General features: G+C 45.3%; 1 protein-coding gene and 1 long non-coding RNA gene across 3 annotated transcripts; both read right to left on the reverse strand.

The window, feature by feature from the left end:
- Window positions 1-14,366: 14,366 nt before the first annotated feature.
- LOC124682425 (chaperone protein DnaJ-like) lies at window positions 14,367-15,764 on the reverse strand. Of its 2 annotated transcripts, none has more exons than XM_047217112.1 (6): window positions 15,618-15,764; window positions 15,434-15,533; window positions 15,207-15,274; window positions 15,068-15,124; window positions 14,858-14,962; window positions 14,367-14,733 (listed from the first exon to the last, which is right to left on the reverse strand). In XM_047217112.1, exons 1-6 carry the CDS (start codon window positions 15,726-15,728, stop codon window positions 14,683-14,685), a joined length of 492 nt encoding a protein of 163 aa, XP_047073068.1. In that variant the 5' UTR covers window positions 15,729-15,764; the 3' UTR covers window positions 14,367-14,682. The 2 variants fall into 2 exon arrangements, with proteins under 2 accessions (XP_047073068.1, XP_047073069.1); XM_047217113.1 differs by having other exon boundaries at window positions 14,858-14,975.
- A 5,284-nt stretch (window positions 15,765-21,048) lies between these two features.
- Window positions 21,049-21,856, reverse strand: LOC124682427. The gene is made up of 3 exons (XR_006996281.1): window positions 21,726-21,856; window positions 21,522-21,591; window positions 21,049-21,164 (listed from the first exon to the last, which is right to left on the reverse strand). It is a non-coding gene; the product is annotated as an uncharacterized LOC124682427 (long non-coding RNA).
- Window positions 21,857-72,089: the final 50,233 nt, after the last annotated feature.

The following is a 72,089-nucleotide window of genomic DNA, read 5'->3' on the forward strand; positions in this document are numbered from 1 at the left end:
TTGGATAGTTGCGGATTAAAACACGAATCATCATGGATTCGTTCGGAAACAAATAACAAACTTAAGCCAGGCTGGGCGTTGTCTCCTCAGCAGACAAACTCTGTCTCCCAGAAATAAACTAAATTGAAAAAAACATAATCATCTGGAATAAATGTCACTCTAGGACTCGTGGATTCGTTCGTGGCGATGATCTATCTTCATAGTAGCCCATCTGGCCAACATCAAGGTAGCCCAAAGGGGCAACAGTATTCCACGAATCATCGTATGGTTCGGACCGATCCTGGTGAAATGCACAAAAAGATATTAAGATCAACATAAAAATGAGGCAAAAAACATAATACAATACGTTCAAACTTGACAATATAAGCTACCGCGTTACTCATGTCATCGTGACCATGGTCTTTATCGTAGCTGCCAATATCGAGACCATATTATACTCCTACCTTGTTGTGAAGCACCATCAACTCTTGATACAACTGATACAATAAACTTCAGTGTGCATCATAATAATTCATAAAAGGATATAGACAGAGAGCGTCTAAATGGAAAAAAATACTTTAGGGTCTCATGTGTGAATGTGAGCGAGAGAATGCTCCCATTGGATAATTACAGATGCACTTGTGTCCAGAGCCTATTCCAATTTCAATAACTATAACTTGCCAGCATACCTACCAGCATGCTTTGAAGCTTTCTGGTTCTATCTCTCGATGCAAACAAATGGATGGCAAAGGTTTTTGAGCATATCCTCAATGCCTAACTAAATTGACAAGTTCATACTGGAACAAATTCTCTGAACTAACTGAAAATAGCTGCCATTATCTTGACCATATTCTACATAACTTATCGTGAAGGCACCTCGATGGATATCAACCGGATGACGTCGAGCGCCTGCTTCGCATCGAAGAATTTGAGAGAGTGCGTGAGAGAAATTGAGCAGCCACGGCCCTCTCCTTCATCGCCTAGCTCTGGCGTCCGACAGCCAGGGACGACCTGCCGACAGCCACCCAGGTCACCCGCCGCCGCCGCTGCTCCTCCCCTCGCCGACCACGTACAAACTCCGCCGCTGCCACCCCTACCCTCGCCGCCCCGCCGCCTGGCGCTTGCTACTTCCTCACCTACCTCTTGCGGCCGACAGCCACCCAGGTCCCCCGGCTCGGCCACTGGTTCTCCCCTCGCTGACCACGTTCCCTCCGTCGCCGCCCCTTCTAAGGCGATCCCGGTCCAAATCGAACGATACCGCCGCTTCCTCTGCTGCGGCCCCCTCCCCTCCGTCGCGTCCCTGTCTACCCCACCCGGCTGAGAGAGACAGAGAGGATGACCGTGACCGTGAGATACGAGAGAGATTTCAGTGAGACAAAATTTGTTGGTTGCTTTAAGATGTGCGCAGATTTGTTAATTGCTCGTCGCTTTAAGATCTGTGCATTCTTATCGGATGATTTGGCCGGTCAAAAGGACGCTCATTTTTTATATTGTTCGTAAAATATATTAGAGGTTCCGGTCCTACAAATTTTTGTTCCATCCCCACAATTTTGGTTCCGTTACTTTGGTTCCGTCTATTTACCACCGTTAGATCGAGGTGGGTGAACGGTTATTAAAAATGCCAACCACTATAAAACTTGTAATTTTAAAGATGTGTATTTGACATATTTAGTGCATAATCACTGCAATGTTTGTATCTCCATGGCAATGCACGGGCAATTAGCTTTTATTATAGCAAAGCCGAGAACGAATCAACCTAGTAGAGTAGTAGATTGACACCCAGTTTTAACTGAGTACGTTGAGCTCGCTCCTTTTTAATGCGAGCCAAGCTCCAAAGTTGAATTGTTTTTTTCCGTAGTGTAGATGCACGATCCAAGTTAGTACATCTCAAAGGAACAAATGTAAATGATTCTTTATTGAACATTAAAAATTTGCATCGTCCCTATTGTTTTGCGACTTTTCTTCGAAAAAGGATTATAATAATAAATGAAAGGAAAAAAAAAGATGAATCTCCGAGCCCTAATTATTCTGAACTAGAGCCTGAATTATTTCCAATCAGAAGTCCGGGATGCGCGGATGCACGGAGCCATGGACATGCCACATGCAGATCGATGACCCAGCTTCTACTGGCGGCCGCTGGGGGTTTCCTTTTTGGGGATCCCGCACGCTTGGCTGACGAGGGGAGCGTAGAGCTGGCCGAACGTAGAAGCGGGGAAGATCTCGTGGATGCACCTGTCGCCGGCCGTCCGGAGCACGCTGCAGCAGGCCGGGCTGACTTGGATGTCGGGGCCAGTGAGCCACCGGAGGATGTCGGGGGCGCAGCTCTCCGCCTGCACCACCGCCTGCCAGCAGTCGGCCGCGGCATCGGTGGCCTCGCCCAGGAGCGGGAATGGCAGCAGATGGACGTCCACGGACGCCGACGGCAGGGCACGAGTGGTAACTGTAAGGAGGAGGGTGATGAAGACGAGCGTGATCTTGGTGGCCATTGCCGTGTTCCCTCAGAGTCAGCTACACTTTGGGGTTGTGTTGCTATGTGGATCGAGCAATGGGCGTGTGGAGATGTCGTCGTCCATGGAAATGCTGGAGTGTTATATAAGGCATTCGGTGGAAGCCCTGTAAGGAGGTAATGCGAGTGACATGAATTGAAGTGCATTAGTCGGAAAGAGTAATTCCATTGGAGTTTCTTGGAAGGAATTAATTTGATCTACTGAATGGGGTTATGTTACTTGTATGGCGGTACCGGCGTTAATCTTTCGATCGGTGTTTTTCCTTCTTGAAATTAGTCTCTCGATTGGAGTCAATTCATTTTGAAAAAGGATAAGAACTATCGGGTTAATCTGCACAAGTTGTGCTGTAAGAGCGCTTCACCACGAAGACTTAAGGCGTTGGAGTTTGTAATTTAGCCGGCCACGTTCGTTTCTTAGACATGAAGCTTTAAAAACATTCAATTGGTTGTTTCAAAATAAAAACATTCAATTGGTCTAGTCCGCCCAAAAAAAAAAACGTTCCATTTTTCTGAGGAAATTTCAGGGTACCCGCTCGAGCAACCTCCGGTTTGCAAGCCTTAAGACAGGCCGAGCAGGTAGAGAAAGGTTCGCCTACTGAAGAATTTTCAGCCTACTAGGCCCATATATATACAGTTGATAATTTACGCTTCCCAATCGCTGGCAGCACCATGCAATCAGCGTTCGTTTTTTTTTTTTTTTTTGGCTACAACACTGAAAGCATATTGTTTTGTGTTGCCTAGTTTGACTAAATTTCCGATAAATGAACACATCTATAATGGCTGATCATTACTATTAGACCCATCCAAAAATAAATTGTTAAATTGTATCTTTATTTTGAATACCCCACTGCATATTTTATAATTTTTGGTATTATAGGTGTTGATATATTTTCTATAAACTTGACTAAACTGAACAATGTCTGAATATGCACTATTTTTTAACATTGAGGTATTAACTTAAGTATGTTATGACATTTAGCCTTTTATGCATAGATGCGATGCACACTATGATGTGCATTACCTGTCAATTCATCTTTGTGCCCGAACATACATAATGATTTATAGAAGTAGCTCCCTTCAAAGTGCCAAAAACGAATTATTTTTCCATGACAATGATCATCTTGCTAGCTGTGCGTATCAAAAGAATTGCTATGTTTACCTAGGGGACAAAGCTTGCGTCTAGGTTATTACTCAAGTTGCTCATCCTTGTGAAAGCAATGCTATCTGCAATTGTTGTGTACCATATGCTGTCAATGGGTCTTCCTCCTTGGGTAATTGACTACATCAACAAAATCTGCAGGGCGTTCTTATGGCATGGATCCAAAGATGCAAAAGGAGGACATTGTTTAGTTGCATGGTGGCAGGTGTGCAAACCATTAAGTATGGGAGGATTGAGTATACACAATCTTAAGATTTTTTAACCATGCATTGCGGATGAGATGGAGATTTCTTGAAAGAGAATGCCCCTACTTGGGCATGGCATGGTCGGAGTTTCTCTCTACCAAGTGAAGCTGAAAGTTTGTTCTAGCTGGCATGCAAATGTGTGGTGGGGAAAGGAAATAGAATGGATTTCTGTAATGGTAGATGGATTGAGGGAAGGGGCCCTAGTCAGATCACAGCAAACTTGGTTCGGAAAGATATATAACTTCAAGCATGAAGATTATCATAAAGTAAAGCGCATAGGTAAATAGATCGGGTATAGGAATAACTGAGGTGGCGCGGAGACAACGATGTATCCCGAAATTCACACTCTTGCGAGTGCTACTCTTCGTTGGAGCGATGTGGAGGACAAAACACTCCAAACGCCACAAAGACTTCACTGTATTCTCCTCGAGAATTCCCACCAAGAGGAATGTCCACGATCCAATATGGAACATTAAGGGTGGTCATTGAATCCGCACAAAGCATGGAGCTATCTTCATAACTTAATTGAAGGCTTCCAATAAATCGCCACAAAGACCTTGCCCTTGAAAAATCTTCACAACATAATTAGAGTCCCCAAGAAACCACCAAAGACCACTAAGACGTCTAGGGTCCAAAGATCCAAGAGGAACAAGCTCTGGGAACAATCCCCCGAAGGTAATATCTCACGAACTTTCACCTCCACATATCACTGCGGAGAAGTCAAACCAATGCACAAAATGCAATCGCAAGAACACCACAAAGCTACAATACTAGAAACCGAGAAAATCACCGATATCGAAAATGCAGCAAGTGATATACATGAAATCCGGTTTCGATGAACTAGAGCTTGTCATGGAAATAAATACAAGGTCTAAAACACCACAAGGATAAGATCCAAATAACAACCAAGAAAGATGATGCAAGGATGCAACGGTTTGAGCTCTCTCCGAATGATACGACTTACTCACTCGAGAGTCCAATTGATAGAATGGTCACTATCCTATAAACCGGTCTCCCAACTAAACAACGAGACCGGTAAGAAAGAAACCCTATCAAGAGAAAACCTTAGACTTGAGCATTCCACTTGAGCTTAATGCTGGCGATCTTAACCAAAACAAGATGAAACTCCTTTCTTCATTGTGCTTGCTTGATGAGGTCTTACAGATTGCTCCCCCAAACTCCACTATAGGAGAGCTCGTTCTTCGGTGCATCTTCACATATCCATGAACACCATATGAATGGTAAGCTTCAAGCATATGATATCTTCGAGTTGGCTTATCTTGAACCTTCACTTCATTTCTTCTCATTGCAACCTTAAAGCCAACTTATGGTTCAAGCATTGCCTATGAAAAACTCCTACAAATATAACTTAATGCAACCATTAGTTCATAGGGATTGTCATTAATTACCACAACCAAAACCACACATAGGGGCTCCATGCACTTTCATTGGCGGCTTGTGTCGGCGACCAAAACGGCCGGTACAACGGTATCAATGGGGAGGAGCGCCCATTGTCATGCCCCGCAGAGTAGGCAATTCACGGAACTACGTTAACAAATCTTGATGTCGTTATCATGGGACGATTCCTTATTTCTCGGTGGATAGAGTATGTGCCAAGATGATAACAGCTACATTACCCGGGAGGTATGGCCGCATGTAGAGAAAATTGCATTTTGCTACAACAATTGCGGCTAGGCTTTAAAAAACTACCACTTTTCCGGTCTTTTGCAAAAAAAAAAAAACAACTACCACTTGTGAGTCTGATTATTTCAGAAAAAATTACCAATTCTGTGTAACGCTCTGTTTAATTCCATTTGATCCATTTCTGACTGGTGGGTGCCAGTGTCAGACCTTCCTTGGCAGGGATAACACCTAAACGGACTAATCTTTGAGAGGTTCTCATCATTGGGGTTTATTTGTAAATTGGCGAAGTCAACTTCTTCTCCTGGACCCTCTCTTCCAGCATATGGACATGCCATGCTTGAGTCTTGCCAGCGCCGCTACGGCCGCTGACTGTGAGCAACTCGCCGTCCCCTGCCGTCTCTCTGTCCTCTCTCGCTTCCTCCGGCGGGAATTCGTCACTGGAGTCGTAGTGGCGGTGCCCCTAGGGATGAAGATTATGCGGAGAATTCCCTGTCCCTGGCCCTCCGCATCCTGGCCTCCTCCGACAAGAGACGAAATAGAGTAGCAAGCTGGCCCCTCCCCATCACGGTTATCGTCGGTGTATAGCATGCGGGCACCGTCGTGCTCCACATTGTAGACATAGAGTGGAGAGTAGACAAGATATGACATGTGGGTCCCACCCAAATTTTACAAAAAAAAACAAAGTGAGAACAAGTCAACGGCCGTTAACCGTCTCAACGTGCCACGTCAGCACCCCAAGTGGGCCAGCCCTATCAGAAACATGATCAAATGGAGCTAAACCGGGTGTTAAAAAGAGTTGGTAGTTTTATGTAACTATCAGGCACATAGGTGGTAGTTATTTGCAAAAGACCGAAAAACTGGTAGTTTTTTGAAGCCCTAACCTCAATTGTGCTAGCAAAGTGCAATTTACTTCCGCATGTAACAACTTGTAAAAAGTAAAAAACCCTATGCTAATTTAGTTGGCCGCGCAAAATCGTCCATCCATCGCTAACCTGACCTGGACAGAGCATCCGGTACTCGATGCAAACTCTGCATTATTTCTTCCTTTTTCTGAACTGCTCCAGGCCCATGTTGTTGCCGGCAAAGCTGCATGCAGTCAGAGGATCTTGCACTGCAGCAACTTGCGCCACTCGTGCACGGTCGGCTGACGCGCGAAAAGTCTTTGCTAGATTACTTGTTGGTGCTTGCTAGCAAGTTCGGTTCTTGTCCCCATCGCATCACGTGCAGTGTGCGTGGATCCTCAGCAGTCAGCACCAAATGCAGTGGTGTACCTATCCTGGCTAAACATGGTTCTAAAGTTGATCCATCCATACCGGCAACAATATTATAGATAATCCAATTTTATGTGAGATTACTATCATTTTTACTGAATCATTTGAAACAGTCAAAGGAGATGAGGCTTGGCTGGAGAGGAGAAGTAAAAGCGACGGAAAAATTGCTACTTCATCCATCTATAATAGAATGCCGAAGATTTATCTAAATTCAGATATACGTACACACTAAAAAGTATTTAAATGCATCTAAATTCAGATAAATTTGTAAAATTTCTTTATTAACATAGGTAGTAGATAGAACGAGCCGTGTTTTACACGATCTATCGATGGAATTCACTGATACTGCTATGGAACAAGCCGCGTTTTATTGCAGGTTTTTCTGTCCTCACTGATTTCTGATGCCTGATCTACGCATCAATGTGTTGGTCCCGCGGGCCATTTGTGGGCAACAGCTAGTTGGTTTCGGCGACGTTCCTTGTTCACTTGAGCCTGAGCCCTGAGGTGACTTTATTCGAGGGTGTTCCTTCACGTGCCCATGTCCCGCCGGCATATGCACTTCACTATTACTACCGAACTTAGTTGTGATGCCGCCGCTACGAGCATACTCTATTGTATCTCAGCTAGCCGCATCACCTGAAGCACTGCTAGCTTCGGCAGTATTCTAGCCGCACCAGAGGAGGATCAGGCTGCCCATGCATTATTGCACCTCCCGTACTGATCTGCTGCAGAAAAACAATAAAATATTCACTCATTGCGAGCACGCGTCACACGTGAGATCATACGAGGCAACATGTGAAAGTTTCATGCCAATTTCGTTAGTAAAATCTGTTAGCAATAAGCCATGTCCGGCGTGGTGGTGACCGGTGTCCGTGCACCAGGTCGAAGTCCACGTCGGGCAGGGCACGTAAGTGTACCGCGTGCGTTGCGTGTGTTAGTTAGTTTGTTAGCGAGAGAATAGGAGAGTTGGTCCAGCCGCGCGGCCGGCCGTGGCGATCGCGTATGAGCGCGTCGTGCGCGAGCTGGGAGAGCTGATCATGGGCGAGTGGGTGCGTGTGTGCGCGCTGTAGTAAAACCCCTCCCTGTAATCTCCATTAGTTTGACCACGAGGTTGAGCTCGGGTTTGAAGGAAGAAGAAGGCGTTCGAGCGCCCAGAAAAATTCTGTGTATCTCTGTCTTCCACCTCCGTCCGTTCGCAGCAAGAGCTAGCTAGGCCCTTGTGGCAACAACAAAATCATGCCAGCGAGATGTTTACAATCGCAGAAAATTGTAACTTATACCGTGATAAAGTTCTCAAAGAGATTATTTAAAACAATAGGCATTATTATTTTTAGCGTTTTCTAACAAGTGCAGCTTGGCCATATGAGAACAAGACTCTAGTAAAGGGTTTAGAAAACCAAATGTTAGATCACCTCGCGCCCGCCTTGCACGCATGCCGCTTGCCAAGGTAAGTTTATTTTAGATTGTTCTGTACATAAATTATATAGGTTGTTTCTAGTTTTTCTTCTTCATGGCTATATTTTATATACCGTGGATAGTGACGATGAGTTGATGATCCAAGCTATGAGGGAGCATGAAGCCAATGGCATCGCCGATGAAGAGGAGCACTTGAGGATCATCTCTTGTCTTCTTCGTTTACAAGCAGAGCTGAATGCAACTCCGAAATGTGGAGGTTCAAAGTTTGGGAGAAGGAACACCGAGCCAAGATTGAGGATGGAAGGTCATTGCATTCTATATGCCAATGAATTAGCACGTGGGTCAAAGGCATTTCGACAACACTTTAGAATGAACAAGGAGTTATTCATGCAGATAGTGTATGGTGTGAAGGAGTACGATGACAACTTCATCTAGCGAAGGGTTCAGAAAACCTAATGTTAGCTCGGGATACAAGTTTCCCTCTATTTTGAACTAACAATTTTAAAGTTTTAAAAAAATCTAAAACATATTTGGTGTAGTTACGATGTAACCTACAAGGGTGCAATATCACAATGCTAGCTATCTTCTATTCTAGGCTATACAAAGTCTGACAACTTCTGAAGCTTTGAAAATGTGCACTTTCACCATAATCTGATCCACACCCATCTCTTTTTTAGTAGCCTATGCATCAATATTTTGCTGGGTTGTAAAACACATCGCTAACTACATTTAGGGGTTTTTTTCAATAAAGTACAAACCTAATTTATTTTTTAATTTTCAAAATAAAGATTCACTTGTAGCACGACCTCCAAAAGGCTGCACTCATCAAGGGTTCAATTATGTTTCATCCTCAACTGTGCCATCTGTGTTGTTCTGTACTGTGTTTTATCTTTTCAAACACATCTTTAGTTGTTTTCTCATCTCCAGTGCATGCTTCCACCTACTTTTTTTCTTCTCAACTACGCCCTTTCAATTATGTTCTTTCAACTGCATATATTTTCAATAACAACCTTTCAGTTGTGTTCCCTCAACTACGTGTTTCTTCTCATAAGGGAGATTTCAAATATATATTCTTAACTATGTTTTCCTATGATCCTTACCCAATTAACTATATTTTCTACTCGATTCAATCTTTTCAGGCATGTTTTACTTCTTAATTGTCTCCTCTGGGATGCATTTTCCTCCTCAATTGCGTGTTTGAAATTCCTTGACAAGTTTTAGGTGAGTTAAAAACTTATAATGAAGTGTAATCATATCTCAATGTCGATGTGGGGCTAAACTTTTGTTCTTCTCATTGTATGCATGGTGATGACAAAGATGTAGGTGAGAGCGGTGATGTTTACAAAAATTAGTTGAGATTAAGAAAGTTGATGAGGATGCTTGTGAGAGAATGTAGTTGACAAAGATGTATTTGAGATTATTACTGTAGTTGAGAGAAGAGTAGTTGGCAATGATGCAACTGAGATCAGTGCAGTTGACAAAGGCACAATTGAGAGCTATGCATTTGAAAGTTGATGAATGCAGGTGTACATGTTGTATGTAGCTAGTTTTGAAGTAAGTGTATCGAACCACGAAGAGCTTTCGGTAATGATCTATGTGCCTATTGTTATGGCTTTACTGTAGTATAACTGCAAGTCATCCTTCAAAGCAAGATTATTAAAAGGAATTTTAGGAGTTTTTATTTATAGAAAAAACAATATTAAAAGAAAGTGAGTAGAAAGTATAGACAGAGAATAAAAGTTGTAAATAATGATGGAGTTGCAATAGGGCTAAAAGTGTTTTCGGAGAGTTGTGGACTCACCAGTAGCATCAATAGAATTTAATTACTATGTAGTATATCTCATTTAATTATTTGCATGCCAGAGCCCCATATCAAGCTACCTGATTACCTAGAAATTAAGGGTCCACCCATGGTTATGGAAAAAAATCAACTTGGCTTCATATAACATTTGGATAATCACAAATAATAAGATCTTCAAAAACCAGCCTCCAAGTTTCAACGAGTGTAAGGTAATTTATTTGCAAGAGCTGAGGATTGTTGGCCAGAGAATCAAGAGCAAAAATAAACAATAATTCAAAGATTTGCTAGAGACACAAGGCTAGTTTTAGAGTTTGGTCTTTTGACTTATTACTCTCTTTATAAATTTGTCAGCAAATATTGTTTTTAAGTTATAAAAACTATAGAGGGAAACTCTCCCACTGTTTACCCTATAAAATGGTTATGGTTATCCACACTTTCATATATGTGGTCCCTTGTTGATACATGGCTAATGATGGCGATGAATCAGGTGAACGCTATGCCCAACACAACTAACCATACACCAACGATAACTTCATTCAAGTCCCTGAGGGGTAAAACATTATGTAGTTAACGTTTGCACAATATCATTGTAAAAGGTTACCACTCACTTATATACAAGTAAAGATAACATAATCTATATTTCAATTGATGGTGGTGCTAGGGTTTCTCTATCTCTACACAAATAAGAGAGCTACTCAGACATGGAGGCAAACGCCATCATCATAATAATATAAATAGAGTTGGAACGGCTAAACAAGTACACATGAAAATACACGCTAGGTTTAGAATTAGAACGATATGGATGAGGGGATTGATAGTGATAATGATGGAGGTAATGAAGATCAGTGTTGGAGCCTCAAATACCTGAGTTGTCGTGGAGATGGATGCCCTTCTATGATCCTCCACATCCCTTTGATATTTCAGTATTTTGTGGCTTCTTTGTATGTCTAACTTTAAATCCGGTCGCACTTGGGTTCAAGAATTTGATGAGATAGTTCCAACTATGTATAGTCTTATGGCGGAGCCCCGCCATACCACTAGTCGTAAAACCTGCAGACACAGCAGTTTTACGCTTTTCTCTTTGGCTTGACCTTAGTTGTGTAGGTAATTATAAAGAAGAAATTTATTACTTCTAACCAAAATATTTATGTCAAAATCATTTCTTTAATTGATTTGGCCATCAATGTATTTTTATTTGGATCCTGATGAAATCAACTAGAATAGGAGTCAGCGAGCACTGTAAAATACGAAAACATAAGGTAAAACATGATACAAAAAGCAAAGCATTCTCAACTTTATTATATCAACGTTTTCACTATGAGATGTATTCTTAAATAAGAAATCGGTAAACGTTAGTCGAAAAGTAGCTCCATACACGATTTTACAGGTCAAGTGTCAGAATACGGGATGCCTTCTCCAATCTCCGGTGTCGCATCCGTAGGGTTAGTCTGCAAAGTGCTCCTAGTAACCCCAAGTGCCATAACATCGTTCTAAGACTGATGATGTTGCGCTAGTTTTTGAGGATTGGCGCTCCTATTTGATGTCAATATATAAACCTCAGTGACTTCTTACTTGATCTCTCAACCACTCTTACCAACTTATCCATGTAGAACCTCTATCTTCGTATTTCCATCAATAATCTAAAGCGAATTCAGTTCCAAGATCTAGAAGTCATGGTTGTCGACACTCTTGTCGCTTGGCAATGAAAATTCTTCATCATTTGAAACGCACAACACTCACCAAATCGGTTCTCGTTTCTTAAGATTTCTACCACCTCATCACCTTAGATGTCCCGGCTGATATTCTAATTTCCCTCCAAAAGTTCATAAGTTCTTGGCTTTGGGCAGGTACCGACAAGTCTTCCAAATGCAAATGAAAATTAATAGAACCTCTATTTGTAGACCTACCTCGCTTGGAGGCCTCGGTGTCCTCAATTTGGAGAAGTATTCTTGGGCTTTGCACCTTAGGTGGTTGTGGCTCAAGTGAATGAAGCTGGACCGCCCATGGGTGGCACTGAGATCCCTTGCAACAAGGGCAACATGTATCTCTTCTATGTCATGGCAACAAAAGGCTTGTTTTTCGGAGTGGCCCATGGGCTGACCGGATCTGCTCTAAGGTCGTTGTGCCATCCATCTAAGATCTTTTCAAAAAGAAATCTTGGCTGGTTCGGAATGCACTCCACTTTAATGCTTGGATTCAACAAATTGACTACTCCAACAACCTCTCAGCTCACCACCTTGAGGAGTTCGCACGACTTTGAAACTACCCATCTCAAATACAACTTAATGGCTATGTTTGTGACTCGATCATTTGCAAACTCATTCTTTCAGGGAGATACTCCCCTGTCTCCACCTACAAGGCTCAGTTCACCAAGATAACCTCCATGCTAACGAACAATATGATTTTGAAGAATTGGGGGCCTTCAAAGTGATTATTTTCTCTTGGTGCATCAATCAAAACCACTTATGAATGGTGAATCGCCTTCAACAAAGAGGTTGGCCTAATTAAGGAAATTTCATACACCTTTTGCAATAGGGATCATGAGTCGTTGTCTCACCTTCTCTTCCTAGAAGGAGGAAATTTCTTGCACCCTGTCCACAATGTCCATGCTCGTCCCGGGAGGAAAGTGATGGCCGCGCTTGTTATGCTTGTATCATGGAAGATTTGGAGTGAGTACAATGCTAGAGTTTTCAAGAATTCAAGAACCATGGCCACGACTGTGCTAACACGTATAAAATTGGGGCAAGATCGTGGACCTTCGCCGGTGAAAAACACTTCTGTCACCTTATACCGGGAGAGTCATATTTTTTTGAGAATTGGGAGAGTAGACTTTTCTTCTTTCTTCTGAGGGTATGTCGCATTGAGGGTTATAACTTTGAACAATTTTTCTTCGCCTCAATAAGTTAATTAAGGAAAATCTCGTGCCTTTCTTTCAAAAACTTAACATCGTTACAAGAAAAAGTGAACATGTTAATTTTGAGTAGCGGCTCTTTCTTTTGGAGAAACCTCCCGCCGCCCCCTCCTCCCTCTTCACAATGGCCCCTCTCTCCCACCGGGCCGCCCTCTCACCTCTACGTAGCTCCTCCAGGGTCATTCGTGCGGGGGCGGCTTCGGAGGGCAACAACGCCAGCACAAGACCTCCCTCTTGTGGCTTTGTTGTCCGCTGTTGCCGCCGGCATGGGTGGGTGGAGGGCTAGGAGACGCATCGGGTGGATCCTCTTCACGCGTAGGTGAAGCTATGGGAGATGCGAGGTGGTGGCGCTCACGGCGTTGGACGCGGGCTACGGGTTGGCGACGGGATGCAACGGCTTGGACGGCGGATGCACGGCGCCGTGGCGATCGATGGTAAGCGGCTAGGCATGCATCATCTAGGCAGCACGATGGCTCGATCCGGTCCGCGCATGCCCAATCTGAGTCACGCGGGTTACGACTACTGCATGTATCTCGTCGTCCCTGGGGGGTGATGGCTGGCTGTGCGGCAATGGTGGTCACCGCGTTGCTATGTCTCTGGTGCGCCTGCTGTCTCCTACTGCGGTGGAGGTTCCAAACCTCCTTCATCGTCACTGTACGAGGGATGGCGGCGTCGGGGTCTGTTTATCCGCATCGATGACTAAAGGTGGCTGTCCTAGGGTTCCTCTGGCTTCAAGATGGAGATTTATCGGATGCTTGTCCTCCTTGATCTGGCCGAAGATGTCAAGTTCTCGAAGGCCCCGCCAGCGAACTCCCTTGGGCGGCTCATGCCTGGAGATTGTTGTATCGGATGGGATTCGATTGTGTGTTCCCATGTTTTTTTTCTACCGTCTGGTTTCAAGACGGAGCGGCGTGAAGAGTTCTATGGTGAAGTCAGAGGCGGAGAATTGGTATGGAAGCTGAGTTTTGAGGACTAGTGCTGGTGGTTAAACTTCCATGGTTTTTCAGACTTCATAGGAGCGACATGCAAGTGAGGGTGCTAGCACAAGAGAAGTTGGACTTCAGGTGAAAATCGAAGGTCTGGCCTTAACTGGTTGTGTATGACAATGATCTTGTTGAATGTATTGTTTTGAGAGCGATGTCTTTCTTCAGGGTGAAACGTAAAGATCTTTGGTCGGGCGATCATATATAACTTGCACTGTTTTCTTTTTGGAGGCATCTTTTTGAAAAAATTGGACTTCAGGTGTTGTCATTGTGGTGTTTGTGTTGCTGCTGTCAGGACTGAAACACTACAACAGAAATTTTTCCTTTTTTAGCTCTCATTTTTTGTTATGTGCATCCGTACTATCATTAGGATATGACGTTGTTGCACATGTTAGATGTAAGTATCTTCCCGACATTAATACATTTTTATCGGAAAAAATGAGAAGCAAAGTACAAATCGCAGCATGGGATGTTCCATGAGCGGATGACGTTTAAGTTTTAATGACTAGGCTTTGCTAGCTGAAACATTCAACTTTGAGTGATTGCTTCCGGAGCTTGTTGACAGCTTTGTTTCATGGGTTCTCCCGTGGATTATTAGCACGTCATGGCTTATATCAGAAACAGTTGTAAAGTCGTCGGCAAGTTAACTGAAATAATAATAATAATAACTGGGCTCGTGGCATCGGTCGTGCACATGCGAGTGTAGGCACGACAGTTCTGACTGATGAATTAGCGGCGTCTTGCATTTTATGTTTTTGGCGCCTTTTCTACTTCCTTGCTCCCCTTATCTTGGACGACGACTTGGCAAGGTCATCTTGCTGCAAAATATAAGCTGACATTAGTTATGAACAAATTAAGACGCAGACTGACATAGTAGTAGTTGGTAAATAGAAGAACTTTTGGCTGATCAAGGCAGCCTGGGAAGGACATTGTTATAGGTACCCCGGAGCGGAAGGAGGAGGAGGAGGAGGAGGACGACGGTCGTCTGAGGAAAAGCTCCTCGAACTGCCTCTGCAGATCCTCCAAGCTCTCGCCCTCGCCGCTCTCCTGCATCGCAGAACTGTGTGTACTCAGCACGAACTCGCATCATCGGTTCAGCAAGAAGTGATAAACGAAACCGTAGGTGAAAACAATCAGTTAGCTCTCAATTACGTGTGGGGCTGTCTTGTTCATCGCCTCGAGGATGTCTCCGAGTATTTCTCCTGCACCCTGCACGCAGATTTGCATGGCAAGATGGCTATCAGCGAAGAGGCCGTAAATTTTGACGAAGGGAAGACAGACAGAGACTTACGTCATCGTCGCCGTCGCTGTTGTAGGCTCCAACGTCATAGAGGATCCGCTTGTTGCGGTCCGAGAGAACTGCGTGTGAGTTCAAAATAACGTCACTGTCTATGCGTAGCTAAAAATTACACCCAGAACACGTATGCCTCAAGCCTTAGACGCAGCTAGCAGAGCGTTAATTCTACCGTATGAATTCCATTGTTCAAATAGAGAATCAGAGGAAGACGAAGAGTGTACCTGCGTAGGCTCCCTGGATCTTCTGGAACCTGGCCTTGGCGGCCTCCACGCCGCCGGAGCTACCCGTGGCCTTGGCGGCGCACTTGTCCGGGTGCCATTTCTGCCAACGAGAACCAGTGAGCCGGAGCAGACGGAGAGCCAAGAAACAAAGCAATCGACAAGAGCAGAGGAGGAGAACACGGACCATGGCGAGCTTCCTGTAGGCGGCGCGCAGCTCGGCGTCGGAGCAGTCGCTGGCGACGCCGAGAGCGGCGTAGAGGTTGCCGGCGCCGTTCTTCCCTCCGCAGCCGGCCATCGCGACACGCACCTAAACAAGTGAGCTCGCTTCTGCTGGGTGTGTCTCGTGCTGTGTTCTGCGGCAGAGTGCATGGCCGCTTACTTATAGGCGCCGATCGACGGCGGGGGAATGCATTTGACAGTTCGCCTCACTTGCACCAGCAGCCGGGGAGGCCAGCGATATTTTCGGGCCGATGTGTGGCGTCGCATCGCAGACATTGGCATCGGCATCGCTGCATCAGCAGCATGTGGCCGTTGAACCCGGGCTAAAGGCGTCGCATCGGTTGCTGTCTCGGAGAATCGGGAGGTTCTAGTAGCAGGACACCTCTGCGCCCGAGTGATACGCCACTGGATGCAGCTTCAGTCACTCATCAGGTGAGTGTGAGTGTGACCCCGGCCTTTTATGGAAAGAAAGGCTTCCATGGTTTTGGGGGCAGTACTCGGAGTCAACGACGGTGGCTAATGGCCTAGTGGGCCAGTAGAGTAACACTACAGTTCGTATGAAAAGAGGCAGGTTCAGTGAATAGAGAATACGTACGTATGCCGGGCCTGTATGTTCGTGTATGGCAACCGACCTCGGGTTGGCTCTGTTTCCTGTTGTCTATCCGTGTTAATACTAGATTTAAATGTGCGCCTTGGCGCACGATCCCGTGAAATTCGCATTGATTTTTAGGTTATATAACAATGATTGAAATCATGCCGAAGAGCCTATCTTCATGGGGGTGCGAGAGGACATCCGAGTGGTGCGGTTTTTTTATGGATGGTGGTCTCTATGTTGTTTCTATTAGGAGTTGTTAGGTCTAATAGAGAGGTTGCAAAATGTAGTTGTGTTTTAGCATGTTGTGATGTTATGGTGGTTGTATGTTCTGAAGTTTTGTGTGTTGCACAATTGCATGTTCATACATGGTCTTATTATCTTTTTTTAGACGATATCCACTATAAAGTATAAAATAATATTTTGATCCAGACCCTTTTTGCTTAGCAGCTTTTTATATAGTAGAAAAAGGACAACAATTACATATTATAGTTTCTCCAAGATAATAAAAACACCGGTACAACACTTGCTAAATGAATATGCATGGAGGTAACCATTTATATCTAAATCACACACAACTTCAATAGAAAAATAAACACTTATATTTCTTAAGGGTGACATTATAGTGCCTTGGTAGGAGGTACCAATTTGTTGTTGTTTTCTTCTACTCCAGATTTTTCATGTAATGAAGTGATCTGAAAAAGGAGATGTAGATTGAAATAACAAATTAGGTATGGTACCAAGACAAGAGAGTAGAAGTATCACAACATAAATGGTAGATCAGACAGGTATGGAAGGAACTGTCTATTTTAGGTGAGCCATGGCAACAGATGGACCCCACATGTAGAAAGGTGACTCTAGTGATGGTAAAGGCAGAAAGAAGGGAAAAAGAGCTAGCGAGCAATTTGGGAAAAAAAAAAGTTGAGAGTCCCGTGTATGGGAACATTACAAGTGCGACGGAACTGTCCGTCGTGGAAGCGTGCATGCAAAATGTTCTTGAGGAGCATATCCTTTACTCGTTTCTTCTTCGACGTCGGTGCCGCCGTCAGCGAGGCACCCAGATCCACGCTTTCTGTGCTAGCTGGCACTCTACTTTGCTGGTGCCGACGCTGACCTCTCTAAGCCACTGGTGGAGCTTAGTGAGAGCAAGACTGGGCCATGGCCCGCCTAGCGAGAAAGGAAATGTTTTTATACTTATGCCTCAGTGTGTATAGCACACTTACGGATAGGCCCTACTTACCGACCGATCCTTGGCTCAAAAAAAAAAACCTTACAGACCGATCCAGCTGAGTCACTCGATTCCTTCCCGAATTATCTTGTCGGTGGTTTCTGTAGTCGCTTCGTTGTTCCTCGGCTCCAGCTCGGCTACTCGTGTGCTCTGCTGCTCGTACTGGGTGCATCCATGGCGCTACCGCGGTAGGCCGCTAGAGCAGTCGATCCGACCTGGAGGTGACGGTTCAGCTGCAAGGCGTGGCGGAGACAGTCAATCCGGCGAGCGGCAACCGTTCAGCAGCAGCAGGGCGCCAGCCGCCTAGGCGGCCAGGCCCCAACCCAACCAGTCCACCACGACAAGACCAAGTTCCCAAGGAGGCTTAGGCGGCTAGGATCCAGTGCGGAGCCCGTCTTTATCTTTATTTTTCTCCGATCTTGCTGCTGCTTGAAGTTGCAAGTGCAAGTCTGCAACAGTGCAACTGCTCCAAATTCGATCTCAGGCAAAGCGCTTCAGGCTAATTTGAATCTTGGTGTGCTTTATTGTGGTATGTCTTATGGCGAAATGAATCTTCGTATACTTTATTTTGTTTTGGGGTAATTCATAGGTGTATATATCAGAATTGTATTTTTATCTACGGTTCAGAATTGCACAAAGAAGTATATGGTTCAGAGTTTAATTTTTTTGCTCTCAGTGTAGATTCACTGGCAGTCTGGAACGGAGGGTGGCACCTCTTTTATTGTAGAGGAGCTAGCGGGCTAGGAGGTGCACTCTCGAGGAAGAAGAAGTGCTGTCCAAGGATCGTGCTGAACCGATGGAAGTAGAAATGCTAGAGGGAAAAACCAACCATAATACCTTTGACACATGCTGTCGGTTTGCCCATTCTGGTGAAAACATTAGCTGGTATCATAATTAATTACTGAAAATCCAGAGGAACTGAAGGACAAATAATATAGATGTAAGAGATCTAGATCAGACTGTAGATTACTTTTTAAAACATGGCTACCTTGTTGTCTGTGTATTTTGTGCACTGAGGTTCTGTTGCTCGAAATTTGTAGGCTTATAGGTAGGCACATTACATGTTCCAGACAGTTGAAGAACGTAGAAACTTACAATAGTGAAAAAAAGTTTTATTCAGTTGAGCCCTAGCGTGAGTGTGGTGTCATACATAATCTTACTAACACCAGAAAGAAGCACTAAAACGGAAACAGAAAAGCTAACATTTCATACACTGGTTCAACGCAGATACACAGGACAATACACGGCAGTGAGTAGACGTACAGAGCAAATAGTTTTCAGGTCAACCCCTAGAGATGGTACATAAAACTAAACATTGGCTAAGTGCTCCTTATATGTGAAATACATTAAGTGGCTTGAGGTTTGAAGCTTTTGTGTTCAGCACTGTGTCCAGAGCTAGTTTCCCCTCCATAGGCACCACTCTATGACCGCCATCAAGAACCCATTGACCACTGTGTAAATTCCTCTAAGCCAGCCCGCTCTTCATCTGATAGTGTAGGATCAGACAATCTCATATTCTGTCATAAGCTAAGTACAATCACATGTTGCCATAGAGGTGACCTGATAAGGAAAGTCATTAATGTCAACCAGTATCCCGAAACACGAGTTAGCTATCCTCCCACCTGCCAGCAAAAGCAATATGAGACCTGATGAAGCAACGGCCAAAACAAATATGATCATCGACTCGCATGGCTGCAATAATAGAAGTCTACAAAAATGTCTTCCATGTACCACCATGACCAGATACAAAGAAAAAACTCCCAACAGAATTGAGAGAACCTGATCAGAAATATCGAGTTGATCTCCGGCGAGCCCCCACACCATCAGTCGCTCTGGCGTCTCCCATGCCTATACCTCTGAACAAATGCAAACTGAATACATCAACCAATTAGTTTGCGCTGAAGAAATAATAAGCCAAGCAAGTACAAAGATGTCACTTAGTCATACACATGAGAGATCAAAACTGGAAAACTACGTAGTGAGATCAATAGTTTCGTGCAATACTTTATTGTACTACGTGTGCTTATATTATGCATTTCAATTGGGTCATTTTATTTATAGAAAATAATACAGGCACCTACATACACGTTCAACTACTATGTCAGTCGGCGACACCGCCACCATACCCAACCACAGAGCATACACCAAAATCAAAGTAGAAGAATAAATGTAAATGGGTCATGCCTATCTCAGTAAATCTTCTGAGCCTCTCTGGCAAGTTCGAGCCAACGCCAAGGATAGCACCTGCAAGGAGAATACATCAAACATGAAAATTAAACAGTAGAGATGTAACAAGGGCACCAAACAGAATATCTAGAAAGACCAAGTGGAGCAGAAAACACGAGACACTTGAAAAACATGACCAAGCAATCTAAAGCAAGGGGCTCATCCTGATTCTCATCCCTGCATGTGTAGAAATAGGATTTGTAACCAGAGAAACAAATGATAAGCCTAAAAATTCGTAGGTTCCCTATCTAATAAAGAGCTGCAGTTTTGGTGTACAGAAGTGGAGCTACAATCTACTATTGGGATTAATTCACGAAAAATGCTGACCAAAATAACAATGATACCATCCTATCAAAGTAGACCTTCCCAATTTCACCACCCTATTTGAACGAACACAACAGACCCAACACATAACAAAATCCATTGGATCCAGTGGAGACATATACACAGGGACAGAGATATAGATTAGAGATTCAAGGTCGAGTGAGGAGTTTAGGTAGCAAATGAAGAGGGGAGCATGAAGGATATGTTTACCTACGGATGGACAGATGGAGTTACGCTCCGAGCTCCGTGGGACGCATTTATGCAAGCCTTGTCGCTCCCGCCTCTTATCCCATGAGCCGCCACCTCAACATGGGACATGCCATCCACGAGGAACATGTCGGGTTTCTCAACATGGGCTTGACATGAGGGTGGGATCTCCTTGCAGTCTGCATGATGCTTCCAGGTCTCACTCCCGGACTAACAACAGTATGAAGACGTTGTTGGAGCTGGCAATACCAGCTGCGGGTGCAGACATTTTTCAAAACATGGAATTAGTCAGCCTGCAGCTGGAATGACTGCAGTTAAAATAGCAAAAGGGGTTAGTCCATTCGAAATAGGAACCATAAACTTTTAGATACATTAATATAGGACCATACTGCAGATATGCTAAGCATGTGTATGAGCATGTATTCACTCTAACACCTCAAATAGCAAGACCATGAACAAAAGCCAGCAAACTTATAGACAAACCACAATATAAGAACACGTAAATGGATTATTGTTTTACAAAAAATGAAGTATGAATGAAAGCAAAAGAATACCAAGATATGCATGAACAAATAGATCTATGGCATCAAGAAGGGGCCATAAATCAAGTAGCATGAGCTATAGAATTGTGGAACTGAGACATTTGCTTTATAGTCCAACGAGCATTGTCACAAATTTTGTCTTTTACCCATAGGTTTGGCAAAAATTAAGATACAATATTTCTAGAATTATAAATCAAATAGAATAAACAAGCAACATTGTGAGATGTTAGGCCTGAATATCAACATGAGAAATGATGTGAGCAAGACCTTCCCAGCTCATTTTTTTCCTATCTAATAGGTAGTAGGATGAAGGAAAATATAAGAAAAGTATCGTCATACCGCATCCATTGGCACAATCTAGCCGATCTGAGGCTGGCCACATAACCTATCAACCTGCACAAACTTTTATTATAAGAACCTAAATATTATCAGTCTTAGGACACCACACAAAAGCTATCTGAAATATGAGAACGTAAAAATCAAGATGGAAATAAGGAGCTCAAATGACTAAATGAGAACTTCATTTGTTGAATAGGTTTATTTGGGCACGTAACTATCATTGGCTAGTGAGGCATTGCTACTTTGCTAGTCACATAATTGATAGGGGGATACAATATACATGTAAGCCATTGTTTGCTGTAGCTAAATTTCATAAAAAGTTAACTATTGACGAGAATACAATACATGGATTAATCCTACTGTGCAACCTTACATCTTTTAGAAAAAGTAAATTATTGAGTAGAATATTACATGGATTAATCCTTCTGTACAACCATATTGCCTTTTCACCAAACACCTTGTAGGCACAAATTATAAAGAGCTGCACAAACATAGATGAAAAGGGTTAGATCAAAAGAGAATAATAATGAAAGAGAGAGAGGAGGAGGAGGCAAATCAGTGGGGAAAATAGAATCCAAGGACACGGGCAAACACATGCCCTAGCAAGGGCCAAACCTGTGCTGAATTAACACCACGTGAATGGCTCTCCGTACATGCCGTCGAGGCGTCGCGTGGTGGGGCAGAGCCAGGCCGGCCGTTGGCCGTGGGCTGCCGGCGGAGACGACAGGGATGGAAGCAGATCCTCGTATGCAGCTTTCCCACTTTCCTCCTCCACAAGAGAAGTTTGATTCCACGTTTATTTCAGCACTTCAGCACAACACATTTGAGAGAGAGAGAGGACCAACCTGAAAAATAAGAGGCGAAGGGGCTCTAACTGCCCAACCTATCCCACGCCGGAGCTCACCTAAGCTCACCCGAGCTCGCCGGCGCCGCTCCCGCGCCCCCGCTGAGGGATGGCCGCTGCGCTGTTCGCGTATTCGGCGTGGAATGGGACGGAAAGAGGAGAGACGCAGGTGCCGCGGCTCTTCCCCCTCCGCGTATTCGGCGGCCGAGTCCGCGGCGGCCGGCCGCAGGCTTCTTGGCCATCCCGCAGCGCCTGCTATAGGAGAGGTGGAGGGGACACGTGATTTGATTGAGGGTGGAGGGAGGAGATGAGTCCCTACTCGAGGGCAGGCCAGCCGGCGCTCTTCTGCAGTTGGATGGCGGGCGCGGAGCGGAGGCGGCGGCTGGGAGCGGAGGAGGAAGGGGAGAGGGAGCGACGGGATAGCCACGCGCGACGGGAGAGTCTGGGCCGAGCGGGCTTCACAGGACCCGTGGATAAAATGCGGGTCTGCGGGAGGGCCTCACGCCCTGGATGGAATGGCTGGCCGAGATCGCGCCACGTCAGCTCGATCGGACGGCCCAAAATCCAAACGCCTGTGAGAGCCCCATGGGGGTGCAGCAATCAACCGTGAGATTTCACAGCCGACTCTAACTCCCTGCTGACAGATGGAGACGATCAAGTGCTAGGCCGACCTCTGGTAATGCATATCTCCACCTATTGTAATTCGGACAATACCTTAGTTCAGGGTTGCCTAAGATGTACTCCACATTCGCATGTGTCTATACATCAAAATGCGTCTACACATATATGTGTATCAAGATAAATTTGCGACATACTTTTCTAGACGGAGTGACGAACGGTGCTGGCAATGGTAGAAAATCAGTCATAGAACACTGGTGGAAAAACAGGCTTCGGGTGAGCCCCATAAGTCGCGATGCTGCAGGAACCGCGACTAATGGTACCTTTAGTCGCGGTTCGGGAGGCGAACCGCGACCAAAGGCCTGGGCCCAGGGCGCTCGGTGGCCAGCCGGTGCACGTGGGGGGCCAACCACGACTAAAGGTGCCCGAAGGCCTTTAGTCGCGGTTGGCCAGGCCAACCGGGACTAAAGCCCCTCCCCTATATATACCCACCCAGCAGCCAACACTTAGCCATTTGGTGCCATTCTCTTCACAAGCTTCACAAGTGGGTGTTAGGTTTGCTTTTGGTTCCTCTTATGCACATAAGGTGTTTGATGAAATGCCCCAAGAGCATGAAACAAACATGATATGAAGTGTTGGAGCCACACTTGAGCTTTCTCATTTATTTTTTCCTCCTCGATCGCGGTTAGCAACTTGAACCTTTGATGTGTCGTTGATAAAATGTGCATGTGTGTGTAGTTCATTGTTTAATTTATATTGTTTGTAGCTAGTTAGTTTAACAAATGCATGATGGTTAATTATATATTTTATATTATAATAATGCAGATGAATCGACAATGGATGTACGGTAACCGACTCTCCGGCGAGTTCAGTGCGGGTTTGAAAGATTTCCTCGTAGTGGCCAATGCGAACAAGCAGTGGGGTTTTGTTATCTGTCCATGTGTTAAATGTAAGAATCGAATGGTTACTCTTCCTCAAGAGATGTTCACATGCACCTGCTTCGGCACGGTTTCATGCCAAGCTATAATTGTTGGACCAAGCATGGAGAAAGAGGGGTTATAATGGAAGAAGATGAAGAAGGGGATGATTTCAATGATGAAAGCTATCTTGCTCATTTCGGTGATACTTTCATGGAGGATGCTGAAGGTGAAGGGGAAGGTGAAGGGGAAGGTGAAGAAGAGGCACGTGATGATCCCGTTGATGATCTTGGTCGGACCATTGCTGATGCACGGAGACGCTGCGAAACTGAAAAAGAGAGGGAGAATTTGGATCGCATGTTAGAGGATCACAGGAAGGCGCTGTACCCCGGATGCGATGATGGTCTGAAAAGCTGGGCTGCACACTGGATTTGCTGAGATGGAAGGCACAGGCAGGTGTAGCTGACTCGGCATTTGAAAACTTGCTGAAAATGTTGAAGAATATGTTTCCAAAGAATAACGAGTTGCCCGCCACTACGTACGAAGCAAAGAAGGTTGTCTCGCCCTCTAGGTTTAGAGGTTCCGAAGATACATGCATGCATCAACGATCGCATCCTCTACCGCGGTGAATACGAGAATTTGAATGAATGCCCGGTATGCACCGCATTGCGTTATAAGATCGAGGCGATGACCCCGGTGACGATGTTGAGGGCCGAAACCCAGGAAGAGGGTTCCCGCCAAGGTGATGTTGTATGCTCCTATAATACCACGGTTGAAACGTCCGTTCAGGAACAAAGAGCATGCCAAGTTGTTGCGATGGCACAAAGAGGACCGTAAGTCGGACGGGGAGTTGAGACACCCCGCAGATGGAACGCAATGGAGAAAGATCGACAGAGAGTTCAAAGATTTTGCAGCTGACGCAAGGAACATAAGATTTGGTCTAAGTACGGATGGCATGAATCCTTTTGGCGAGCAGAGCTCCAGCCATAGTACCTGGCCCGTGACTCTATGCATCTACAACCTTCCTCCTTGGTTGTGCATGAAGCGGAAGTTCATTATGATACCAGTGCTCATCCAAGGTCCGAAGCAACCCGGCAACGACATCGATGTGTACCTAAGGCCATTAGTTGATGAACTTTTACAGCTGTGGGGCAGACCTGGTGTACGTGTGTGGGATGAGCACAAAGAAGAGGAATTTGACCTACGAGCGTTGCTTTTCGTAACCATCAACGATTGGCCTGCTCTTAGTAACCTTTCGGGACTGTCAAATAAGGGATACAATGCATGCACGCACCGCTTACATGAGACCGAAAGTGTACATTTGCCAAATTGTAAGAAGAACGTGTACCTTGGGCATCGTCGATTTCTTCCGAAAGGTCATCCAAGAAGAAAGAAAGGCAAGCATTACAACGGCAAGGCAGATCACCGGCCGAAGCCTCGCGGAACACACTCGGTGCTGAGGTATTTGATATGGTCAAGGGTTTGAAAGTCATCTTTGGAAAGGGTCCCGGCGGACAATCAGTTCCGAAGGGAGCCGACGGGCACGTAGCCATGTGGAAGAAGAAATCTATATTCCGGGAGCTAGAATATTGGAAAGTCCTAGAAGTCCGCTCCGCAATCGACGTGATGCACGTTACGAAGAATATTTGCGTGAACATCCTAAGCTTCTTGGGCGTGTATGGGAAGTCAAATGATACAAAGGAAGCACGGCAGGACCAGCAAAGTTTGAAAGACCCCGATGACCGGCATCCGGAACGGTTTCAAGGTCGTGCCGCCTACGCTCCGACCAAAGAAGAGAAGGTCATCTTTTTTGTATGCCCGAGCAAGTATGAAGGTCCCGTCAGGATTCTCGTCCAATATAAAGGGAATAATAAACATGGCGGAGAAAAAGTTCCAAAACCCGAAGTCTCACGACCGCCACGTGATTATGACGCAATTGCTTCCGATTGCTTTGAGGGGCTCCTGCCGGAAAATGTTCGAGTAGCCATTGTGAAGCTATGTGCATTCCTCAATGCAATCTCTCGAAGGTAATCAATCCAGAAGTTCTACCACGGTTACGTAACGATGTGATCCAATGTCTTGTCGGTTTCGAGTTGGTGTTCCCGCCATCCTTCTTCAATATTATGACGCACCTCCCGGTTCACCTAGTCGATGAGATTTCCATTCTCGGTCCCGTATTTCTACACAATATGTTCCCCTTCGAGAGGTTCATGGGAGTATTAAAGAAATATGTTCGTAACCGTGCTAGGCCGGAAGGAAGCATCGCCAAGGGCTATGGAAATGAGGAGGTAATTGAGTTTTGTGTTGACTTTGTTCCCGACCTTAAGCCGATTGGTCTTCCTCAATCGCGGCACGAGGGGAGACTAAGTGGAAAAGGCACGATCGGAAGGAAATCAATGATATGTATGGACGGCCATTCTCTGACTGAAGCACACCACACAGTTCTGACCAATTCCATCTTGGTGGCTCCGTACTTTGAGAAACACAAGAATATTTTACGCTCGGACAACCCTGGGAAGCCTGAATCCTGGATTAGGAAGGCCCACATGGAGACTTTCGGCAGCTTGGTTGAGAAAACATTTAATGAGTGACAATAAGGTTGTAGATCAGCTGTACATGTTGGCCAAGACACCATCTTCGACTATAACGACTTTCCAAGGGTACGAGATAAATGGGAATACATTTTACACGATCGCCCAAGATAAAAAGAGCACCAACCAAAACAGTGGTGTCCGCTTTGATGCAAGCAACCGAGAATGGGCAAAAGGTCACATATTATGGTTACATAGAGGAGATATGGGAACTTGACTATGGACCCTCCTTTAGGGTCCCTTTGTTCCGGTGCAAATGGTTCAAGCTAACAGGAGGTGGGGTAAAGGTGGACCAGCAATACGGAATGACAATGGTGGATTTCAACAATCTTGGTTATCTTGACGAACCATTCGTCCTAGCGAAAGATGTCGCTCAGGTTTTCTATGTGAAGGACATGAGTAGCAAACCGAGGAAACGGAAAGATAAGAAAACGATCAGTACATCATGCGATGATCCAAAGCGCCACATTGTTCTTTCAGGGAAAAGAAACATCGTGGGAGTGGAGGACAAGACAGACATGTCGAAGATTATAATATGTTTGCTGAAATTCCGCCCTTCAAAGTGAACACCGACCCAAGCATTAAGTTAAATGATGAGGATGCTCCATGGATACGGCACAATCGTAAGCAAGCAGGGACACAAGGGAAGAAATGATGTGTAATAATTTATTGTACCAAACTTTGTTGAATGAATCATGTGAATTATATTACCCGTGATGTGTTTGGTGTCCATTTTCGAATGATTCAATTGACTCGAGATAGCACCGATGATACATGAAATTTGGAGTGACTAAGTCATACTCCCGCATACATGAAATTTGGAGTGACTAAGTCATACTCCCGCATATAGGAAATTTGGAGTGACTAAGTCATACTCCCGCATACATGAAATTTGGAGTGATTTAGTCATACTCCTGCCTAGGCGTATAATATGCATACTCGTAGTCTTCATAGCCGCCGCCGTTGTACCGGTAGTCGTCGCCTTCTAAGTTGCCGGCGTCGTCGTCGCCGCTGTCGTCGCCGTCGTCGGGCGGCGCTCGTGGCTTGAACCGAGGGTAGCGCAGGCGGGGATATCGCCGGCCGTGATGTAGTCCATGACGCTCGCGCAGTCCGGCCGTACCACCATAGCCGACGGCCGGCCTCGTGGAAGTTTCCGTGAGGCGGACCATCCTCCTCATACCTCGGCGAGCGCCCTCTCACGCCGATTGATGAAGAAGGCGTCCCAAGTATGCTGGTTATCGGGATGCCGGCGGGGATTCATCCGCTGCTCCGGCGTGAGGTCGAGGTAGTAGTGGTTCGTGATGGCCGCCCGGCGCGCAGCACTCCGAGGGACGGGAGGGACCGGCACGCCGCCGGCGCTTAGGCTCCAGCCGGCAGGGACGCGGTAGCCCGGAGGGCAAGGGTAGTTCGAGGCGCAAAGCTCCTCCACCCGCCGGTAGGTTAGAGTGGGTGCGGTGGAAGCCATGAGAGAGTGATGAGAGATTGTAGAGATGTGATGTCGGCCAAGCCGGGCTACCTATATGTAGTGACAAATGGCGGGAAAAATGGGAGCGGGAAGACAGGAGGCGGGAAGAAAGAGGCGGGGAGAAAGTGGCGGGAAGAAATTGGCGGGAAAAAATTGGCGGGAAGAAAGAGGCCGGAAGAAATTGGCGGGAAACAATTGGCGGGAAGAAAGAGGCGGGAAGACAGGGAAGAAATGGCGGGAAGACGAGGAGGGAAGAGGGGGTCGGCGGAAAGAGGCGGGAAGAGGGGGCCAACGAACTTTTGAATTGAATTAGTTTTATTTTTATGAATTTTTGATAATTTGTATTTTTAAATTTTTGAATTGAATTAGTTTTATTTTTCTGAATTTTTTGATATATTATTTGTATTTTTAAGATTTTGAATTGAATTAGTTTTATTTTCATGAATTTTTTGATATATTATTTGTATTTTTAAGATTTTGAATTGAATTAGTTTTATTTTTATGAATTTTTTGATATATTATATGTATTTTAAACATTTTGAATTGAATTAGTTTTATTTTTATGAATTTTTTGATATATTATATGTATTTTTAACATATTGAATTGAATTAGTTTTATTTTTCTTAATTTTTTGATATATTATTTGTATTTTTAACATATTGAAATGAATTAGTTTTATTTTTCTGATTTTTTTGATATATAATTTGTATTTTTAAAATTTTGAATTGAATTAGTTTTATTTTTCTGATTTTTTTGATATATTATTTGTATTTTTAAGAATTTGAATTGAATTAGTTTTATTTTTCTCGATTTTTTTGATATATTATTTGTATTTTTAAGAATTTGAATTGAATTAGTTTTATTTTTCTGATTTTTTTGATATATTATTTGTATTTTTAAGAATTTGAATTGAATTAGTTTTATTTTTCTGAATTTTTTGATATATTATTTGTATTTTATGATTCTGAAATGAATTAGTTTTATTTTCTGAATTGAAAAAGAAAAGTAATTTGAAAAAAGACCTTTAGTCGCGGTTGGCCTTCAGCGCGGGAACGAAAAACCCGGCGAAAAAACCCTTTAGTCGCGGTTGGTCTGGCCAACCGCGACTAAAGGGTACACTTTAGTCGCGGGTCGCGTCCCCAACCGCGACTAAAGGGTCCTCCCTATAAAAGGTCGCGGCGCGAACGGCCCGCTCATCTTCTTCCTCCGCCGAACAGAACGCGCGCATCTCGCCGACGAAGACGACGCCCAGACACCGTCAGGCTGCCCAGACGCGCCCTCGCCGACCGCCGACACCGCCGCCCGCCGAACTCGTCGTACGTCGCCGCGCCGTCGGCCGCCGCCTCCTTCTCTTCTTTCCCGCGCGCGCGTCGCGCTTCTCCGAAAGAAACCGCCGCCGGCCGTTGTGCCACGCCCGCCCCGACTGTGCCGCCCCCGGCCCACTCCTCCCTCTCGCCCACGGCGCCGCCGCCGCCGCCTAGCTCGCTCTCGCCCGCCGGCGCCGGCGCGCCTGTGTTTCCGCGCGCGCACGCGCCCCTCTCTCTGTTGACAGAGAGATCGTGCAGTGTGGGGCGCCGGCCGCCTTTTTTTTAGTTTTTTAGTTTTTTTTTTAATTTTAACTAGTTAATTAGTTTTAGAAAACGGTAAAATTTGATAATTAACAAAAAAAACAGTAAAATTTGATAATTAACAAAAACGTATATAAAACTTGATAATTAAGAAAAAAAGTAAAACTTGACAAAAAAGTAAAACTTGACAAAAAAGTTAAAAGTTAAAAAAAGTAAAACTTGACATACACCCCGCGCGTATACGGAGAGGGGGCAGCGAGGGGGGCGGCGATGCGCCGCCCCCCTCGCCGCCCCCTCCGTATATGTGCGGGCTTTTTTTTTGTTTGCAGTGACGGGCGGCGCCACCGCCACCGCCGCCCCCCTTTCGCCACCGCCACCGTGCCGGTCTCTCTCTCACCGTCCGTGCTCCTTGCCGCCCTCCTCCTCTCCCCTTCCCGCGCGCCGCCGGCCGGCCCTCTCTCTCTCACCGCGCACGCGCCGGCCTCGTGTGTAATATGTAACAAATATGTAATATGTAACAAAATTTAACAAAAATTTACACATGTAATAGACTTAATGTAACTAAAATTTTACTTAACAAAATTTAGACTTAATGTAACTAAAATTTTACTTAACAAAATTTAGACTTAATGATCAAAATTTTACTTAACAAAATTTAGACTTAATGATCAAAATTTTAACTTAAGAAAAATTAGACTTAATGATCAAAATTTTAACTTAACATTTTATTTGGGATCGAGAGGGGGCGGCGAGGGTTATGTGTCCTCGGCACCGCCACCACCCTCTCGGTCACCGCCACACCGGTCTCTCGGTCACGCGGTCACTGCGTCCCCTTTCGCCACCGCCACCGGTCTCTCGGTCACGCGGTCACCGCGTCCCCCTTTCGCCACCATCACCGTTCTCTCGGTCACGCGGTCACCGCATGCGAGGCGAGGTCGATCGTCCGCATATACACATCTAATACACGCGTCCCCCTCTCGCCTCCCTCGTCGCCCTCTCTCTTTATATGTAGAAGAGATGTGATAATGCTGGCATATACACAATTAATTTGTTTTGACTACATGTTTTCGGGACCGACATATGGCGGACGATAGAGCTGACCCGATTCTGGACAACTATGATCCGGACACTGAAGACCATATGTTCGGCATCATAAAAGGCGATATTCCATATGTGCCGACCGGAGAAGAAGAAGATGATATCTCTTCTTATCTCAACCTTGAGGGTGAAGATGAAGGGCGCCGTCAGCAAGCAGATGATGCCGAAGAAACGTCGATAAACGACGATCTTCAATTGGAAGTAGCAACCACCTCCGGCGCCGAGGTATATATATATACATATTGAGCGTCTGGTGATACAACTAACTGATTTGAATAAATGTGTGTGTACTAACGCGCGCGACTCTCTTTCTTATTTTAGCCCTCGGCCGGATCGTCGAAAAATCGAGTACGTCGTCGTCAAAGCGTGGCGCAACCAAGACGATGAAAGCAGGAGAAACATGCACCATCGATGTTGTCGACGAAGCAACCGGCAGGCCGCCGGAGCCCAGCAAGAACGCCACCAAGTTTGTCGGCCCAATGCGGAGCCGTTGTTAGAGACAACGTCTCGATCACCCTCCAGGAGTGGAATGAGCCAAAGAAGGCACGTGTTGGTTTCACTTTTGTCGATAAGAGAACAAAAAAAGATTGCTTCAAAAAGCTTATGGAACATTTCGTTCTACCTCCGGAATACCGCAAATACGATGAGGAGGGTAACAAGATTGCGGAAAACAAGAAGAGGCGCAAGCTAGTCAAACAGTTCGCTCTTTCTAGGATGGCCAACGCATTCCGGAAATACAAGCAAAATCTAGCCCATGACTTTGTCAACCAGGGCAAGACTCCGGATTTCAAAGGACAATATGAGAAACTGCAACATGATTGGCCAGATTTTGTGAAGCAAAAGAAATCGGAGCAGTTCCTTGAACTATCGAAAAAAATAAGGAAAATGCGGCCAAGAAGGAGTACAATCATAAAATGGGGCCAGGAGGGTATCGCTTTTGGCAGCCTAGGTGGGAGAAGATGGAGAACGAGCGGAGGGCGCGAGGAATCCGTCCAGGTACGGAGGGATGGGACCCAAGGGCCAAAAGCTGGTGGTACGGGCATGGGGGATCGCTGAACCCGGAGACAGGGGAGTGTGTTTACCGGGGTAAAATAATTAAACCCACCGAAAAGCTTATTGAGGCAATGAGGGATGCTCAAGAGGGGAAGATCAAGTTCAACAGAGAGAACGACGCCCTGACAAAAGCCCTCGGGAATCCCGAACACGGAGGACGTGTACGAGGCATGGGGCACATTCCGTGGAAAATAGGGTTCCCCGTAACGATGACCCGTACGGTTACAGAAGCCGTAAGAGAAAGATGGATCGGGAAAAAGATGTTGTGGCGCAGCTTGGTAACGGAAATGGATGTGATGAAGAAAACCGTGAGTGTACTAGTAGCCGAAAGAGAGGCAGCTCGGGCGCAGCATGAAGATCATCCAATGGATCTCGGAAGCCAGCAGCGGAGAAGAAGCAGCGTGGCTTCCACGGAGGCCTCACCGGCTGGTGCACCGACGATAGAAATTACTGCACCGGAGCCTCTGGTGGTCGAAATTACTGCACCGGAGCCTCCTCGCTACCCCGTGGACGATATAAAGGAGATGAAAGCATGTCATCCGTATTATCCTATCGGGAACATGTCCATGAAGGTAGCCATCGGCAGTGCTTTACCACTGGAGCACTCCACCACAACAACCCCATTCAAGATGGCTATGCTCGTGTCACGGTGGAGGAGATAGTCCAAGGGTTTGAGGACCTGGACATTGACATTGCTACACCCGAAGGGGTGAAAAGACTTGGAGATGTCAAGCGCCAGTTCATTCTATGGCAGAAGAAATTTATCAAGTTTCCAGGCGAGGCGCCAACAAGTCCACCCCGTACGGTGGTGGTGGTGGCGGTGGCGGTGACGGTGGCGGTGGCGGTGGCGGTGACGGTGGCGGTGGCGGTGACGGTGGTGCTTCACCTAATACACCTCATTCACGTCAGCCGACGCCGCCCCCGGTCCTCGTCCGGCGGGTGATCGGACACCGGTACCGCCCCCAATCCACCTCCGGCGAAGAAGCGTAAGCAGTCCTGGGTTATTAACCCGGACCCTTATGTACCTAGAACCACAAAGATACCAGAGCCATCACCGAAGCCTCTCATCCCGAGGCCTTGGGAACTTAGTGTCGAGGAAAATGCAGCGGCCGTGGCTGCTCAAGCATGAGAAATGGAAGGAGGAGTGCAAGAAGAAAAGAGAGGGCGAGCCCAAGCCAAGTATATTCTCGACAAGCAAAAGCAAGTGGGCTAAGTCATTTTTGAACACACCGTCCCAAGCCGCGAAGAATCCGCTCGACGACTATTTACGTGAACTTCGTAGGCAAGCACTCGCGTTCAAGAGGAACCAAGAGTTGGCGGAGAAGAAAGCCTTGGAGGACGAGGCCGAGACAAAATTAGAAAGGGGGAAAGAAGTTGCCCAGCTCGGGGAACAAAGTAAACAATTGATCGCCCCGCTCATAGTGCAAGCCGCCGGTCCGGATGCCCCCGATATCATAGCAGCTGCGGCAGCACATGGATTGACTGTAACGAGTGCCAGAGAACAAGCGGCCGACTTAGGTATCACTCTTCGTGCACTCGTTAGGCCTTTATGAGGCGCCAATGAAGGACGTAGTATTTACATATGTGAAGAATGGCCCTCTCATCGAGCCTCGCGCAGGAAGAGGATCTACCTCGACAAATGAAAGGTCTCGCTAAATTGGTACAAGGGTTACATAAAACATAAAGACGCCAAAGACTATATCTATGCGGAAGTTAGATATGAGCATCACTTCAAACGTTACCGGGTACAAATTCCTCCGAGTGAATTGTTCCAGACTGTTCAATCTGCGCGACCTCGACAAATCTATCATCGCTTGCTACGTTCGTAAGTGATTTATTAATTTCTACCCCATCTCGTTCATTGCCTCGCACTATATATATATATATATATATATATATATATATATATATATATATATATATATATATATATATATATATATATTGTCCTAACTATCTTGTTGTGTACGCTATTATGCGGAATGAAGAAGCGGGAAATGCGAATAAGGAACATCCATGATGTTGGGTTCATTGACCCACACATCGTTAATTCATATGTGTTAGAACACCACCCCGCCGACGTGGAGGATGACCTGTGGCGGTTTATTAGAAAACAGACAACGTAAAAGTGATATTCTATTTCCTTACCATTTTGGGTGAGTGTTTCGTCTTGAGCACATTCTCTTTTGTTTACTCCATGCATCGTATGTGGCTAATCGATGAGTTATGCATGATCGTGCATGTATCGTGTCCGCAGGTTCCACCGGATTCTTATGGTAATTAAAGTTCAGACCTCCTCGCTCTCGTCCACGACTCTCTGAATATGGATCCGGCGCTTTGGGGCGACATGAGAAAAATGATGCAAAAGTAATTATTTTCATTCATTTGCGCTCTATATCGATCGGCCTATTTCGTTCATCATTTCCTAATATCAAGTAACTAATTAATAACTAACTCTCTTGTTTATTTAATTTTCTTTGCCTCGTAGGGTTTGGAGACGGTTCGTAGATACCAAGGTCGGTGAATTCAAAAAAGAGCTACATTTTAAAATGGCAGTGCGGACGACTGGGGATATTCAGCCACCGGGGACCAATCTATGTGGATACTATGTTTGTGAGAGGATCCGGAGATACCGCAATGAGCGGGACCGAAGTGTGAGAACAACATCCCGAGGAATAACCTCCGGAAGACGCTTAGTCCGAAGCTCGCTTCCGACCACTTCAAGAGGAACTAGCTGGATGGTTGGCGAGGGAAGTCATCGATCCTAGAGGAGAACACTATTACGATGACGTAGAACTTTATATGCACCAGAATTTGTAACTAACTTGTTCAAAATTGTATATGGTCATCCGATATTGAATATATATTGTATATGGTCATCCGATATTGAATATATATTGTATATTCCTCTTGAATTCTTTTTGGTTCTAATTTCAAATTTGTTTGAAATTGTACATTCATATGCATGTATGTATACAAGTACCGTAGAATATGTGAAACTCCTTCAAAATTAAAACCCAAAAGAAATAAAATAATACAAATTAAAAAGAAACCAGATTTAGGGGGAGGGGGGCTAAACCCTAAACCTCGCGGAGGCCTTTAGTCGCGGTTGGCCGGAAGAACCGCGACTAAAGGTCCTCCGCCCCGGCGCCGCCTCGCGGCCCACGTGGACGGGCCTTTAGTCGCGGTTCGTAAGGAACCGCGACTAAAGGGGGGGCCTTTAGTCGCGCTACTTTGGTCGCGGTTGCGCCACCGCGACTAATGGCAGTTGCCAACCGCGACCAAAGCCCCTTTTTCCACCAGTGGAAATAGCAAAAATAGATCAAAAAGATACTATAATAGAAAAAAGGTATTTCAAGGAATAAAAAATATTGAAAAATATAAAGAACTACATATACACATCTAAGTATGTATGCCATAAGTTTTGTTGAAAAAATACATCGGATTTTGGGATACGAAAAAGGATAAATTTCAGGATAAAATGAGAAGCTTTTATTCTCTTAAAACAGCCACAGGTTTTTGTTTTTTATGGAGCCTAAATAAAAAATCATTTTCACCAAAACTTTACGTGCGTATAGAGAACACGTGTAGATATTCAGGATATTTTTTTCTCATTTTTTTGAAACTCCAAACTACCAGTTACAGTTATCGTTTTTCCAAAACCGAGCTCCAATGAGCTAGAGAGCACCAAATCCTCACTCGCATTACAGGTGAATTTTAGCTCTCCAGTGTACACTGAGCTAGGCTATCATATATTCGTCAATCATATCATCCTGCGCTCCAATCTAATAGTAAGGGCTCATTTGATTCAAAGGATTTGCATAGGAATTGTGTAGGATTTGGTTCCTATGGGAAAATTTCCTATACATGTTGTTTGATTCATAGGAACATATCCTATAGGAAAAATTCCTATAGGAATCTTGTAGTGTAATTCCTATAGGAAAAAAGCATTAGCTCATACCTCATGGAAAAATTCCTTTGCTACAATCAAACAAACTTCATCTTCCTATAGGATTCAAGTAGATATGTCATTCCAATCCTATACCTTTCCTATTCCTATGTTTTTCCTATCCTTCAAATCAAAGGAGCCCTTGTGCAAGTTATTTTATGACTCAGTAGTAAAGTATCGTTTCCGTGATTTCGTGACGAGCTAACGGTGCCAAAGTGCCAAGCTGCCTCAACAAGGGGACAACTATTTGATCCCGATGTTACGTTCTTGCTTTGCATCCAGCTGGATCTCCTTCCCTCTTTCTGGCGTCAACGGTATTGTTGAAAGATTATAGTTCTCTAGATATGGACTTTAAGATTTTCCTTCGACACATCGATCTTTTCTCATAGTTGCTGCGAGGAGTCTTCTTGCAATATTTGTTTCAGGCTTCGACAATGGTGATTCATACTCTTAATTCTCGAACGACTATGACCCGATTGTTTGGTTATTTTTACCTGGTATACTAGTGTTGATATTCTTGCCAATATTGATTGCGGGTGTGCATATAGCCTTGGTATTGAAGCTCAAATTAAAATTATGGAAAAACCTTCGCTAGTATTCACATGTCTATGATTTGGTAACTATCTTTGGTTGCGTTCTGATAAGTACAAGATTATGTCATACAAGAATAAAGAGTTTGAAGATCTCGAAGATTTAGTAATTTATCTTTTATTTTGTAATTGATGGAGACAACTCGTGTATCTACTATGTACTATTTGTTATTATAAATATATGTGGTATTTATTGTCAAAAAAAATTATATTTTCAAATCATACTAATTTCATTCTATAAAGATACTCTTATGACCACAACTCTCTGCCGTACATGGGTGGTGGTGTCGCGCATCACATGAATTACATGACAAATTACATCTCTAGTGCCTATTGGTTGTTTTCATCTCCACATGACAGTAAATGCATGACAACCTTCATCTCATAGCAGAATATGCACCATAGATTTGACAATAGATGTCCATAATGATTTTAGGAAACTCATATGGATCTAATCTATGAAATCACATAGATAGATTGACCGAGTTACTATTACGAGCCCCAAGTTCAGGGGTGGACTACTCTCCTCTCATGGTCGACAACAAAGTGGAGGAATTGGTGAAGGAGCATAAGAGACCGGAGGCGGCCCTGGCGGTGATTCCTCTCCCATCTTCCTCCGACGAAGCGTTGCAGACTCTCTATGTGGTTTCATATTGTAATATCCTAGAACATAGGAACAACGAAGTGTAGATTTAGAAATGGGATGTGCATTTCATCGCAAAACGAGGGAAATTTCCGCGCCTTATTGCATAAAAACCTAAGAGGCATCGAGGTTTCTCTCTCATTGCTATTAGGGTTAGAGCCATGTGAGTGTTATGAATTTCGACATGACCTCTTTTGAAACTTGTTGATTTTGGGAGATTATTTGAATTGACAATTCATATTTGATTTCAAACAAAAGAAGTAATAGATAAACAATATACAAATGAATTATGAATTCATAATTCAAATCACATCACCCATACACAAATAATTTATAAGTGAATATTAAAATTACACAAGAGCTCATAATCAAAACCTTGAGCTTTATTGATCATATACACAACACATTGTATTTACAATATTCATTATACAATAATGGACAGAATAATAAATAAATAAATAAAAAGAATTACAAGAATTGGATTCTGTACAACAATCCTAAAATAAATGTCTTGGAATATCTTGTTCCTGGATCACATTGAGTTGGAAACCTGCAAAATGAAAGAGAGCTAGCCAGGGGGGTTAATACAAGTGTCAAGGACACTTGTCACTGTCCAAAATCTTGACAGAAGCAAGATAAGCACCAGCAGAGCAGAAATTTGAGCAATCATGAGCTCAAGTTCCACCACAAGCACACACACAGCTGACCAGCTGCTGTGCATGCTCAACAGCAAGCCAAACATGGCTTAGTCACCAAGCAGGGCACAAGTTTGTGTGCCACAGTCAGACTGCCAGAGAGAACCAGCTGACAGTATAAAAGGGTAGAACTAGCAGAAATAAATTCACCAAGTCGACCAGATAAGCATCCACCAGCAGCAAGCAATGAACAGTAACTAGTTCATCTCAGTTCTTGCTCAAGCACACCAAGAACAACCATAGAAACCATCCATTCATCCAAAACCAACCAACCAAAACCAGCCAGAGAGATGGGGACTTAAGCAAGATCATCCAGGAGCTAGGAGGAGCAGGGCAAGTGATCAAAACCATCAAGCAGAAGCTCAACAGCAACTAAGCATAGCTATCTAGGAGCTGGAACAAGGTATAACATATACCTGGAGAGGATCAAGTGGATCCAATCCATATCATAGCATGACACAAGACATAAGCATGAGCAGATGCTCATGGGGGTTGTCATCACTTGGTTTTGACCAAGGAATACTGGCAGAAACAAAGCAGCTAGATCCTAAGATCATCTAGATACTATTCATGTGCAAATAGATAAGTATAGATGCACAGATAGCAACCAGTAGAGTATACATAGGCACTAGAAGCTACAAATACCACCTAGCAAGTTCCTAGCCAAGAAACCATCAGAATATCTATTTATTTCTTCACAGGCAAACACAGTGACATTCATATTAATTATGATTCCCTACTGTGCAAACAAAGATGAGTAGCCAACAAGAATTACCCAATAGTGAAAGCAACCTAAGCAGTAGCAATGCTACTGTGGTCTCATCAACCACAAATCCATCCATTAAACCAAATTTGTAACTCATCATCATCCAGAAATCAATTCAGACTTTAATTATCTCCCAATTGATCCTGGAGATATCAAATCATACACAACAATGCAGATAATCAACACTGCATAAGAAGTTCATCCACAAATAATCCACCAAGGCATGTACAGAAGATAATCCATGCATTAACAAGCAATAGCATCACTGAGAGGCAATCAGTAGCTTGACCAACTTCATCCTAGCCATTCGATCTTGTCCAATGTGTTATGGACAGCAACAACAGCACACACACACACTTGAGCAACAACTAGAGCAAGTACAAGCCATAGCAGTAGCTAAGGTAAGCCATTCAATTAGCCAAGAATTAACCAGTAACCTAGTCACTAGCATCTGTTGATCAAATGGATCAATTAGATCAAGCAAAAGGCATAGAAAATCATCACAAGCATGCAGTGATCCAAATGGATCAAATGGATCATACACAGGGCACATGAAAGCATCACTAGTACCACAAGTTTCAGCAATGCTAGCCTATGTCAACAACAATGCCACTAGCAAGCATTTGCATAGTACAGAAGCATAAATGGATAGGATAGGATGAACACGAGCACCAGTCAGCATATGAACAACAGAAGGACATGAACAGATAGGGTAAGCCTAGCACAGTGGACCAATAAGAATTACACAGGAATTAGCATAGCACCAGTAGGCATGGATAGGCAAGAACATAGCATCAGTAGGCCTAGGCAGAGTATCCAGCAAGCACAACAAGCACAAACAACAGCAACAGCATACGCATAGGAAGGATCTAGTTGGCAGAGCTTGAGTAGATGGAGAGGATGGAGTAGAGAGAAGTAGCAGGAGGAAGAAGGTTACCTGACGTGCCCATGGTGGCATCCATGGCGGCACGGTGGCACAGGCCAGCCACGGCGACGCCAAACCGTGGCCAGGCCGGTGCCAAGCCACGCAACGCCAGCGTAGGAGGCGGCAAACGCACGGGCGTGTCCAGGAGGTGTAGATCGACGGAGTTCGTCAATGAACTCGTCGGCGTCTGGCACGGGTGAGCACGCGGACGTCCAGGAGAGGAGGGGAAGACCAGATCGACGCTGATGGAGATGAGCACCGTCGCGCACTGCGTCGAATGCGACCAACGGCGAGCCCTAGGACCGCCGGAGATGGCCGGAGAGTGGCGGGACCGTGGCGGTGACGCCATCGCCACGGCAATCGCCAACGCTTAGGGTTAGGGCTCGCGAGCGTGTGAGAGGGGAGCGACTGAGGTCGGCCGACTTGGTCGGATCCCAGCGAACTGGTTTGGTTCGGCCCAAATGGGCTGACCAAGTGAGCTGGCCAAATGGGCCAGGGGTATTTTGGTCTTTTCACATTTTAAATAACCCTTGGACTTTACGAAATTCTATATAATTATTAATACCTCTAAAAATGCAGGAAAATTTGGATTAGTGTATTAAAAATAATTCTTAACCAGAATAAAATAAGAAATGAAATTAACAACAAAAGTTCAAATTTTGGAATTTTAAATTTAATTATAAACTTGGAATTTAATATTTGCAATTTTCCTTTGATGTAAAAATAAAGGAAAATTCCAAATAAACTCAAATATTTGTTTATCAAATATTTTAAAAAGAAAATTCTATTATTCCAAGTCATTTCTTTTAAATAAGAAATATTTTACAAAAAGGAAATATTCTAATATTCCAAATTCTTTTATTTCCAAAAGGAGAAAAACTCTATTATTTCAAATTCCTTATTTGAAGTAAATATTTTCCAAAGGAAAATTCTATTACTCTTAAATCCTTTTCTTTTTAAAGAAAATTATGTTAAAGGATTAAATGACTTATAAATTACTGCCAAATGCATAATACTTAAATCAAACCTAAATCTTCAATAAATATTCCGGGGTAAGGGATTCAACATGAAATAATACACCCGCGCATGCATCATTTGGATTTTATAACATTGTCCTTACCGGACAATGATGCTTCTTTACAGAACCCGAGGTCCAGGTTCCATCCAACACATCGAACTGCATTATCTCGTAGTTCACCCTTGCTCATGTCATCTTGATTATTTACTATCAATTTACTCGCAAAAGTACTATACTTACCATTACTCCATTGAAAATAAAATGTTACTTTTACAATTATGAATATGACTATGTGGTGGGCAATGGAACCATGGTATGTGTTGATATGGTGGAGGTTCCACTGCAAGGGTTCTACTCAAATAGGACTAATCACCAATGCCGTCTAGTGATTCTAGCGCCATACATATCGCGTTAACCATGAGATCTATAATGGCTCTGTGGAAGTCAGCTGTATCTTTTCCCTTCTACATATCAATGGACTTGATAGAGTCTGGCTGGGTGTTGGGATAACACCGCAGTAGGTTGGGAAATCCTTTTAAATACTCATCCATTTGGATGAGAGTGCTCTACCGTCTATGAGGGATTTTCCATAGTACATCGAGGGTAAAGCCGTATGATCGGGAGATGTCTACCGGGGATGTACGGATGGACAAAAGGGTGGGTATGCAGGGTCGCGGATAAGGCAGTGATTGGCTTGGATCTTACACCTAGCCCCACACACTAAAAGAAAAGTTCAAATAGACAACGTCTCAAAATCGTCCACTAAGGGCCATTTTTCGTCGCCTATGGGCCTAACCCGACGATATGGGTTCTGTGGTCCAAACTGCGTCAGGCAAAGTCCTACCGCGTTTTTGTCGGTCCGTCGCGTTCGGGCGCCCTTCCGGCACGAAAAATCGGACCGTTGCAGATGTGTTTTCGGGAGCCCGTTGACTGCTGACGTCATGCAAACTGACACGTGGCAGACACCGTTAACTGGCAGTTAACGACGTTAACCGGCTCAAACCCCGTGGTAGATGGTAGGCCCACACGAGGCGTGCCACGCCTAAGCGGGCCGACCCATTTAGTTTCCGGGCCGGGCCAGCTGACTTAGTTTGACCGGTCAACTATATAACTAGGCTAGTCCATTAGGCACGTGGGCCGGGCCTAACCTTTAGTGTTGACTAGTCAAAATTTAAATGGGCCGGCCCACTAAGCCCGCGGGCCGGGCCGAATGCCCTCGTTTGACCGGTCAACAGACAAACGGGCGGCTCACTAGACATGTGGGGCCCACTTTCCTGTTATCGGGCCGGCCCATTTAACAAGTGGGGTCCACCACGAAGCAATTGGGCCGACCTAATAAGGTATTGGGCCGGCCCATTTAGCATGTGGGTCCCACTTTTCTGCTATTGGAACAGGCCCATTTAGTAAGTGGGGTCCACCATAGATCAAGTGGGCTGGCCCACCAAGCTAGTGGGCCGGCCCAAAAAAACAGGTGGGTCCCACTTTCCTGTTAAAGGGCCGGCCCAGTTAGTATGTGGGGTCCACAATATAGCAAGTGGGCTGGCCCAACAAGATAGGGGCCGGCCCAATAAGCAGGTGGGGCCCACTTTCATGTAACCGGGCCAGCCCAGTTAGTAAGTGGGGTCCACCATAGAGCAAGTGGGCTGGCCCAACAGGTTGGCGGGCCGGCCCAATAAACATGTGGGGCCCAATTTCCTGCTGACGGGCCGGCCTAGTTAGTAAGTGGGGTCCACCACAAAAGCAATTGGGCTTGCCCAACAAGTTAGTGGGCCGGCCCAATAAGCTTGTGGGGGCCACTATCGTGCTAACGGGCTGGCCTAGTTAGTATGTGGGGTCCACCACAAATCAGGTGGGCTGGCCCAGCGAGTTAGAGGGCCGGCCCAATAAGCTTGGGGGGCCCACTTTCCTGCTAACGGGCCGGCCCATTTACCTAATGGTATGGCCCAATAAGCACGTGGGCCCACTTTTCTGTTACAGGGCCGACCCAGTTAGTGGGTGGGGTCCACCTCAAAGCAAGTGGGCCGGCCCAATTAGTGGGTGGGGTCCACCTTAAATCAAGTGGGCTAGCCAATAAATAAGTGAGCCAGCCCGTTTAGTTGTTGTTTATATGCCGGCATAATAGGCTCTTTCGCTTAATTTCGCTTAATTGGGATGTTTAAGGGATGGGAATTTGTGATTTAGATACTGAGAATATTTACGCAGCACATGATTTCTGTCGGATAGCCTCACTTACCACAAGCACCATAGAAAAAATACGCGAAACAACTATAAAAACTAACTAAATATTACATCAGCTGCAAGGCTTTGAAAATATATTACAGAACCCAGAGAAATTGAATGGTAATTAAACCTAGCAATACAATGAAGCGATTCGGCAATCTTTTAAGTTGTCCATGCAACACCTATATCTGAAACAAAGACATTACAAGTTAAGACAGCAACAATGGAAAGGAAATGACACTACAATATTGTTTGCCAAAGAATTTGGAACTCATCATTTCGTCGTTATAACAAGATCATTGTAATGCGCACAATAAGCAAAAAAAGAGTGCATGCCGCATACCAACAGCCAATATAACAGAGCACGTTAGAATGAAACAACAGACTTACTACCGTCGAGTCCCATGCAAACCAACATGTTCAGGGAGTACAAAATTGGCATGAACAACATAGTAGCAGGCTATAAATTTTGTAACAACGACTGAGCAAGATGAAGTTATGATGGCTACATCTACAGAGCAGAGAATGTAAACCAAATATAGAAGTTACAATGGCAAAAGCTAAAGAGGAGGGAATGTGAACCAACATGTGCCAAGTGCAATTACTTCAAATTGACCATGAACTAAATAATACTCCTGAACTTATAGTGAAGGGGATGCAAATCAAGATGTTTCGGGATATAAACTTGTAATGAGCAACACACAGAGGATAGTTAATGCTGGAGCTTAGGATGGACCAGATACAAAATATAGTGGGATCACCTGTGAACTTGTATAAGAGGGAATGCAAACCAATATGTTTAGCATTCCATATGTGAGCGTCATGCCAAGTCAGAGAAACAAGTCAATAATGCAGCTTTTGAAGAACAAGATGGCACACAAAATTATTATCTAGTAGTATGACAAGTTTATTTGTGCTACAGGCTAGATAGCAGAGTGATAGCATGCCAAACTAAGTCCTTACTTTGTAAGCTTACAATGAACTAGATACAAAACAATGGCATCACCTGTAGTACAGGGAATGCAAGCCAACATGTTCATGGAGTAAAAAATTGGCACAAACAACATAGTAGCAGGCCATAATTTTTGTAACAACGACTGAGCAAGATAAATTTACGATGGCTAGATCTACAGAGCAGGGAATGTAAACCAAATATAGAAGTTACGATGCCAAAAGCTATAGAGCAGGGAATGCGAACCAACATGTGCAATTACTTAAAATTGGCCATGAACTAAATAATAGCAGGATGTTACTATAATAGCTAGGAATAAAACAGATAGGAGTTATAATGTCATCACTCATAAACTTGTAGATGAGGGAAACAAATCAATTTCTTTCGGGATATAAAGTTGTAATGAGCAACACATAGATGATAGTTAATGCTACGGCTTAGGATGGACCAGAAACAAAATATAGTGGGATCACCTGTGAACTTGCAGGATGGCAGAGCGATAGCATGCAGGAACTAATAGCAGGCAGTTACTTTGTTAGCTTACGACGAAGTAGATAGAAATAACAATGGCATCACCTGTAGTACAGGGAATGCAAACCAACATGTTCAGGGAGAACAAGATTGGCATGAACAAAATAGTAGCAGCTGATACGTCTCAAACGTATCTATAATTTATTATGTTCCATGCTAGTTTTATGACAATACTCACATGTTTTATACACACTTTACATCATTATTATGCATTTTCCGGCACTAACCTATTAACGAGATACCGAAGCGCCAGTTCCTGTTTTGTGCTGTTTTTGGTTTCAGAAATCCTACACAGGAAATATTCTCGGAATTGGACGAAACGAACGCCCAGGGTCTTATTTTTCCACGGAGCTTCCAGAAGACCGAAGGAGATACGAAGTGGAGCCACGAGGTGGCGACACCACAAGGCGGCGCGGCCAAGGGGGGGCCCGCGCCGCCCTATGGTGTGGGCCTCTCGCGAGCCTCCCGACTTTGCCCTTCCGCCTACTTATACTCTCCATCGCGAAAACCCTATTACCGAGAGCCACGATACGGAAAAAGTTCCAGAGACGCCGCCGCCAATCCCATCTCGGGGGATTCAGGAGATCGCCTCCGGCACCCTGCCGGAGAGGGGAATCATCTCCCGGAGGACTCTACATCACCATGATCGCCTCCGGACTGATGTGTGAGTAGTTCATCCTTGGACTATGGGTCCATAACAGTAGCTAGATGGTTGTCTTCTCCTCTTGTGCTATCATGTTTAGATCTTGTGAGCTGCCTATCATGATCAAGATCGTCTATTTGTAATGCTACATGTTGTGTTTGTTGGGATCCGATGAATATGGAATACAATGTCAAGTTGATTATTGATCTATCATATATGTGTTCTTTATGTTATTGCATGCTCTCCGTTGCTAGTAGAGGCTCTGGCCAAGTTGATACTTGTGACTCCAAGAGGGAGTATTTATGCTCGATAGTGGGTTCATGCCTCCATTGAATCTGGGACAGTGACAAAAAGTTCTAAGGTTGTGGATGTGCTTGTTGCCACTAGGGATAAAACATCAATGCTTTGTCTAAGGATATTTGTGTTGATTACATTACGCACCATACTTAATGCAATTGTCTCGTTGTTTGCAACTTAATACTGGAAGGGGTGCGGATGCTAACTCGAAGGTGGACTTTTTAGGCATAGATGCATGCTGGATAGCGGTCTATGTACTTTGTCGTAATGCCCTGATTAAATCTCATAGTAGTCATCGTGATATGTATGTGCATTGTTATGCCCTGTCTATTTGTCTATTGCCCAACTGTAATTTGTTCACCCAACATGCTATTTCTTATTGGAGAGACACCACTAGTGAACTGTGGACCCCGGTCCATTCTTTTACATCTGAAATATAATCTACTGCAAACTCTGTTCTCTGTTGTTCTTCGCAAACAAACATCATTCTCCACACCATACGTTTAATCCTTTGTTTACAGCAAGCGGGTGAGATTGACAACCTCACTGTTAAGTTGGGGCAAAGTATTTTGATTGTGTTGTGCAGGTTCCACGTTGGCGCCGGAATCCCTGGTGTTGCGCCGCACTACACTCCTTCACCAACAACCTTCACGTGGCCTTCATCTCCTACTAGTTCGATAACCTTGGTTTCTTTCTGAGGGAAAACTTACTGCTGTGCGCATCACACCTTCCTCTTGGGGTTCCCAACGGACGTGTGCATCACGCGCCATCAAGACTCTTTTCTGGCGCCGTTGCCGGGGAGATCAAGACACGCTGCAAGGGGAGTCTCCCACATCCAATCTCTTTACTTTGTTTTTGTCTTGCTTTAATTTACTTTATTTACTGCTTTGTTTGCTTTATCTATATCAAAAATACAAAAAAATTAGTTACTTGCTTTATTTTATTTACTGTCTTATTTGCGTTCTTTATATCAAAAACACAAAAAAATTAGTTACTTGCATTTACTTTATTTTGTTTCATCATGCTTCCCCCTAAGTTCACTTTGAAAGATATACCGGTAGGGCGAGGGTCTATCATTGGAAGAGATAATATAGAAGAATTTTTCACTCATGTTAGTACGGTTAAAGATTTTGAAGATAGACACTTGGTAGAACTTGCCCCTACTTATGAAATTGCTACTGCCTCTTTAGTGCACATGTTGGAAGCTAGGTTTGTTAATCTTAATCCTATAATGCAACATATGTTTCTTACACTTTCTGATATGGAAGAAGGGGAGAAGAAAGATTTTGTTTTAGAAACCCTTCTTAAAGAATTTGGTGATGTAGCTAAAGTTTGGACTATTACCACCACTAGTAATGATGATGCTTCACATGTTGCTAAACCTCCTACTATCAATGATAAAAAATTGGTGTTGGCAATGTTTCTACTCCTAGTGCAAAGCGTGCAAAATTGCCTGAAACTGCTGAAACTGCCAAAACTGCTGAAACTGTTTGTGATAAAACTCCTGAAATTTTTCAAAATATTGGGGACAATGATCCCATTACTGTAGATCATAATGGTTTAGATTTTGATTATTGTCATATCTCTGAAGTTATTAAGTTCTTACAAAAACTTGCTAGAAGTCCTAATGCTAGTGCTATAAATTTGGCCTTTACAAAACATATTACAAATGCTCTCATTCAAGCTAGAGAAGAAAAATTAAAACTTGAAACTTCTATTCCTAGGAAGTTTGAAGATGGTTGGGAGCCCATCATTAAGATGAGGGTCAATGATTTTAATTGTAATGCTTTATGTGATCTTGGTGCAAGTATTTCTGTTATGCCTAAGAAACTCTATGATATGCTTGACTTGCCACCATTGAAAAATTGTTATTTGGAAGTTAATCTCGCTGATAATTCTATAAAGAAACCTTTGGGGAGGATTAATAATGTTCACATTATGGTTAACAATAACCTTGTCCCCGTTGATTTTGTTGTCTTGGATATTGAATGCAATGCATCTTGTCCCATTATTTTGGAAAGACCTTTTCTTCGAACTGTTGGTTCTATTATTGATATGAAGGAAGGAAATATTAAGTATCAATTTCCTCTCAAGAAAGGTATGGAACACTTCCCTAGAAAGAGAATGAAGTTACCTTTTGATTCTATTATTAGAACAAATTATGATGTTCATGCTTCATCTCTCTATAATATTTGATTCACACTTTCTGCGCCTAGCTGAAAGGCGTTAAAGAAAAGCGCTTATGGTAGACAACCCATTATTTTACTTCTGCACTTTTGTTTTATATTTGAGTCTTGGAAGTTGTTACTACTGTAGCAACCTCTCCTTCTATTTATTTTATTGCATTGTTGTGCCAAGTAAAGTCTTTGATAGTAAGGTTAATACTAGATTTCGATTACTGCGCAGAAACAGATTTCTTGCTGTCACGAATTTGAGTAGACCTCTCTGTAGGTAACTCATAAAAATCTGCCAATTTTCGTGTGTGATCCTCAGATATGTATGCAACTTTCATTCAATTTGATCTTTTTCATCTGAGCAAGTTAAGTGCCCCTGAAAAATCCGTCTTTACGGACTGTTTTGTTTTGACAGATTCTGCATTTTATTTCGCATTGCCTCTTTTGCTATGTTGAATGGATTTCTTTGTTCCATTAACTTTCAGTAGCTTTGTGCAATGTTCAGAAGTGTTAAGAATGATTATTTCACCTCTGAATATGTGAATTTTTGACTATGCACTAACCCTCTAATGAGTTTGTTTTAAGTTTGGTGTGGAGGAAGTTTTCTAGGGTCAAGAGAGGAGGATGATACAATATGATCAAGAAGAGTGAAAAGTATAAGCTTGGGGATGCCCCCGTGGTTCATCCCTGCATATTTCAAGAAGACTCAAGCATCTAAGCTTGGGGATGTGTTGGGGGGATGACCCCGGTATGCCAAAGGCATGCCAAATCGGATGGTTTAGACCATCAAAGTACCGGTTTAAAGGTTGTTCCGGAAAGCGAAAGTCGATTCAGAGAATCATACCGGTATCCCAAGGAGGGGGATACCGGAAGTAGCTAAGAGCGTACCGGAATACCGGAACAGGCTACACTGTAGCACGTCGGCAAAGACCAGTCAAAGATGCTCTCCAGAGCTAGAAGACGAAGATGAGCGAAGCACTTCAGCTTTAATCGAAGCCATGACGCCAAAGGCAAAGGATGACGTAAAAGGTGCCGGAGGATGTCACGGCTTCTGATTAAAGGCATACCGGCATCACCGGTAGCTAAATTAGCTTTGTAAAGTAGTTTGTCTAGTCAAAGACCCCATTAGGGTTTCTCTGGTTTCTTCCCCTGTAAGCCACCCTCTCCCCTATATAAGGAGAGGGGGCACAACTTCGCGGGTACGTTGTTCTGCATTACCAATCTTGTACACAGAAACTGGTAAGCACTTGACATGAGGAAATAGAGAGATCTAGTGTTGTACTTGTTCTTGAGTTCATCATCTTCTACCTTCGGTCCAAGCCAAGTTCTTGAGGAATCCATCCGGAAACCTCTCCATTCATACCAAAAACCATCCCCCGAATCCTCTAGCGTCCATTCGGCCCCAAGATAAGCCATCCCATGGCATCTGTCTGTTCACCACGACGACAGTTGGCGCCCACCGTGGGGCCAGCAGCGGCGCTTGCTGGAGTTCATATTCGGGCGGGCCTCCTCACTGTCGGCGGCGAACGCGTCGTCACCGCGCTCGTCAACCGCATCCGCGACATGCGCTTCATCAACAACAACACGGGCTGCTTCTCCAACGGAGGTAAGTTCCCCAAGTACGGCCGCGTCATCGAGTTCGGGAGCATCCTCGTTTACTACGGGACCGTCCCCGAGCACCAGTGCCTCTCGCCGGTGCTGGTGGCTCTGGATCCGCCAAGATCTGCGCTTTGCAGCGACCGCGTCGTCGGCAGCGTCGAGGTGCTGGTCGTTGGTGCGGGCGACGCCGGCAAGGGAGCTGCGGCGGAAGGCGCTGGCGAGACGAAGTCCACGCGCACGGCCAAGCCACCAACCGAGCGCGACCAGGAGGCTGCGGGAGCTTCTGAACCACCACCGGAGACCCCGCTCCAAGCGGCCATGAGCGTCCTGGCTACGCCCATCGCGCAGAACATTGACCCGGCAGCGGCTCAGCCGGAGCTGGAGGCGCAACGCCAGAAGCTGCTTGCGAATGGCGCCGACATCGTCCGGGCGCAGCGCGAGCTGAACCTAACCCTACGTGAGTATAACGCTGCTCATGTCTTTGCTTCTGTTAGCGCTCAGGCTGCAAGGATACCGGAAAACCGGCTTAGAGCTCGCAACTTAGATCAGGATCTGCGTAAGGAGATTCTTACCGGAAAGAGAGCTTCTGCATCGTTGAGCATGGTAGAGAAACCTAACTATAGCAGTCCGGATAAAACCATAAAAGCTGCTAAGGCTGCAGTAGAGCTGTGTGAATCGCTTTTCGGGGATGCTTTGGCAAAACAGCAAGAGCGTGTCAGGGAGTTGCTTGATACCATTGAGAAGCAAAATGCTGAGCAGCTGGCCAAATTGAACAAGGCTGCGGCTTCAAAATTTGTGCGTTCAACAAAGAATGCTGGAAGCAAGTCCCATGGGCAGGCATCGTCCCCCATCCGGACAAGAGAAAAGAAAAAGAGGTGAATGCGCAGCAGATGACTATGTACGATCCGGTTCTTGCCGGAAAACAACAATCCGGGCGACATGAGGCCGGTAGAATAAGTCAAGGGGCAGATCGTGGCTACGCCAGGTACGGCTATGCCAGAGATGAGTATGCCGGTAGAGGATAAACCGGCCAAAATTATCGCGTACCAAGAGCTGCTTATGCAGAGGAGGAAATGCCTCCTCCAAGGTACCGGCAGGCAAGGGCCGCGGTACCGGAAAGATATGATGAGGCTGATTCAGCAACCGAAAGATTCGGGGCCTACCGGAACCCTTTGGGGGAAAGGTTAGGAGAAAGATGCCTGCCAGACCGGGATGCGAGGCACAGGCTGGATAGGATGTATTTGTCTGAGATGGGTGAGGCAGAAGGTCCTCCGGGTCCCAAGTGTTTTGGCCCGCGGATCATGAAAGAGGAACCACCGGTTCGCAACTTCACGTTGCCCCGTGACACGAAAACATACAATGGTAGCACTAAACCAGAAGAGTGGCTTGCCGATTACGTGACCGCAGTTTACGTTGCCGGTGGCGGAGGAACCGTCGCTGGTGGAGGAAACCAGCGTTGGGCCGTAAGGATTGTACCATCTTTTCTGGTAGGACCAGCGCGCATTTGGCTAAACAACCTGCCGGCAGGAAGCATAAACGGCTGGTTGGACTTTGAGGAAGCTTTTGTGAGCAACTTCAGCAGTACCTACCAGAGGCCAAACAGGCCGCAACAGCTTGCTCTGTGCACACAACGTTCGAACGAAACAGACCGGGATTACCTAACCCGGTTGAACTCCACAAGGAACTCCTGTGAAGGAGTAATCGAAGCGCAAGCCATAACTTGGTTTTGCAACGGGTGCAGAAGAGGTTCACCCCTGTGGCAGAAGCTCCAGATGAACATGCCGGCAACTTTGTCGGAAATGATACGTGTGGCGGATAGCTACGCATTGGGAGACCCAATGCAACCGGCAGTGCAGGCAGAGCCAGCACAAACAAGCCAACCACGCCAAGATCAATATCGGGATAACCGGCACAACAAAAGAAGGGAAGAATTCCCGGATCGGAGGTACGGTCCGCAGCAAGTTGCTGCTGTACAAGATAACTCTGGCGCCAGCGGCAGCCAGAGGCAGAAAACCGGATCGCAGCCATGGGCGGGTCCTAAGAAACAATGGGTCGAAAAGAAACCCTGGGGCAAGAACATGAGAAGTACACCATGGAAGCAGCTATGGACCAACCTTGCCGGTGGCACACACCGAATCCGGCTAATCCGTCTAACCATTTGACGAAGGATTACTCTTGGACTAAGTACCTGATGTTGAAAGGTACGGTAAAAGATGCGCAAGCACAAGGCTGTACCACGATATTACCACCGTCGCAAGATATGCTGCATCAGCATCCCTTACCACCACCACCACCGCTTACCAGAGCAAATGCTCTACCGGTACAGCCTCAGCCAAACCGGCAGCAGCACCAGCAAGTTCATCAGGTGGGTGATGGCAATGGCCAACCGCCACCGCCGGCACCTTTGGGCCGGAATGTTTACCAAGATCCAGACCTATGCTATGTTGTGTTCGTTACTGAGCCAACTGACAAGCAGAGCTTATACCGTCGCTCTATGGAAGTGAATGCAGTGATGCCGGCAGTACCAAGGTACATGTTGTGGTCTGATCAGGAAATCATCTGGTCGTTCAAGGATCATCCGAAAATCATGCCCAATCTGGGTGGTTATGCTCTTGTTGTGGACCCTATCATGCATGGGCCAACGGCTCGAGTGCGGTTCAGCAAGGTGCTGATTGACAATGGAAGCAGCATAAACATTATGTACCGGAACACCATGCGTACGCTGGGAATCACTGAGAACATGCTGCAACCAACTCACACTACGTTCCATGGGATCGTTCCGGGTTTGTCCTGCTCGCCCATGGGAAAAGTCCGGGTGGATGTGTCGTTTGGTGGACGCGACAATTGCCGGGTGGAAAATGTTCTGTTCGAAGTGGTGGACTTAGACAGTCCTTACCATGCGCTGTTCGGGAGACCGGCGTTGGCATCATTTATGGCCTCAACTCATACGGTGTATCTCAAGATGAACATGCCGGCACCATCTCGACCCTTGACCGTAGTGGGAAACTACAAGGTCTCGCTGGAAACCGCTTCCGCCGGATCAAATCTGGCCGAATCGTTGGTGATCGCAGAAGAAAAAAGGAGAATGCAAACTGCTGTTGCACTGGCTCTGTCCTCGCAGTTGAGTTTAGCTGCAATGAGTGGCAACCTTAGCACACCGGCATTCAAGCCAACCAAGGAAACCCTGAGCGCACCGTTCGTATCGGTGCCGGTCTCAGTGAGGCATAGGAAAGCGCGCTCGTCAACTTCCTCCGTGAGAATCGGAATATCTTTGCCTGGTCTACTGATGATTTGGTAGGTGTTCCGAGGGAGTTGGCTGAGCACTCTCTGAATGTCCGGAAGGATGCGAAGCCGGTAAGACAGCCGTTGCGCCGGTTTGCTGAAGATAGGAGAAAGATTATCGGAGAAGAGGTGACAAAGTTGTTGGTTGCCGAATTCATCGTGGAAGTACTGCATACTGAATGGCTAGCCAATCCGGTGTTGGTAGAGAAGAAAAAAGAGGAGAACCTTGAGGCAAAAGCTCCAAAGGTGTGGCGCATGTGCATCGACTACACCAACCTGAACAAGGCTTGTCCGAAAGATCCTTTCCCTTTACCCCGGATCGATCAAGTGATTGATTCCACTGCTGGATGTGAACTTCTATGTTTCCTGGATGCCTATTCCGGTTTCCACCAAATTCCCTTGAAAAAGGAAGATCAAATAAAAACTGCGTATATCACCCCGCACGGGGCTTATTGCTATGTTACTATGCCTTTCGGTTTGCGCAACGCTGGTGCAATGTATCAGCGCTGCATGCAAAAGTGTTTGTTTGATCAAATCGGTAAGAATGTGCAAGTCTATGTGGATGACATTGTGATAAAAACGAAGGTCCAGGAAACCTTGATCGATGATTTGAGGCAAACGTTTGATAACCTAAGAAGGTTCCGGATGAAACTCAATCCGGCAAAATGCACCTTCGGTGTGCCACCCGGCAAATTGCTTGGCTTTCTCGTGTCTAGCCGGGGCATTGAGGTTAATCCGGTAAAGATCCAGGCCATAGAAAGAATGGCAATACCGCAAGAGCTCAAAGATGTGCAAAAGTTTACCGGAAGCTTGGCATCGCTGAGCCGGTTCATAAGCAGGTTGGGGGAAAAGGCCCTACCGCTCTATGCTTTGATGAAAAACTCCGATACCTTTGTCTGGACCCCTCAGGCAGACGCAATGTTCAAAGAGCTGAAAACAATGCTAGCCACTGCGCCGATATTGGCTTCGCCTCTAGAAAGAGAGCCCATGCTGTTGTACATAGCAGCAACAAACCGGGTTGTGAGTGTAGTAGTTGTGGTTGAAAGAGAAGAGGAAGGAAAAACCGTGCAAAGACCGGTATACTACCTGAGTGAGGTGCTCTCCCTCTCAAAACAAAACTATCCTCACTTCCAGAAAATGACTTATGGCGTGTTCATGGCCGCCACAAAGCTCAAGCACTACTTTGAAGAACATCCCATGAATGTAGTGAGCGAGGCACCAATTTCCGATATCATGGGAAACAAGGATGCTAGCGGCAGGATTGCCAAGTGGGCAATTCAGGTATCACCATATGTACCGGAGTACGAAAGAAGGGACGCCATCAAATCACAAGCTTTAGCTGATTTCTTGGTTGATTGGGCGGAAATGCAATACAAACCGCTAGAACACAAGGTAGAGTACTGGAAGATGCACTTTGATGGATCCAAACTCAAGGAGGGTCTGGGCGCCGGTGTGGTGCTTACTTCGCCTAAGGGAGATCATCTCCGGTATGTTTTACAAGTGCACTTCAGAGCATCAAACAATGTTGCTGAGTACCGAGGCTCTGATCCATGGGCTCAAAGTCGCAAAAGAAATCGGTGCGCACCGGATCATTTGCTATTGAGATTCAGATCTTGTGGTGCAGCAGTGTTCCGGAGATTGGGACCCAAAAGATGCCAACATGGCCTCATACCGGTTTCACGTGCAAAAGATTGCCGGCTTCTTCGAAGGTTGTGAGTTTCACCATGTGCCACGCGCGGAAAACGAAGTCGCGGATACTCTCTCTAAGCTAGGTTCCTCCCGGCAGGAAATTCCTCCCGGAGTGGCTTTGGCTCACCTAAGGACTACATCGATCAAACCGAGTCCGGAATCAGAGTCAATTTTTGTACCGGAGTCACACATTGTGCCAATGGACATTGACAAAGGAAACCCGGGGACTGTTCCGGTAAACCCGGGGACTGCAGTGTCAAAACCGGAAGAAGCTATGCTGGTGGACAGTATGGAGGTAGACGTACCGGTATTCCTAGTCCGGGAAGCTGATGGCGTGTATTTCACACGTTCGTTGGGCAACCCCAAGAGGAAGGTATGATGCGCACAGCAGCAAGTTTTCCCTCAGAAAGAAACCAAGGTTTATCGAACCAGGAGGAGCCAAGAAGCACGTTGAATGTTGATGGCGGCGGGATGTAGTGCGGCGCAACACCAGGGATTCCGGCGCCAACGTGGAACCTGCACAACACAACCAAAGTACTTTGCCCCAACGAAACAGTGAGGTTGTCAATCTCACCGGCTTGCTGTAACAAAGGATTAACCGTATTGTGTGGAAGATGATTGTTTGCAGAGAAAATAGTAAAACCAAGTATTGCAGCAGATTTGTATTTCAGTATTAAAGAATGGACCGGGGTCCACAGTTCACTAGAGGTGTCTCTCCCATAAGATAAAAGCATGTTGGGTGAACAAATTACAGTCGGGCAATTGACAAATAAAGAGGGCATAACAATGCACATACATGACATGATAAGTATAGTGAGATTTAATTGGGCATTACGACAAAGTACATAGACCGCCATCCAACCGCATCTATGCCTAAAAAGTCCACCTTCGAGGTTATCGTCCGAACCCCTTCCAGTATTAAGTTGCAAAGCAACAAACAATTGCATTAAGTATGGTGCGTAATGTAATCAACAACTACATCCTCGGACATAGCGCCAATGTTTTATCCCTAGTGGCAACAGCACAACACAACCTTAGAACTTTCTCGTCACTTGTCCCGGTGTCAATGCGGGCATGAACCCACTATCGAGCATAAATGCTCCCTCTTGGAGTTAAAAGCAAAAACTTGGCCGAGCCTCTACTAATAACGGAGAGCATGCAAGATCATAAACAACACATATGTAATAACTTGATAATTAACATGACATGGTATTCTCTATCCATCGGATCCCGACAAACACAACATATAGAATTACAGATAGATGATCTTGATCATGTTAGGCAGCTCACAAGATCCAACAATGAAGCACAATGAGGAGAAGACAACCGTCTAGCTACTGCTATGGACCCATAGTCCAGGGGTGAACTACTCACTCATCACTCCGGAGGCGACCATGGCGGTGTAGAGTCCTCCGGGAGATGAATCCCCTCTCCGGCAGGGTGCCGGAGGAGATCTCCGGAATCCCCGAGATGGGATCGGCGGCGGCGGCGTCTCGGTAAGGTTTTCCGTATCGTGGTTTTTCGCCCCAGGGGTTTCGCGACGAAGGCTTTAAGTAGGCGGAAGGGCAGAGTCGGGGGCCTGACGAGGGGCCCACACCACAGGGCGGCGCGGGCCCCCCCTTGGCCGCGCCGCCATGTGGTTTGGCCACCTCGTGGCCCACTTCGTATGCTCTTCGGTCTTCTGGAAGGTTCGTGGCAAAATAGGCACCTGGGTCTTCGTTTCGTCCAATTCCGAGAATATTTCGTTACTAGGATTTCTGAAACCAAAAACAGCAGAAAACAGGAACTGGCACTTCGGCATCTTGTTAATAGGTTAGTTCCGGAAAATGCACGAATATGACATAAAGTGTGCATAAAACATGTAGGTATCATCAATAATATGGCATAGAACATAAGAAATTATCGATACGTCGGAGACGTATCAAGCATCCCCAAGCTTAGTTACTGCTCGTCCCGAGCAGGTAAAACGATAACAAAGATAATTTCGAAGTGATATGCCATCATAACCTTGATCATACTATTTGTAAACATATGTAGTGGATGCAGCGATCAAAACAATGGTAATGACATGAGTAAACAAGTGAATCATAAAACAAAAACTTTTCATGAATAGTACTTCAAGACAAGCATCAATAAGTCTTGCATAAGAGTTAACTCATAAAGCAATAAATCAAAGTAAAGGTATTGAAGCAACATAAAGGAAGATCAAGTTTCAGCGGTTGCTTTCAACTTGTAACATGTATATCTCATGGATAATTGTCAACATAGAGTAATATAACAAGTACAATATGCAAGTATGTAAGAATCAATGCACGAGTTCACACAAGTGTTTGCTTCTTGAGGTGGAGAGAGATAGGTGAACTGACTCAACATAAAAGTAAAGAGAAAGGTCCTTCAAAGAGGAAAGCATCGATTGCTATATTTGTGCTAGAGCTTTTATTTTGAAAACATGAAACAATTTTGTCAACGGTAGTAATAAAGCATATGAGTTATGTACATTATATCTTACAAGTTGCAAGCCTCATGCATAGTATACTAATAGTGCCCGCACCTTGTCCTAATTAACTTGGACTACCGGATCTTTGCAATGCACATGTTTTAACCAAGTGTCACAATGGGGTACCTCCATGCCGCCTGTACAAAGGTCTAAGGAGAAAGCTCGCATTTTGGATTTCTCGCTTTTGATTATTCTCAACTTAGACATCCATACCGGGACAACATGAACAACGAGATAATGGACTCCTCTTTAATGCATAAGCATGTGACAACAATTATTATTCTCATATGAGATTGAGGATGTGTGTCCAAAACTGAAACTTCCACCATGATTCATGGCTTTAGTTAGCGGCCCAATGTTCTTCTCTAACAATATACATGCTCCAACCATAAAGGTGGAAAGATCTCTCTTACTTCAGACAAGACGGACATGCATAGCAACTCACATGATATTCAACAAAGAATAGTTGATGGCGTCCCCAGAAGCATGGTTATCGCACAACAAGCAACTTAATAAGAGATAAAATGCATAAGTACATATTCAATACCACAATAGTTTTTAAGCTATTTGTCCCATGAGCTATATATTGCAAAGGTGAATGATGGAATTTTAAAGGTAGCACTCAAGCAATTTACTTTGGAATGGCGGAGAAATACCATGTAGTAGGTAGGTATGGTGGACACAAATGGCATAGTGGTTGGCTCAAGTATTTGGGATGCATGAGAAGTATTCCCTCTCGATACAAGGTTTAGGCTAGCAAGGTTATTTGAAACAAACACAAGGATGAACGGTACAGCAAAACTCACATAAAAGACATATGGTAAACATTATAGGACTCCATACCGTCTTCCTTGTTGTTCAAAACTCAATACTAGATGTTATCTAGACTCTAGAGAAACCAAATATGCAAACCAAATTAGCAAGCTCTAAGTATTTCTTCATTAATGGGTGCAAAGTATATGATGCAAGAGTTTAAACATGAGCACAACAATTGCCAAGCATCAAATTATCCAAGACATTTTAGAGTTACTACATGTAGTATTTTCCAATTCCAACCATATAACAATTTAACGAAGATGAAACTTCGCCATGAATACTATGAGTAGAGCCTAAGGACATATTTGTCCATATGCTACAGAGGAGCGTGTCTCTCTCCCACAAAGTGAATGCTAGGATCCATTTTATTCAAACAAAACAAAAAACAAAAACAAACCGACGCTCCAAGCAAAGTACATAAGATGTGACGGAATAAAAATATAGTTTCGGGGAGGAACCTGATAATGTTGTCGATGAAGAAGGGGATGCCTTGGGAATCCCCAAGCTTAGACACTTGAGTCTTCTTATAATATGCAGGGGTGAACCACCGGGGCATCCCCAAGCTTAGAGCTTTCACTCTCCTTGATCATGTTGCATCATACTCCTCTCTTGATCCTTGAAAACTTCCTCCACACCAAACTCGAAACAACTCATTAGAGGGTTAGTGCATAATAAAAATTCACATGTTCAGAGGTGACACAATCATTCTTAACACTTCTGGACATTGCATAAAGCTACTGGACATTAATGGATCAAAGAAATTCATCCAACATAGCAAAAGAGGCAATGCGAAATAAAAGACAGAATCTGTCAAAACAGAACAGTCCGTAAAGATGGATTTTATTAGGCCACCAGACTTGCTCAAACGAAAATGCTCAAATTGAATGAAAGTTGCGTACATATCTGAGGATCATGCTCGTAAATTTGCTTAATTTTCTGAACTACCTACAGGGAGATAGACCCAGATTCGTGACAGCAAAGAAATCTGAAACTGCGCAGTAATCCAAATCTAGTACTTACTTTTCTATCAAAGATTTTACTTGGCACAACAAAACATAAAACTAAGATAAGGAGAGGTTGCTACAGTAGTAAACAACTTCCAAGACTCAAATATAAAACAAAAATACTGTAGTAAAAACATGGGTTGTCTCCCATAAGCGCTTTTCTTTAACGCCTTTCAGCTAGGCGCAGAAAGTGTATATCAAGTAACATCAAGAGATGAAGCATCAACATCATAATTTGTTCTAATAATAGAATCATAAGGTAACTTCATTCTCTTTCTAGGGAAGTGTTCCATACCTTTCTTGAGAGGAAATTGATATTTAATATTACCTTCCTTCATATCAATAGTGGCACCAACGGTTCGAAGAAAAGGTCTTCCCAATATAATGGGGCAAGATGCATTGCATTCAATATCCAAGACAACAAAATTAACGGGGACAAGGTTATTGTTAACCATAATATGAACATTATCAACTTTCCCCAAAGGTTTCTTTTTAGCATTATCAGCGAGATTAACATCCAGATAACAGTTTTTCAATGGTGGCAAGTCAAGCATATCATAGACTTTTTTAGGCATAACAGAAATACTTGCACCAAGATCACATAAAGCATTACAATCAAAATCTTTAACTCTCATTTTAATGATGGGCTCCCAACCATCTTCTAGCTTTCTAGGAATAGAAGTTTCAAGTTTTAGTTTCTCTTCTCTAGCTTTTATGAGAGCATTTGTAATATGTTTTGTGAAAGCCAAATTTATAGCACTCGCATTAGGACTTTTAGCAAGTTTTTGTAAGAACTTTATAACTTCAGAGATGTGGCAATCATCAAAATCTAAATCATTACAATCTAAAGCAATGGGATTATCATCCCCAAGGTTGGGAAAAATTTCAGCAGTTTTATCACAGGCAGTTTCAGCAGTTTTAGCAATTTCAGGTAATTTTGCGCGCTTTGCACTAGGAGTAGAAGCATTACCAACACCAATTATTTCATTATTGATAGTAGGAGGTGCAGCAACATGTGAATCATTAGCATTGCTAGTGGTGGTAATAGTCCAAACTTTAGCTACATTTTCCTTTTTAGCTAGTTTTTCATTTTCTTCTCTATCCCACCTAGCACGCAGTTCAGCCATTAATCTTATATTCTCATTAATTCTAACTTGGATGGCATTTTCTGTAGTAACAATTTTATTTTCAATATCCCTATTAGGCATAACTTTCGATTTCAAAAGATCAACATCAGAGGCAAGACTATCAACTCTAGAAACAAGAATATCAATTTTATTGAGCTTTTCCTCAACAGATTTGTTAAAGGCAGTTTGTGTACTAATAAATTCTTTAAGCATGGCTTCAAGTCCAGGGGGTGTATTCCTATTGTTGTTGTAAGAATTCCCATAAGAATTAGCATAACCGTTACCATTATTATAAGGATATGGCCTATAGTTATTACTAGAATTGTTCCGATAAGCATTGTTGTTGAAATTATTATTTTTAATGAAGTTTACATCAACATGTTCTTCTTGAGCAACCAATGAAGCTAATGGAACATTATTAGGATCAACATTAGTCCTATCATTCGCAAGCATAGACATAATAACATCAATCTTATCATTCAAGGAAGAGGATTCTTCAACAGAATTTACCTTCTTACCTTGTGGAGCTCTTTCCGTGTGCCATTCAGAGTAATTAACCATCATATTATCAAGGAGCTTTGTTGCTTCACCAAGAGTGATGGACATAAAGGTACCTCCAGCAGCTGAATCCAATAAATTCCGCGAAGAAAAATTTAGTCCTGCATAGAAGGTTTGGATGATCATCCAAGTAGTCAGTCCATGGGTTGGGCAATTTTTAACTAGAGATTTCATTCTTTCCCAAGCTTGAGCAACATGTTCATTATCCAATTGTTTAAAATTCATTATGCTACTCCTCAAAGATATAATTTTAGCAGGGGGATAATATCTACCAATAAAAGCATCCTTGCATTTAGTCCAGGAATCAATACTATTCTTAGGCGAGAGATAGCAACCAATCTTTAGCTCTTCCTCTTAATGAGAAAGGAAACAATTTTAATTTTATAATGTCACCATCTACATCTTTATACTTTTGCATTTCACATAGTTCAACAAAATTATTGAGATGGGCAGCAGCATCATCGAACTAACACCGGAAAATTGCTCTCGCATAACAAGATTCGAGTAAAGCAGGTTTAATTTCAAAGAATTCTGCTGTAGTAGCAGGTGGAGCAATAGGTGTGCATAGGAAATCATTATTATTTGTGCTAGTGAAGTCACACAACTTAGTATTTTCAGGGTTGGCCATTTTAGCAACAGTAAATAAAGCAAACTAGATAAAGTAAATGCAAGTAAACTAATTTTTGTGTGTTTTTGATATAGCAAACAAGATAGTAAATAAATTAAAACTAGCAACTAATTTTTTTGTGTTTTGATATAATGCAGCAAACAAAGTAGTAAATAAAATAAAGCAAGACAAAAACAAAGTAAAGAGATTGAGAAGTGGAGACTCCCCTTGCAGCGTGTCTTGATCTCCCCGGCAACGGCGCCGGAAAATATGCTTGATGGCGTGTATTTCACACGTTCGTTGGGCAACCCCAAGAGGAAGGTATGATGCGCACAGCAGCAAGTTTTCCCTCGGAAAGAAACCAAGGTTTATCGAACCAGGAGGAGCCAAGAAGCACGTTGAAGGTTGATGGCGGCGGGATGTAGTGCGGCGCAACACCAGGGATTCCGGCGCCAACGTGGAACCTGCACAACACAACCAAAGTACTTTGCCCCAATGAAACAGTGAGGTTGTCAATCTCACCGGCTTGTTGTAACAAAGGATTAACCGTATAGTGTGGAAGATGATTGTTTGCAGAGAAAATAGTAAAAACAAGTATTGCAGCAGATTTGTATTTCAGTATTAAAGAATGGACCGGGGTCCACAGTTCACTAGAGGTGTCTCTCCCATGAGATAAAAGCATGTTGGGTGAACAAATTACAGTCGGGCAATTGACAAATAAAGAGGGCATAACAATGCACATACATGACATGATAAGTATAGTGAGATTTAATTGGGCATTACGACAAAGTACATAGACCGCCATCCAACTGCATCTATGCCTAAAAAGTCCACCTTCGGGTTATCGTCCGAACCCCTTCCAGTATTAAGTTGCAAAGCAACAGACAATTGCATTAAGTATGGTGCGTAATGTAATCAACAACTACATCCTCGGACATAGCGCCAATGTTTTATCCCTAGTGGCAACAACACAACACAACCTTAGAACTTTACGTCACTCGTCCCGGGTGTCAATGCGGGCATGAACCCACTATCGAGCATAAATACTCCCTCTTGGAGTTAAAAGCAAAAACTTGGCCAGAGCCTCTACTAATAAAGGAGAGCATGCAAGATCATAAACAACACATATGTAATAACTTGATAATTAACATGACATGGTATTCTCTATCCATCGGATCCCGACAAACACAACATATAGAATTACAGATAGATGATCTTGATCATGTTAGGCAGCTCACAAGATCCAACAATGAAGCACAATGAGGAGAAGACAACCATCTAGCTACTGCTATGGACCCATAGTCCAGGGGTGAACTACTCACTCATCACTCCGGAGGCGACCATGGCGGTGTAGAGTCCTCCGGGAGATGAATCCCCTCTCCGGCAGGGTGCCGGAGGAGATCTCCAGAATCCCCCGAGATGGGATCGGCGGCGGCGGCGTCTCAGTAAGGTTTTCCGTATCGTGGTTTTTCGCCCCAGGGGTTTCGCGACGAAGGCTTTAAGTAGGCGGAAGGGCAGAGTCGGGGGCCTGACGAGGGGCCCACACCACAGGGCGGCGCGGGCCCCCCCTTGGCCGCGCCGCCATGTGGTTTGGCCACCTCGTGGCCCCACTTCGTATGCTCTTCGGTCTTCTGGAAGGTTCGTGGCAAAATAGGCACCTGGGTCTTCGTTTCGTCCAATTCCGAGAATATTTCGTTACTAGGATTTCTGAAACCAAAAACAGCAGAAAACAGGAACTGGCACTTCGGCATCTTGTTAATAGGTTAGTTCCAGAAAATGCACGAATATGACATAAAGTGTGCATAAAACATGTAGGTATCATCAATAATATGGCATAGAACATAAGAAATTATCGATACGTCGGAGACGTATCAGAAGCACCAACTTGGGTTGAACCTATTAAGGAATTCCTGATCAACGGAACCTTGCCGGTTGACGAAAACGAATCGAGAAGGATCCAGAGAAGGTCCAAGGCCTACACTATCATCAATGGTGAGGTATACAAAAGAAGTGTTACCGGTGTCCTCCAGAGATGCGTGGAGCCGGAAGAGGGAAAAGAAATGCTGGTAGAGGTTCACCAAGGAGAATGTGGGCACCATGCTTCATCAAGGGCTCTGGTGGCAAAAGTCTTCCGGCATGGGTTCTATTGGCCCACAGCTTTGGAAAATGCTGAGGACTTGGTACGAAAGTGCAACGGCTGCCAGCGGTACGCTAAGAAAAATAATACCCCAGCGTCTGGTCTCAAAACTATACCATTGACTTGGCCATTTGCTGTTTGGTGCCTTGATATGGTTGGTCCATTTAAAACCGCAAGGGCAATATGACACATGTACTGGTGATGGTGGATAAGTTCACCAAATGGTTGGAAGTGAAGCCTATCGCAAAGTGTGATGGGCATACGGCTGTGAAATTCTTAAAAGATGTGATCTTGCGGTATGGATACCCGCATAGCATCATCACTGACAATGGCACAAACTTTGCTCAAGGTGAGTTCAAAAGGTTTTGTGAGGATAACAATATCCGGTTGGATTTGTGCTCCGTAGCACACCCGCAAGGCAATGGCCAGGTTGAAAGGACAAATGCTCTGGTGCTTTCCGGTATCAAGCCAAGGCTGACCGAACCGCTTGAAAAGTCACCAGGATGTTGGCTGGATGAGCTACCATCCGTACTGTGGAGCATCCGGACAACACCAAACCGGTCTACCGGATACACTCCGTTCTTCATGGTTTATGGGGCAGAAGTCATAATTCCAACCGATATCATTCACGATTCACCAAGGGTTCAACTCTATACCGAAGAGGAGGTAAAAGAGGCCCGAGAAAATGATGTGGACTTACTAGAAGAAGCAAGAGAGTTGGCTTTGGCAAGAACAGCCATATACCAGCAGAACCTCAGACGCTATCATAGCCGGAAGGTTAACCCGAGGGTTTTCCGGGAGGGAGATCTGGTGTTACGCCTAGTGCAGCGCACTGAGGGACGCCACAAGCTCTCACCTCCGTGGGAAGGACTTTTCATTGTGAGCAAGGCCCTGCACAATGATGCCTACTACCTAATCGATGCACAGGAATCGAAGAAAGGCAAGGCGGACAGGTCCGGAGAGGAAACCAAGTGCCCATGGAACATAGCACTACTGCGTCCATTCTATTCCTGAAGTTGTGCTGTAAGAGGTTCTTTTTTGTACCTTAAATGCTATGAATAAAGATGCCGGCACCTCGAATGAATCTCGGGGACTGCCTCTACCAAAAATTGCATGAAATGAGTTTATTTTTTCAGTTTACCGGTTGCTTTGTGAACATTTTTTCTTTCCGGTTTAGTAACGTGCTAAACCTACCGGAGTCTTCGACTATGCTGTTGTCCGCAGACCGGCTTCATGGCAAGCAAGATAAACCGGTAGGAACTAAGCAGTGAAACACGAAGAGGATGAATGGGAACAATCAATCCGGAAAAATGTAACTAACCCCGGTTGTACCGGTTTTTTGTGAAAATTTCGAATTATTTCTAAGTTCAAGAAAATGCTTGCTTGGCAAAAGAACTTTGTGACTCATACGCCAAAAACCCAGAGAGGTAGGCAGAGGCAAAGCAAAAGAACCAAGTGTGCATCGGATTGGATGCCGAAACAATTCCGGAATCTTCATCGTGCAGGATGAAAAGCAAACCATGAGCAAAGTGCTAAAGTAGCATACGAACTTAATTTGATAACTTACCGGTATAGTATTCCAGCATAAGCATGATTGTAGCACAACCAAAAGGCATGATTGTTTTATCTTACATCTCAAACCCCGGCATTCCGGTGTAGAATTTAACAAGCTGAATGTTTTGAAGCAACAGATATAAAGGGGCACAAGATAAGAGGTTTAGGCAATGGGAGGCTGCTCGCCAGCCGCAGGAGCTTCCAGAGGAGCGTCGCCTTCTTCCGGATCAGCCGCGTCCTCTTTGACATCGTCATTAGAAATTGCGTCCTTGACGTCGGGAGGAGGAGGGATGAAGGTGCGCACGTGAGCGAACTCGGCAATGCGGTAGGCACGGTCCTGGCGCTTGGCGACGCGAACCGGATCCTTGTCAGCAGGCGAGTCGCCACGGAGGGCGTGGAAGGCGTCCAGGTCCAGGTCATCATACCAGGAGCATGCGATGCGCAGCGCCGCATCCGCTCCGGCACGAGCAGCTGAGCACCTCCACTCGCGGATCCTCCGGCCTGCGTCCTTCAGGCGCTCAGCAACCAGCGTGACGTTGTCAGGCACCGGCTCCCCAGGCCACAGCACTTTGAAGATTTGGAGCGCAGCATCCGGAAGATCGTTCATGTGCCGGTCGACGGAGCGCATGTGCTGGATCCGGGCGGAGAGCGCGACCAGATAGTCGTAGCCGTCCCAGGGAGCATCCGGGATTGGCAAAGTTTGCTTGGCCCTGTGCTCCGTGACCTTGGCAACAGCATGCCTCTGGGAGTCCGGGAAGATCCCTACAAAGAAAAAGAAAAGAAAGAGCAGCCGGTGTAAGAGCATACCGGTATAAACTAAAAGCTTTTAAGCAAGAGAAAAAAGAGAGGAATCACTTACTGCAGGCGAGGGATTCGATCTGCATCACCATCTGATCATAGTCAGCTTGATCAGCGGTGAGCTAGGCGATCTTGTCCTGCGCAGCTTTCCGCGCGGCAGCTTCTTCCTCCAGCTCCTTCCGCAGCCCAGCAGTGGAGTCTGTATACTCCTTCAGAGTCTCGTCTAGTTTGACCTCTGCTGCGGCTTTGGCCTCCTTGAGCTCGCGCGCGTGCCGGAGCTCAGCCTCCATGGCCCGCTCCTTCATCTCGCGGTTCGCGGTGGTGAGCTGCTCCTTTTCGGCTGAAATCTGGAAGAGTTTTGTTAGCAAAGAGAAATCCGGTGTGACGAAACATGCCAAACAAGTAAAAGCAAGGAATGGTACCCTTGAGCGCGGTAAGCTCGGCGGAGAGAGCCTCGAAGGAGACTTCCGGAAGCGCTGAAATGCAAAAAAGTTAGGAACTAAAAAGAAAAAGCAACCGGTAAAAAGAAGCCGGAAGAGCAAGAACTAACCTTGGCATTTGCTGTGAGCCTCGGACAGCTCCCGGTGCTCCCACAACAGCTCTTCAAAGAGCTGTTTCCGGGTGTCCAGCGTGCTCTGTTCAAGTTAGGAAAAGGATCCGGTAAAAAACATGCCGGCAGGGAGAAAAGTTTCGCGCTAAGTGCTGCGCTCTCAACCCGAAACTCGGGGACTGGCTATGCCGGTTTTTTGTGTTTCTAACAAAGTTTCGCGCTAAGTGCTGCGCTCTCAACCCGAAACTCGGGGACTGGCTATGCCGGTTTTTTGTGTTTCTAACAAAGTTTCGCGCTAAGTGTTGTGCTCTCAACACGAAACTCGGGGACTGACTATGCTGGTTTTTTGTGTTTCTAACAAAGTTTCGCGCTAAGAACTACATTCTCAACCCGAAACTCGGGGACTGGGAGGATATACATAATCTTCAGAGCTTGGAAAGAAAACAGGCAAGGATGTAAAAGAGATTGAGGTTTTGCGGCTTACCGTTACGTTGCTGCTGGCATCGTGCCAGGCGTTGTCAAACTCCTTGGCCGCACGCCGCAGCCGGCCAAAGTGTTGGATGGTGGTGAGGGGGCCGAAGGGGTCGACCACCGGAAGCTTGTCCTTGCCAAGGCCCCGCGTCGCCGGCGTCAGATCCGCCCGATTCCACTTCTCAGCGTAATCGAGCAGATGGCCCATCTCGGCTCCTTAGTGTTGGAACTCGATAATCCGGCCAATCTGGGCGGAGGCCGCCTCGGAGGCCACCACGGCGGCACGGCCGGTATGCAGAACCATCGTCCGCGAACCGGAAGAGGGATCCGTGGCCGCAGTTACCACCGCAGCAAGTTGCTGGGCTGTGAGCTTGCCGCTCTCTGGCGGCGTGGCTTGGCAGGAGCCGGCTTCTCGATGGAGGTTGCCGGAGGAGGAGTTGGCGTAGCCTTGGCAGGCTCGGGAGTTTCCGGAGCGTCCTTCGCCGGAGAGGAGCTAGCCGGCCCGGAAGGATCCGACACGGCCTTGGAGGGGGAGGAAGCAGGATTCTTTTTCTTCTTTTTCAGGATAGGAGGAACAAGAGGTTCTGCCTGCCCGGCATCTTCGGTGCCGGCGCCGGTATCTTGGGTCTTTGGAGGAGAAACATGTTTCCCCTCCGCACGGTGCTGTGGAGGTTTAGGGGCCGCGCGCCCCGTACTTATGTTGCCCCCAGGGGGGAGGCAGAAGGTTTGCCGGCACCAGATGGTACCGGACTTTGCTGAGGAGGAGGGGAGCCCCTGGCGGCGTCCCCTGAGGTCTCCGGCTTCATGCCAGAGGCGCTCTTGGAGATCTTCAAGGGCAGGCCTGAAAAGATAAAAGAAAAAAAATGATGTTGAGAAAGAGCAACCGGAAAAAGAGAGTCCGGAAACAAAAGAAAATCTGGAAGTAAAAAGCCTCAAGAGACAAAAAAGTAAAAGCGGAAACTTACCCGGTAGCCACCGGCATCTCCCGTTTCCGGTAGCACTTGGTGGTTACCGTCTTCCCGGCGATCTCAATCCGGGAGCGCTTGGCTGGAGGGATTTCGCTGGAGCCGGCCTCAGGCGTGGGCGCCTTATTCTTGCGGCCCTCGAAGGCGAGCTTCTCCACAAACTCGGCCCCGCATTCGGCCTGAAGCGGGGTGGCGCGCTCCACAACCTGTGGGTTGGCGTTGGCTGAAGGAGCGGCTACAAAAAGATATGATACATGAGAAAACGAAAAGAGAGATACCTCAAGAACAGTAACCTCATCATCCGAACCGGAATCCTTGTCAGAAAAATTACCAGCATGTGGAGTGTGGGTGCGACCCATCTGCTGCTCTCCCCTTACGTAGGGATCAGCGTCGGAGTCATCCTGGAAGATCCGGTCCGGCGCGTAGGAAGCCGGATGCTCCTGGCCGATCCGGCGGAAGTTCTGAAACAAAAACAACATGTTAGAGCAAAATACACACGGTTATATCAGAAGAAGCTTTCCGAAGATCTCAAGGCCTTACTTGCCGCGGAGGAGAGTTGCGGCGGCTGTAGGGGGCCAGCCCGTATGTCCCGCTAGAACTCAGCGGGTTCTGGCAAATCTGCTTGGCCTTAAGGACCAAGTCGGTAGGGCTAAGACGATGGGTTGTGATTCTTGTCGGTCCATGGGCCCCGACATCTCGCTGATCTTGTGGGCGCGCCGCTGAAGGGGCAGCACCCGGCGCGCGAGGAAGGCGCGGACCAGATCCTCCGCGCAGAGGTTGGTCTCCTCCTTGTTGGTGTCGATGAAGCCGGTGATCCGAATGGACTCTTTGTAGTCCTTGGGATTGTGGAGCCAGTTCTTCATGGAGGGCGGCCCGGGAACATACGCCGGGAGATTGATAAAATCTTCCGGACTGTCGTTCCGGACGTAGAAAAAGGTCCTCTGCCAGGTCCGGACAGAGTCCAGACCGGAGAGTTTGTAGAAGTTGCTCCCGGAGCGGGGATACAAGATGCATCCCCCATACCGGACAAAGGGTTTGGGTTGAGGAAGTTTCCTATCTTCGATAGAATTCTTCCGAAGATAGTAAAAGAAAGAGAAATTATCAACAGAAGGAGTGATACCGCAGTATCCCTCCATGAACGCGGTGAAGGAAGAAAGATAAAAGATAGCGTTGCCCGGAAGATGGTGGGGCTGAAGCTCGTAGAAGTCGAGGAAGCGCCGGAAGAAATCCGACGCTGGAAGGCCCAAGCCGCGCTCAAAATGAGCGACAAAGACCACAATTTCACCCGGCTCAGGCTCTGGCTGACGCTCCTCGCCGGGGATTCGGCACCAAACCACTTCCGGAATCCTCCGGGAGCGGTAGAGCCAGTCGATTTCCGCCTGGGTCACGTCGGAGCCCATCCAAGCTCCTCGCGTGTAGGAGTCCAGATCTACTCCGACATCTTGGCTGGAGCTGCCGGCTTCTCCTTGGTTACCTGTAGGAGGGGCTGAGCTACCAGTACCAGCCTCGCTCTGGGCGAGATCTGCCTCGAGCCCATCGGAAGAAGATGTGGGGATTATAGTGTGGCGGCTACCAGAAGAAAAATCCGAAAGGAGGTCCTCGGAAGACATTTTCCGGAAGGTTTCGGAATCTACCTAGAAACAGATTTCCCAAGATCAAGCCCCGCGCGAAGATCTACGAGTAAGAGGAAAAGCAAAGGAAAAGAGGAGGTAAATACCCTACCGGCCCAAGAACTGAAAAGCAAAAAAGAAAGAGGCAAATGCACATCGGGCCTAACCTGAGGCAGCGGAGAAGTCGAGGAAGAAGGTCGCCGGAGACGCGGCGAGCTCGCGGCTGACGGAGAAGGACAGCGGCGAAGATGAGCGGAGGGCTCCTGCGGGAACCCAATGCTGCAGCGGACGAGGAGCTTCAAAGACCCTCTGCGCGACGGAGAGTCCTGGCGCAGCGCGAAGAACGGCTGGACTTCGTCGGAGCAGCAACTCGGCGGAGAACGGCGCCGACGAGGGCGCAACGGGCGAAAGGGCTTAGAGCGCAGGGAAGGGGGCAAATGCTGAGAGAAGACGAAGAGGAACCGCTCCCCCCTTATAAAGGAAAAAAGAGAAGTGGGCCGGAAACCGCTGGGCCGCGGCGGTTCGGATCGTGGGCCGCCACGTGGCGCGCAGATACACGCGCCAAAAATACAAAGACACAGGAAGGCCACACGGATCCGGAACGGCAGCGCGGATCCGGTGCGGCGCCATAAATGCTGGCACAGAAGACGAACCGAAGTGACCACTGACACTGTCGCGCGCCAGGCATAGTGCGCATGTCACTGACAGGCACGGTACTCGAGATATTCTCGACTTCGTCGAGGAGAGGTTTAATGACAAGAGATGCTGGAGAAAATCGGTACAGAGACATAAGTTCGGCAAGGACGCCGAAGAGTTTGATCTGGATTCCAGAAGGGTTAAACCGGTACCTTGAGAAAGGAAAACCTGGCATGGTCCGTTGGATAGGATCCACAGGACTATACCAGCTTCGGGGACTAATGTTGGGGGGATGACCCCCGGTATGCCAAAGGCATGCCAAACCGGATGGTAAAGGCCATCAAAGTATCGGTTTAAAGGTTGTTCCGGATAGCGAAAGTCGATTCAGAGAATCATACCGGTATCCCAAGGAGGGGGATACCGGAACTAGCTAAGAGCGTACCGGAATACCGGAACAGGCTACACTGTAGCACGTCGGCAAAGACCAGTCAAAGATGCTCTCCAGAGCTAGAAGACAAAGATGAGCGAAGCACTTCAGCTTTAATCGAAGCCATGACGCCAAAGGCAAATGTTGACGTAAAAGGTGCTGGAGGATGTCACGGCTTCTGATTAAAGGCATACCGGCATCACCGGTAAATAAAGTAGCTTTGTAAAGTAATTTGTCTAGTCAAAGATCCCATTAGGGTTTCTAGGGTTTCTTCCCCTGTAAGCCACCCTCTCCCCTATATAAGGAGAGGGGGCACAACCCTTCGCGGGTACGTTGTTCTGCATTACCAATCTTGTACATAGAAACTGGTAAGCACTTGACATGAGGAAATATAGAGATCTAGTGATGTACTTGTTCTTGAGTTCATCATCTTCTACCTTCGGTCCAAGCCAAGTTCTTGAGGAATTGCTGTTGGCCTGTTGACACACATCTATTGAGAACCCCAAGAGGAAGGTGTGATGCGTACAACAGCGAGTTTTCCCTCAGTATGAAACCAAGGTTATCGAACCAGTGTAGTGCGGCGCAACACCAGGGATTCCGGCGCCAACGTGGAACCTGCGCAACACAATCAGAATACTTTGCCCCAACTTAACAGTGAGGTTTTCAATCTCACTGGCTTGCTGTAAACAAAGGATTAAACGTATGGTGTGGAAAATGATGTTTGTTTGCGAAGAACAGTAAAGAACAGAGTTTGCAGTAGATTGTATTTCAGATGTAAAACAATGGACCGGGGTCCACAGTTCACTAGTGGTGTCTCTCCCATAAGATAAATAGCATGTTGGGTGAACGAATTACAGTTGGGCAATTGACAAATAGAGAGGGCATAACAATGCACATACATATCACGATGACTACTATGAGATATAATCAGGGCATTATGACAAAGTACATAGACCTCTATCTAGCATGCATCTATGCCTAAAAAGTCCACCTTCAGGTTAGCATCTGCACCCCTTCCAGTATTAAGTTGCAAACAACAGACAATTGCATTAAGTATGGTGCGTAATGTAATCAACACAAATATCCTTAGACAAAGCATTGATGTTTTATCCCTAGTGCAAACAGCACATCCACAACCTTAGAACTTTTTGTCACTGTCCCAGATTCAATGGAGGCATGAACCCACTATCGAGCATAAATATCCCTCTTGGAGTTACAAGTATCAACTTTACCAGATCCTCTACTAGCAACGGAGAGCATGCAAGAACATAAACAACATATATATGATAGATTGATAATCAACTTGACATAGTATTCCATATTCATCGGATCCCAACAAACACAACATGTAGCATTACAAATAGATGATCTTGATCATGATAGGCAGCTTACAAGATCTAACATGATAGCACAAGAGGAGAAGACAACCATCTAGCTACTGCTATGGACCCATAGTCCAGGGGTGAACTACTCACACATCAATCCGGAGGCGATCATGGTGATGAAGAGTCCTCCGGGAGATGATTCCCCTCTCCGGCAGGGTGCCGGAGGAGATCTCCTGAATCCCCCGAGATGGGATTGGCGGCGGCGGCGTCTCTGGAAGGTTTTCCGTATCGTGGCTCTCGGTACTGGGGTTTTCGTGACGAAGGCTATAAGTAGGCGGAAGGGAAGAGTTGGAGGGCTGACGAGGGGCCCACACCATAGGGCAGCGCGTGCCCCTCCCTGGCCGCGCCGGCCTATGGTCTGGCCACCTCGTGGCCCCACTTCGTATCCCCTTCGGTCTTCTGGAAGCTCCGTCGAAAAATAAGACCCTGGGCGTTGATTTCGTCCAATTCCGAGAATATTTCCTTTGTAGGATTTCTGAAACCAAAAACAGCAGAAAATAGCAACTGGCTCTTCGGCATCTCGTCAATAGGTTAGTGCCGGAAAATGCATAATAATGACATAAAGTGTGTATAAAACATGTGAGTATCATCATAAAAGTAGCATGGAACATAAGAAATTATAGATACGTTTGAGACGTATCAAGCATCCCCAAGCTTAGTTCCTACTCGCCCTCGAGTAGGTAAACGATAACAAGGATAATTTCGAAGTGACATGCTATCATAATCTTGATCAATACTATTGTAAAGCATATGAGATGAATGCAGCAATTCGAAGCAATGGTAAAGACAGTGAATAAACAACTGAATCATATAGCAAAGACTTTTCATGAATAGTACTTTCAATACAAGCATCAATAAGACTTTTCATGAATAGTACTTTCAAGACTCTAGAGACACCAATCATGCAAACCAAATTTTAACAAGCTCTATGTAGTTCTTCATTAATAGGTGCAAAGTACATGATGCAAGAGCTTAAACATGATCTATGTGAGCACAACAATTGCAAAGTATCAAATTATTCAAGACATTATACCAATTACCACATGAAGCATTTTCTGTTTCCAACCATAATAATGATGAACGAAGCAGTTTCAACCTTCGCCATGAACATTAAAAGTAAAGCTAAGAACACATGTGTTCATATGCAATAGCGGAGCGTGTCTCTCTCCCACACAAGGAATGCTAGGATCCGATTTTATTCAAACAAAAACAAACATACGCTCCAAGTAAAGCACATAAGATGTGATGGAATAAAAATATAGTTTCACTAGAGGTGACCTGATAAGTTGTCGATGAAGAAGGGATGCCTTGGGAATCCCCAAGCTTAGTTTCTTGAGACTTCTTAAAATATGCAGGGATGAACCATGGGGGCATCCCCAAGCTTAGACTTTTCACTCTTCTTGATCATATTGTATCATCCTCCTCTCTTGAGCCTTGAAAACTTCCTCCACACCAAACTTAAAACAAACTCATTAGAGGGTTAGTGCATAATCAAAAATTCACATATTCAGAGGTGAAATAATCATTCTTAACACTTCTGGACATTGCACAAAGCTACTGAAAGTTAATGGAACAAAGAAATCCATCAAACATAGCAAAACAGGCAATGCGAAATAAAATGCAGAATCTGTCAAAACAGAACAGTCCGTAAAGACGAATTTTTCTAGGGCACTTAACTTCCTCAGATGAAAATTCTCAAATTGAATGAA

Source organism: Lolium rigidum, chromosome 1 (assembly GCF_022539505.1).
Source record: "Lolium rigidum isolate FL_2022 chromosome 1, APGP_CSIRO_Lrig_0.1, whole genome shotgun sequence".
Classification (NCBI taxonomy): domain Eukaryota; kingdom Viridiplantae; phylum Streptophyta; class Magnoliopsida; order Poales; family Poaceae; genus Lolium; species Lolium rigidum.

Excerpts from the sequence above, each read along its gene's own strand:
- LOC124682425 (XM_047217112.1), bottom strand. The coding sequence starts at position 15,728 with ATGGCCGGCTGCGGAGGGAAGAACGGCGCCGGCAACCTCTACGCCGCT. Across the intron at positions 15,534-15,617 it reads CCTACAGGAAGCTCGCCATG|AAATGGCACCCGGACAAGTG; the intron begins GTCCGTGTTCTC and ends TCTCGTTGGCAG. Across the intron at positions 14,734-14,857 it reads CCTCCTCCTTCCGCTCCGGG|CAAGATGACCTTGCCAAGTC; the intron begins GTACCTATAACA and ends TATATTTTGCAG.